We start from the raw sequence: 72,089 nt of genomic DNA, 5'->3' as shown, positions 1-72,089 counted from the left end.
ATGGGGACCTGAGGCTCCCCCAAGGTCCCATTGAACACTGGGTGTCCTAGAAGTACCCAGATGACATGGCTGGGTCCCACGGAATGGGGTCCCAGAGGCCAAAATCATCTCAGGGTTGGGGGCCACGCAGCTCCCCTCCCGATAGAGTAGGTGTCCAAGTTGAAGTCCGACTTCTGTAAAGTACTAATCATTCAAACTTTGTAGGTCATGGACAAGGCAATTCAAGTGTGTTTTCTCTGCATTTCCACTGTGAAAATGTATCTGTAATCCTTGATGGAGATGTTTGCATTCTTGCTTTTCTCGAGTGCAAAATCTCATATAGTGTCTGTGACAAGTGGGTTCTTTCTTGACCTCTGCTGCTGAGACCACAGATCATGTTCTAAACTTTTACAAACTAGAAGAATTTCAACTCCAAGTACAAGCCCTGCCCATGTGGCCCCACACCATATACATTAGCAGTATGCAATGTCTTCCCACGTTTTCCCAGGATGATGGACAGCTTACTAAAAGAACCTCCAGCGCGTTTCCCGCCCATTTTGGACACTTGTTCCTCATGTCTAGGAATATAATTGCATCTCCCCCAAATAAAGAAGAAGCACCTACTTCTGCAAGTAGATATTATCCAAGTGTGTTTTCTCTGCAGTTACACTTTCAAAAGTTATCTGGTGAAGATGCTCGAGGAAAAATCACATTGTCAAAATTACAGACACACAAGGTCACTGGAGATATTTTCTTGGCATGCTTTCTGCAGTTGTAGTGTAGGAGATGCACTATACGTTTATCCAAAGAGGTAGCACCTATGAATTAGCAAGTAGAAAATACTTGGATAATATTCTTGGATAAATATTCATGGCAGGATTCATTCTGGCATGATTCTCATTTCACAAAAATTAAACCTCAACGAGAAGCACTTACAGATATAAACAAAGTAGATGCCTGAGTTGAAGCTTCACTTCTGTAAAACACTAATTATCCTAACTTTGTGGGCATTGCCAAGGCAAAGCACATGTGTTTTGTCTGCATTTCCACTGTAAAAAGTTATCTGTAATTCTTCATAGAGGTGTTTGCATCCTTGTTTATTTTTAGCACTAAATCTCATATAGTGTCTGTGATGAGGGGGTTCTTAATTGTCATTTGCTGCTGAGACCATAGATAGTGTTCTAATCTTTCACAAGCTGTAAGTATGTAACCTTGCCTACAAGCCCGCCCCATATACATTAGCAGTATGTAACGTCTTCCCGCCCTTTTCACAGGATGATGGACAGCTTACTAAAAGAACCCCCCCAAGCGTTTCCCACCCATTTTGGAGATGCATTCCTCATGCCTAGGAATACAGTTGCATCTCCACCAAACAAAGAAGCACTTACTCCTGCAAAGTACAAATCATCCAAGTGTTTTTTTCTCCGCAGTTTCACAATTGTAAAGATATCTGGTGAAGACCCTTGAGGCACAATCATATTGGCGATTTTTCATGCACACAAGGTCATTGGGACCTTTTCTCTGTGACCTTTACGCAGTTGTAGTAGAGGAGATGCACTATACATTTACCCAACGATAATAAGCCAATAGAAAACACTTCAGTTGGGTAGAGGTGTTGCACAAAATGGTGGCCTCTTCTTGTATAAATACGCACAACAGGAATCATTCTGGCACAATGTTCATTTCACACAAATTAAACCTCGGCAGGTTACAGTTAGGAGATAACATTTTTAAAAAACATTGAAATTCACTGAAAAAAACAAAGGTTACAGGGACGTTATAGTTAGGAAATAGAATTTAAAAAACCTTAGAAATTCACTGAAAAAAACAAAAGTTACAGGGACATTATAGTTAGGCTGACATTTAACTTGTACAAAACCAAAGAAATTCAGCAGTTAGAGTTAGCTGAGCTAACTATAACTTATGCCCCAATGCACTGATTATGACCTCACATATTAATCACTCATGAAATGGTCACTGACATCACTGATAAGATCTCAAATGATATCACTGATGATATCATCTTCAGAACCACTCACACCCACTTACACCCCATATATCTCATACACACACTCCCACACAGCCACTGACATACCCATTCACAGACCCATACAAACACACACCTATTCACTGATCCATAAAGCCCCTCACATATCAACTCACCCATACAGCCACTAATGCAACCACTAACTCACATATACAGCCAGTCATGTATCTACTCGCTGACCAATACATCCACTGACACATGCAGTCATACAGAAATACAGACACTTACACACCCACTCATACACCCATACATCTACTAACACACTGAATTAGTCACCCATACAGCTACTCACACACCTACTCACTCACCCATACAGTAACTCACACAGCCACTCACTGACCCATGCAGGTACTCACACACCCACTGACTTACTCATACATATATTTAAACATGTACTCACTCACCTATACAGTTACTAAGACAAGCACATATTCTCCCATGCAACCTCTCACACTCACTTACTCACACATACAGCCACTCACACATCCACTCACTCACCCATCTACCCACTTACACACCAGTTCATGCACTCATATAGCCATTTCTGCACCCTGCCACTTACCCATACAGACACCTATGTACCTGTTCAGTCATCCATTCACCGCTCATGCACCCTTTTATTCACCATTTACAGCCACTGACAAACCACCACACTCACCCATACATCCACTCATTCACCATCTCATTCACCATTACAACCACTTACACACCCACTCACTCACCCATACAGATTCTCACACAGCCACTCACTTACTCATGCATCCACTGACACACCCACTCACTCACCCATACAAAAACTCACAGACCCACTCACTCCTGTATACAGTCTCTCAAATACCCACTCACTCTTCTATACACCACTTACATGCCCACTCACTACCCCAGACAGGCACTCCCACATACACTTACCTTAGTATATATGTGTAACACTCAGTAACTTTTAGAAAACACTCACAATCACTGGATGATGTTATCAGTGATGTCATTTGAGATTCCATTACTGATGTCATGTGAGATGTCATCACTAATGTCATCAGTGATGTCACTGACCATGTCATGAGTGATGTAATATATGGGGTTATAGACAGTGCACTGTGGGGTCATAAATTATAGTTATCTCAAGCTAACTATAACTGCTGAATTTCTCTGGTTTTGTACTAGTGAAATGTTGGTCTATCCATAACGTACCTGTAACCTTGGTTTTTTCAGAGAATATATATTTACACACACTGACACACACACACACACACACATATATATATATATATGTTTTTGCTGCTGGCAATTTACTGGGCGCTCCGTCCCTGTACTTTCCGAGGCCGCCCTGCAGGGTTGGAGGCTCCTTTGAAGTCGGAGGTCTCTTTGTGTGATTAATTCAGGAGCATGACCCGCTGACCCCTACGCTAGAGGAGGATTTTCGTGGCAGTTCTAGAGGTGGAGGTGAGCAAGGGATACAGGAGAGGTGACACCTCTTTCTGACTTTGTCTGGTTACTAGCGTATGGATACAATATCCTACAGTGGCAGCACTAATGGACTGGAAAACTTTTATTTTGGAAGCACCGAATATGAAGTTCAACTGCAGAACCCTGGCGAGACATAGAGACCTGCTCTGACGAACGGGGGACGTTGCTGGAGCCCTCCCTCACTGTCACCTTTGCTGCCGCTCCTCTGGCCCTCCACGCTGGGTGCAACCCCGCCGTCGCCGCTACACCATCCTGTGGCCTGGAAGCGGGGGACTACAGCTCCCAAGCGCCCTAGCGCCCCTTGACGCCACCTATGTGCCCGGAGGCGCACAAAAAGACCGCTGCTCCCTCGGGGGAGCGGGAAGTTCAACCGCAGAACCCTGGCGAGACATAGAGACCTGCTCTGACGAACGGGGGACGTTGCTGGAGCCCTCCTTCACTGTCACCTTTGCTGCCGCTCCTCTGGCCCTCCACGCTGGGTTCAACCCCGCCGTCGCCGCTACACCATCCTGCGGCCTGGAAGCGGGGGACTACAGCTCCCAAGCGCCCTAGCGCCCATTGACGCCACCTACGTGCCCGGAGGCGCACAAAAAGACCGCTGCTCCCCCGCGTCGCGGGACGCGCGCGGGCGGGCGCCGGGCTTAGCCCGGGCAAAGGGCGGGCCGTCTGTGGCTGGGCTGGGGCCCCTCTCTAAGCAGCGAGCACCGGTAAGTGGTCATATATCACACAATGAGTAAATGCGTGAGTTCCATACCTATCACCGCCCCCACTGCCCCCGTATTTGGAAGTTTCAGCACGCTCACCTCCTCATTTGAGAACATGTTGGAGGACGCTGTAAATAGGGTCAATAAAGAATTCGAGAACACCGAGAGGAGACTTTCCATGGGCTATATACCCTCACAGCAGCCACTGTCAGAGGGCCGACGTGAAAACGGGACTGTGACCCCATTTCCATTATTCCCTACTGTAATAATCAATAAGCCAGCACACCTTGAAACCACTCTTGAGGCTCTTACGACTACCGATGCTGTAATTACCATCCCTGACTCCCAGCAAAGCCCTAATGCTGTAAGTAACAAAAACTCTGTTATAACATCAGAAAAGACTGTGGGGGAGAAAAGGAAGAGGGGTCCTGGTAAATCTACTAGAAGTAAGAGGAAACAGCCCCCTTGTAACAAACTCCAACCGACGCCAATGAGTATGTGGTCACGAGGTGCTGACGACCCTGGTAGGGCACCTATCGACTGCATTGTGCATCCAGCAATCAGCACTCCTGATCCCACAATAGCGGAAACGGCTCGTATTTCCGCTCCCACACAAACTGAGCCTGCACCAAGGGATGGTTTACACGGAAGTCCGAATGGAAACCTAATCGATACTATAGTGGACTCTACCTTCAATCAACTGAAGGATCTAATGGTAAACCAGTTTAATGTCATCTTCAAAAGACTTGATAGACTGGAAAGCATTATAAAAAACGAGGAGACAAAGAGAAAAGGGACCATGACTATAGAAAATATTAGAGGCGAAAAGCTATTAAAAGACCTGGATGCCCTCCATAAAAGAATTACAGAGGGTATTAGTAATAGTGTTCCGTCTGGACTAACTAGCGCGTGTAAAGAATGCACTGGGGGGGTTAATTCTAATCCAGCACCAACCAACCCCATACACAGTTCTGTGCCTAGTACGTTGCCACCACAAAAGGCACACACTATGAATAATCTCTCTGGTAACTTGGTACCCCCCCCCATCGCACCAAAACATCTATGTTAGGTCCTGCAAAACAAGCCTCTGAGACAACCAATAGATCCATTGCCACTCCTCAGGTTAACAAATGCATGGAAGCCATTCTTCAGTTGCCCCCAGAAGCCTGTCCTTACATAATAACACTAGCTGGGGTACCCCCCCTTAGACATAATCAGACAGAGTCCTGGGATGAGCTAAAAAAATAAATGTATGGACTGGCTATGCAAACATAAGGGTGTTGGGTGGGAAATCGCAAATGATATTCTAATGGTCCGCAGGGTAGCCTGGGTGGGACCTTCTACCAAACACATTATGGGCGACTGCATAGTCGTATCCTTAAGGTTTCCCTCACTGGCAAAATGGCTGCTGAATGCCCCATTCGATCCGTTCACTAGTCCTACAAATATTATCCTCGTACCATTGGGCTTTTTTTATAGACCTCGAGCAAGGTCATACAATAATATCACCCTGGCACCCCAGCTATTCAATAGGTTTAGTACCTTCTTTGATCTGGAGAACCAGGATTGACCAATGTATAGTTCCATCGCTATCGAAACATCACAATCGAGCCCCCCGTACGACAATTCTGACATAATTTTTTTTTTTTTTTTGTAAAAACCTTTATTGACATTTCAACCAATTACAAGTATGGGCCTACAACCCCCGGGGCCGGCCGCTAAGCAGTCAGAGTGACAGAAAGCAAATTTTAGCACAGGCGGCACCTCGGGGAGCAGAGTCTCCATGCTAGTATACTCTCGGCCACCGAACAGCCCAAGTAAGAGACCAGGATACAAAAGGTTTTCATTTTATAATAAGGGATGGAAGGATCAGGTGCCGAACAATTTCCCAGCAGCGAAAAATGGCAGGCAGAGTAATAAACGTCAACAATAAACAGCAATCTATCAAGTCAATGGCGCTGAAACAGGAAGTTCAGGATGTGGAGGAATATCACGGCCATTTGCGCCTGCAGTCCCCTGCCCTAAGACCCAGAAAACACCACGGAAATTGAGGCACACATGAAAAAGCAGTGATTAACAGCGAAGGAGTCCTACCATGCTGATCCCAGAGAAGAAAGACAAAGAAGAATGAGAGAAGAAAAAGGAGGCCATGGAAAAAAAGGGTTAAAGACTAAAGAATCCCCTCCCCCAACCCCCCACCCTGCACCTCTGCAGATGAGTACGGCCCCCCCCCCCCAGCAGTGTGCCTGTCGCCCCAGAACCAGACCCGAAATATAGAAGAAACAGAGAAAAAGAAGTAAGAAAAGAAACCCCACCAGACGGGGGGGTAGAGAGAGTATTAATAAACTGGAGGAGGGCCTTCAAAACATGCCCCCGGCTTCTCCCTCCCGCACAATATGATTTCCCCCAAAGCAAACAGTAAACAACGCAAAATCGACCATGTCAAAGAAAAATGGGGAGCATTATGCACCTATTACACTAACAGTTATGCCGTGAGAGCACGCAACCCCTGAGCCCGCCCGCCTATTAGATGCCCACCTCTGAAGGATCAGCCTTATCCTTGGCCACTCTTTGCGAATCTACCCATGCATACCCATCGACCCAGTGCCATGTCCAATGTTACAAGGAAGAGGAGCGTCCAAAAAAGACCAGGAAGCGACACACACATGTAGGGTGGATGTCTCTGAATCCCGACACAGTCAGCATTATGGAGGGTCGTCTTTCCCAGTGCTGCCCCAGGATCTGCACTGCACACAAGGTCCAGGAAGGCGGAATCAGCCAGAGCAGGCGACTGTTGCTTGAGTATTGCCTGGGTCGCTGGATGCTGCGCGTGGGACAAAGCCGCCACCCCCCACTCAGATCCAAAACCTCCGGAACAGACCCGACCCACAGCCAGCCGATCACACGTTGGTACACTGTCCGGAGTTTCCAGCTTTTCCCTATTCACGGGGGCGGCCACGACACTGTCCTCCTGTGTGAAGGGTAGCAAGTCCCTGTGTACCTGGGGACAGGCAGGCCGCAACTGTTCCGACGCTGCTGCCACACCATCAAACTTTCTCTCCAATACCCAGGCGCCGTGAACCAAGGTGGAATGAAGGGCACCGAGAGCTTCGAGAAGGTCACCGTACCCCAGCACAGCTCCCAGCGCTCGCTCCGCTACGCTCCTCATAGTCGCACACTCCCAGTCTTGCTGAGACCCAGTGTACAGGATGGTAGACTTCGTCCTATCAAGATGTCCGCCGGGTAGGTCCACCCCAGATTGGGACCGGGACTCAGGCACAAGCACCTCAAGTTCCATGTCACTGGAAACAGGGCTCCGGGGGCAGGCAAAAATATATATCCGGTGTGCGGTCACGGGCAACAGTCATCCCCACCTCGGACCCGCGCCCGCGAAAATCCAGGAGCAGCCCGCGAGAATCGGGGCGAGTTACGGGCGGCGTCCGGGCAGCCCACCGGCGAAGGCCGAGGCAATTACCGGAGAATCGTGGAATTGCCACCTCGGGCATGCAATCGTCCCGCTACGCTTAGTGGTAGGAACGACCACGGCGAAATGTAGGCCAATATTCGCACCGCTCCGGTAGTCCGACTCCACCCAGTCACCAAAGGCCGCTGTTGTTGAACTGCCGCCCGGCCATGTTGTCCACCCAAGGTCCCGGTTCCAGGGTTGCACAGGCCGCAAACTTCAAATGGACATTTCTCCGGCGGTACCGCCGCCAGAAACTGCAGGATCACACGATCGGTTGCCGCTCTCAGTCACCAACCCAGGCATATAGCGCAGGCTAAGGATCTCATGCAGGATATCTGTGCGGGATGCGGAGGTTCACGGAGCCGGGAGCCTACGCCGCCGTCCCGGTCGCCATCTTGGCTCCTCCCCCAATTCTGACATAATTGAATGTAGCCCTATTGATAACCTCCAGGGATCACGGCAGGTAGAATTAGCATTAGTCACTCCGCCCGTGACTACTGCTTTAAAACCCCATGAACAAAACCTGAATATACTTAGTTGGAACATCGCAGGCCTAAAAGCTAAACTGACCTCAAATGAATGGGTTACTATGGTCAGTCGCTTTGATATTTTGATGTTCCAAGAAACCTGGTGCACTAGTGGTCTATTACTTGAGGGATTTGCATGCCACAATAAAATCGCACCCACCCCTGATTTTGGTAGACCAAGCGGGGGTCTATCCATTTGGATAAAAATTACTGAAGGCAATAGCATTAAACCCATAGAGACTAATAACGACAATGTCCAGGCTTTGATTTATACGCACGGAATCACGGTTTGTCTAATAAACTTCTATAATAACGATTGTATATCACTGCCCAACAAAAATTTTATTAGGCTATTCGAATTCATTGATAATTTAGTGCACGAAGAAAAATATGGAAAACTAGACGGTATTTGTCTGGGGGGAGACTTTAACGCCCATTTGTATAATAGCATAGATACATCTGCTATGAGTAATGTTGGGAAAATTCCCTGTAGAAGAGGTGATGAACTGCATAATTATTTATCCATCCACGACCTAGTCGATGTAATGGTAAAAGTCGGTCACGACCCAGACAACCCCCCCACTGCCTACTTACAGAGGCCGTGGCTGTTCATCCACTATTGATTATATTTTTATTTCAGCTTCCCTCGAAAAAATTTTAGTGAAGGCCGAAGTTCTAGGTACTAGTTACAGCGATCATAACCCAATTCTCACTCCTATTAGATTTTTAAATAAATTTAGGAAACGTAAAGAAATAGGGGCAAAAGATTTGACACCATCCACTGACAAGCTGAAAGTGATATGGAGAGGGATAGATAATAATGCTTTATTGGCCCGCATTATAAAATCTCACCGTCCACTTATAGAGACGTGTTTGTCTAGCACTTGCCCCGGAATCGATATTATCCAGGCTTTTACTATGTTGTGCGCCCGAATAAAACTAGAAATCTCGAAACCAGTCACGACCCAGGGCAAGAACCCTAGATGGTTTGCCGGCCATTGTTCTAGGGCAAATAGGGTCCTACGTGACGCATTAAAAGCTGAACCTAGGGATACGGCATTAGTTAAGCTTTTGAGAGAGCGCTATAAGAATGCAACTAAAATACGCGCGGAGGCGGTGTTAAAAGAACGGTGGGATTCCCTTGCCTGCGCTGCAGCTCTCAAAGAGGTAACGGGGTTTTGGAGAGAGGTGAAAGCTTTTAGATCCATAGGATCAAATATTACTCCCATAAGCTGTAATATATTGAGCAACGTATGGGAGGAGCATTTCTCAAAAATGTATTTAGCTGACACAGCAAGCATTGATAGTCTCCCCTCACCCTCCAATTTAACCATACTACTGTCTGAAGTCGAAGATGCCATACACGAAAGTGCAGGGAATAAAGCCCCAGGCCCAGATGGTTTGTCAATCGATCTCATTAAATCTGAACCCGATCTCTGGTCCCCTCTTTTATGTAATGTTTTTAATAATTTGACTAATACTTCCATCCCAGAAACTTGGTCCACAAGCATAATAGTACCCATTTTTAAAAAAGGGGATAGATCCAACCCGTGCTGTTATCGCCCAATATCCTTGATAGATAACACCCTGAAGATCTTGGGCCGGGTTGTTTTTAATAAAATCAGGAATTGGGCAGAAGAGGAACAAATTTTAAACTGCTGCCAATTGGGCTTCAGGAGCCACGTTGGTACTGTCGAACAGTGTTTAAATCTAAATCTTACAGTGGGGAAATATACAGTAGCAAAAAAAGTACCCTTATATTTGGGTTTTATGGATTTAACCTCAGCGTTCGATTTTGTCAACCGTTCACGTCTATGGGAGATTCTTTTAAATTATGGGTTGGATGATGCACTTGTACACTTTTTGGCATATTTGCACAGAGACCTGAAAGCACGAGTAAGGATTAACAATGAAGGGGAGGTCTCCAGGGATATTTTAATTGGCAGAGGGGTCAGACAAGGGTGTGTCTTGGCCCCCCTGCTTTTTATCCTTTATATCAATGAATTGAACAATTCCCTGATCGAATTAACCAGTGACGTACCAAAAATTAACGGTCAACTGTACCCTGCACTTTTATATGCAGACGACGCGGTCCTCATGGGTCGCACACCTAAAACATTACGTATTTTGATCTCTGGTTTTGTATCTTTTATGGAAGAGTTGGGATTACGCACCAATTTTAATAAATCTTTTATTATGTCATGTGGACCCAAAAAATATTGTATAAAGAACATAAGGATTGGAACTGATCTCTTAAAAAGCACGAGCACTTTTCCTTATCTAGGCCTAGTTTTCTCTGACACGGGCTCATGGAAATCGCATGTAGCTAGAGGCAGAAACAAACTAGGAATGGCAATTAATTCCATAATCAGCCTGCGACAACCTAAAAAGGGAGATGTAGTGACCCCATTACTGCAGATCTACAGAACTCAGTGTCTGCCTACTGCGACCTATGGCTCTGAAGTTTGGGGGTTCGTGGACTGCAGTGGGATACAAATGGAAGAAAACAGATTTTGCAGAAGGTTACTTAGGGCACAAATTTCATCACCCACCTTCCTATGCCACAAAGAATTGAATCTACATTATGTAGAAGGCTTTATTAAATCTCGTCCTGCCTTATTCTGGCTGAAGATATGGCGCAACCCTGCAGCCATCTTAACCCAACAAATTATAACAGACTGCCAGAGATGCGATAGGGGTAAATTCATACCCTGGCTCAATGCTGTACACAAAAGCTTAGCCAGTATACACCTAGAACATACTTTTTTTCTTCCCTCTGCTGCTGAAAATATAATCTTAAGATCAGCAAGGGATGCATTATATGATCTATATCGTATTGACAGACTAAAGGCTCAGCGCAGTAAGCCATCCATTATTAGATATATGTCCATCCTGAGGACAGTAGGTTCCAACCATTCACAACCACAGGAGTACCTAAGAAAAAACATTGGGAGATGGAACAGGTGTCTGCTCTTCCGTCTTAGGGACAATAGCGTAAAATATCTGCTCTGCTTCCCGATTGGTTTTAATAAAAATCTGGAGGAGACAGTTTGCCCATGCGGTGATGGCTGTAAACAAACCCTACCACATTTCTTGTTCTCCTGTAGATTTTATGTAAGGTACACTAAACAATATCTAATCCCCCATTTTAAGGCAAATGGGACGACCAGTCACAACTCTGCATATGAAGAAATTTTGCAACTGGGCAGCGAGAACATGATCTATCGTGTTAGCTCCTTTTTACTAGCAGCCGTTAAATCTCGAGTTTCTATGCTCACCCCCTGAAAAAACGCCATAATCTGCAAAACCCTTTTGATCATGGATAGCCAAGACATGTCTATTTTGTTTAAAGCTGGTTGCCACAAATTGCTTATCTGCATTACGATTATGTCTACATGTCTGCCAACTCTCTGTACAGCAATGTCGAGGTCACTCTCGCGGTTTATTTAAGACACATTACTGACCATTTACAATTCATTAATATTTGTACATGCAGGGCTTTTTTAGTACCGAACAGTTTGTAACTTACGACCAACTTGTTATTTACACAGTCTGATGTTTACAAATTGCTTATTTTGCACAGTGCTCTAAAGTTTACATTTTTGTGTTTTTCCACATGTAAGATTGTTGATCACTGTATGAACAATCGGTCAAACCCACTCTTATTTTAAATTGTACTTTTTAGCTATATATAGGCCTATGATATGGATTTTATAAATTTATTACATGTTTATTTTAATCATTTTTCTTGTTCGAGAGAATATTGTATGCTATAGGCATCAATAGTGATGTTGTACTTTTATGGATTATTACTTTATCCGAATAAAGATAAATTGAATTGAATTGAATGTACTGCAAACATGTATTTTAAGCCACTTTGGAGTATATTTGTTAAAGCAACATGGGGTGACGAACTTCCAATGTGCTTCAATAACATGCAAAGAAGTTTATTAAAACGAAGCACTGAAGTGCATGTCAGACTGTTGATGATTACATTGTGACTCACCATGATCCACGGCAACAACTGAGTGCAATGTGAAGAGGATGATGCAGCATGAGTGAGCAGTGTTTGAAAAACGCAATTATGCTTTATTTCAACGAAGCACTGTACTCCGTTTTTCATGTGTTAACATTTCATTGCATTCTGGGAAATGTAGGACTTTAAACGAAGCGAGTCACATGACAGCCTGATTGCATTTAAAAAGCAAGGTTTCATTGAAGCAAATGTTTTTCACCTGTGAGCAAGGCTCATGTTGGAGACGAAACATTAGGGAATCCATGTGCTGTCACCAGCACTTTGAATTAAATGCTACACTGTGCCAGACACTGGGCCTCGGAGTTTTCTTTGGTGTTTTTGCTTCTGACAATTTACTGGGAGCTCCGTCCCTGTACTTTCCGAGGCCGCCCTGCAGGGTTGGAGGCTCCTTTGAAGTCGGAGGTCTCTTTGTGTGATTAATTCAGGAGCATGACCCGCTGACCCCTACGCTAGAGGAGAATTTTCCTGGCAGTTCTAGAGGTGGAGGTGAGCAAGGGATACAGGAGAGGTGACACCTCATTCTGACTTTGTCTGGTTACTAGCGTATGGATACCATATCCTACAGTGGCAGCACTAATGGACTCGAAAACTTTTATTTTGGAAGCAAAAAAAAAAGGAATTCTGCGCATTAAGTCAGGCATTTGCATCATTACTTTTACATTTTGTAATCATCATTTCTCCTAAACATTTCATGTTTCATTTTTCTTTCTTGTACTGGTATAGTACCTGTATTGTAGCGATACTTGCTGTACTATTGACCCATATTTCTGAATTCTATTCTCAACTTATCTATGTACAGTGCTATTCATTTTAACATTTCTACATGGTGTTCGGTGTAGTACCGCACCCTGCAGATACATTAGCTAGATTTTGTATCTATTACATTGGTATAATACTCATATTAGAGATATCTTGACTTTAACCCTTTTCAGTTAGGTGTCTCTTCATATCTGTTGTCATTGATAATGTCAACAAGTATTCGGTATAGTACCCTCCTCTCAGAATTCATTCACTGGATCTATTAACATCTCTGTTGGTTACGATTTTTACGTTATTTTTTCAACAATGTCAATTCATTCCAAATGTGCAAGGAGTTCCTCATCGTTATTGATGCCTCTGGCGGTCTTTGTTCTTAGCCTAATGATGAATCGTGACTCAATTTGTCGTAATTTCTTCATTCTACCCCCCCCCCCACGTTCTCCCTGAGGTTTCATATACATTCCATAATAGTTCATTGCTTTCCAATCTCCTTTTTGGCATATGTCATGTCTCTGTTCTTTACTGCTCGAATGTGTTCAAGGATACGCTTCTTGATCATACAGATTATACTGCCTATGTACTTGGGATGGGAGAGGTGTGGCGCCGCGGCCAGGGTGACTGAATCTTGGGATCACGGTTCGATCCCCGGCAGCAGATTAGCCCAGCACCATGTGACTCTGGGCAATAGCTTGCTTAATCTTCCCGACGGCCCCCTAGAGACCCTTACGGGTGATTGTTCGTGCTTTACAAATGTGGATTATTATTACTTCAGCCCACAATTACATTCTGTTATATAGATAACAAATTTTGACGTGCATGAGATTTTTTGATCAATGTTGATTAGATTTCCATTTGGTTCCATGATCGATCCCATGTTTTTGCCAATTTTGCAAGCTTTGCAGAGATTGCATTTTTTGAATCCTTTCTGTTGGTTTGTTAGGCAATTTGCTTGTTCACTCTCTTGAAAATGGCTTTTAACCAGGACATCCTAGAGAGATTTCGTTTTCCTGTAGGTAAATACTGGCCTTGCTCCCAGTGTTTTTCCTATGTCAGGGTCTCCAGAGATTAGGTGCCAGTATTTTTTGATTTTGTTGACTATTTGGCCACTTTCTTTGCTGTATGTTGTTAAAAATCTTGGTGGTCCTTGATCTTTATGTTTCTTTGTTTTAGGTATCAGTGTTTCTGCTCTAGTTTTTTTGTCGATTCTCTTCTTGCATTTTTTCAGGGTTCTTTCATTATATCCTCTCATTCTCAGTCTATTAATTGATTATTGAATTTTTTCTTCTGCATCATCCACTTTAGAACAGTTACGCTTCATGCGCATGAACTCCCCATAGGGGATGCTTGCTATTAATGGTTTGGGGTGGAAACTAGTTCCATATAGGATGATATTGGTAGCGGTTTTCTTCCGGAAGAGCGTAGAGTGAATTTTATTATTTTCAATGTATATTTTAGTATCCAGGAAGTCTATTTCTTTCTTACTCGAAGTACATGTGAATGGTTGGCCAATGTTATTGTTGCTCAATGTAGCGGACCCATAATATGACCTTATCTGGATCATCCTGATTGTCCGAGCTCCAAGCTATCGTTCTCTCCCACCACCCCATGGTGATATTTGCATAATTTTGTGAAAATTAGATGCCCATGGCAGTTCCATGTTACTGTTTGAAGAGTTGCTTGTTAAAGAGAAAGATATTATTTGTAAGGCAGATCTCGATCATCTTGAGGAGCATTCGAGTATGTTGCAGTTAAGTGATGTTTCGCTGTTTTAATAAGTACCCACATGCTTCCAATCCCACTTCATGCCTGATGGATCTATATAAGGATACTACATCTATTGTCACTAGAAGGTACTGATGACACCATGTTATCCCTGTTAGGATTCAAAGGAAATCCCCTGTATCTCTAATGTACGAGCTCATGTTCTTTGCTATTGGTGTCAGAAACTTATCTACATATTGTGAGACATTCTCATATAATGTTGTAATGTCTTGTGAATCTTGGTAAGAAGTTGATCGTGGGTGTTACTGGGAAGTCCTTTGCAAGAAAATTTAATTTGTCCTCACTGATCAAATTGTTGTTATAACATTGTTGTAGATAAGGATTCAGATCCATTGTCATTTTGTTGATGGGATTATTTTATAATCTGCAGTAGTTGGTTGTATCGTCTAGTTGCCTTAGTGGCTCTTTTACATAATCTCCACTGTCCATCAACACAATGTTTCCCCCTTTATCCACTGGCTTTATTGTTAAATCCTTATCTTCAATCAATGTTCTCATTCCTTCCCTTTTCTTTGTAGTTAGATTCTCTTTTTGATTTGTGTTTCTATTTTTAGGCATTTTTTCCAGTTCTTCTATTATAGCATCTGAAAACAGGTCAAACCTATTCTTTGGGGACAGAGTTGGGCAGTATCTGGATTTCTTTTTTAATGCACTTTCAACCCTTTTGTCAGTGTTAATATTTAGATGTTCAAGTAATTGTGTTTCTGTGATCTGTTCATCTGTTTTTGCATTTGTCACCCCGAGTGGGAAGGGTATGCTCAGACGTGAGTCCCGTGCTCTCCATGCCACTGGAATCAAGCTATTCTGGCTGACGAGGGCTGAAAGCCCGAAACCGGTCCTAGGATGCTTGTTTCCAGTCCAGGGAGGACCTGACTTGGCAGTTCGGGCTGGACTGTTCTCATGGGGCACAGGGTCAAGACTGATTTGCATATGGCTGGGTCCAAACTGGAATGGCATGGTGAGCAAAAAAACGATGGATTTAGGCCCAGATCTCTGTACTGGGGTGAATGTATGACATTGTTCTGCATTCTGTCCATCAATTGTTGTTTTTGCATTCGTCACCCCGAGTGGGAAGGGTATGCTCAGACGTGAGTCCCGTGCTCTCCATGCCACTGGAATCAAGCTATTCTGGCTGACGAGGGCTGAAAGCCCGAAACCGGTCCTAGGATGCTTGTTTCCAGTCCAGGGAGGACCTGGCTTGGCAGTTCTGGCTGGACTGTTCCCATGGGGCACAGAGTCAAGACTGATTTGCATATGGCTGGGTCCAAACTGATATGGCATGGTGAGCAAAAAAACGATGGATTTAGGCCCAGATCTCTGTACTGGGGTGAATGTATGACATTGTTCTGCATTCTGTCCATCAATTGTTGTTTTTGCATTTGTCACCCCGAGTGGGAAGGGTATGCTCAGACGTGAGTCCCGTGCTCTCCATGCCACTGGAATCAAGCTATTCTGGCTGACGAGGGCTGAAAGCCCGAAACCGGTCCTAGGATGCTTGTTTCCAGTCCAGGGTGGACCTGGCTTGGCAGTTCGGGCTGGACTGTTCCCATGGGGCACAGGGTCACGACTGATTTGCATATGGCTGGGTCCAAACTGGAATGGCATGGTGAGCAAAAAAACGATGGATTTAGGCCCAGATCTCTGTACTGGGGTGAATGTATGACATTGTTCTGCATTCTGTCCATCAATTGTTGTTTTTGCATTTGTCACCCCGAGTGGGAAGGATATGCTCAGACGTGAGTCCCGTGCTCTCCATGCCACTGGAATCAAGCTATTCTGGCTGACGAGGGCTGAAAGCCCGAAACCGGTCCTAGGATGCTTGTTTCCAGTCCAGGGAGGACCTGGCTTGGCAGTTCGGGCTGGACTGTTCCCATGGGGCACAGGGTCAAGACTGATTTGCATATGGCTGGGTCCAAACTGGAAAGGCATGGTGAGCAAAAAAACGATGGATTTAGGCCCAGATCTCTGTACTGGGGTGAATGTATGGCATTGTTCTGCATTCTGTCCATCAATTGTTGTTTTTGCATCGTCTAAATTACACATGAGATCAAACATATTCTTGAGATCAGGTATTTGATCTATTGTCATTATTGGTTCGGCATCCTCTTCTTTCTCTAACGCTTCGACTTGTCTGGTGTCTTGTTTGTTTGCATTTTTTTTCGCTAGTTTCAATTTACAAACATATTTCTATAAGTCAATCCTGACCTGTGTATAATTGTAATGGTTTTCTGGACAGAATGACAGCCCTTTATTCAACAATGATGTTTCTTCCTTCGTTGGCACATCTTTTGACAGATTCACAATTCAATTTTCTCTTTGCGATTTCATAGTGGGTATTGCCTTCTTTCGTTTTGCTCTTCTTGTTGTTCTTGAGTTTGCATTTTGTTTCTTGCTCTTCTTCTTCGTCCTCGGTTTGATGCTCTTCCGCGACCCCCTCCTCTAGTTAGTGTTTTGTCCAGGTTCATGAGTCGCATTTCTTCTAAAAAGTGACCTTGACTGTTCCGCTTGCACTACTGGAAGTTTAACCTTCACTTATATCCAATTCACTTGTACTTTCTATTGTTGCTTTAGAATATTGAGTGGGATAATTCCTTTTCAACATGTCGAATCGTTTGGCAAATGTTAATATTCTAACTTGCAAATAATCTTGTTTGTCTCTTTTAAATTTCCTTTATTTCCGTTCCTCAATTTCTGTCTCATACTTCTCTAATCTGCCATCCATTTCTTTGCGTAACTTAGCCATTTCCTCTTTATTTGTCTGTTCCTTTATTTTTTCCTCCATTTCCTCTATTTTCTTTGTGATATCAATTACATCCATTTTGGTATGTTTTATAAGTATGCGCATCATGTTTAAAGAAAATTGTAGGTTATTTTCCACCCACTCTTCTAGTAATTCCACTTTGGTATCCGGATGCGTCTGCATCGTGAAGATTCGTAAGCCTCTGGGAATATGTTTCACCTCAATGTAGTTTTCTAGCCCTATTATTTCCCAGCTTTTATTTACCTCTTTCTTGTATAATCTGTCTATTTGTTTGAATTGTTGTTTTAGCGAGCTAGTTGTATTGCCGTAAGTACTGCATATATTATATATATATATATATATATATACACACACACTACAATTTTGCTCCAGTCCAGACCAAGGACCCGTGGATGGTGGTACGTATGCCGGTAGAGCTGCTGGCTTTACAACATCCACAAATACTCCGACGAACAGAATCATGTACTCTTAGGGCACAACGGGGTAGAAAGATCAAGATTTATTCTGCTTCTTCGCTTCGCGTTTCAGCTGAACAACAGCCTTGCTCACAAGAAGAAGCCGTGTACCCAGAGTGCATAAATACAAAGTCCAAAAAAAAGGTAGGACTACACAACATTGCAATAATACAGCGCTGATGGCGGCCATCTTCCAGTGTCCATATTGCGCGTAACCAATGCAAATGTACCACTTAACATGATCAGTCAGTACTCTCGGTTGGTGGGAGCAGCACCTTGCCTAGCAACCACAGAACGATAAATATGTGAACAAAATAATTATCTGGCTATGATTTATTGATGACCTTTTTATAATCTGGGAAGGGTCAGAAGAAGAATTTAGTGAATACTTTAAAATTCTCATTCCTACGGAAGCTAATTTTAAGTTCACGTATAACATCAGCCAAGAAAGAGTGACTTTTCTGGATACAGAAATATATATGAATGACAAAAAAAATCAAACAACGCTACATTGTAAGCAAACAGCAACTAATGCTGTGCTTCATGCTAACAGTTTCCACCACAATACTCTGATTCAGAATATCCCATATGGCGAATTTTTAAGAATCCGAAGAATTTTGCTTTGGGGAGGATGAAGGGATCAAACATAGCAATTGGAAATCTCAGAGATTTAAACGTAGGGGATACTCAGCTGGAATGATCAAAAGAGGTTGTGAGAGGACTCAAAAGAAAAAAAGAGATGAAATTATCAAAGAGAAAACACCAACTAACAAGCCGGATATAATCTGTCTGATCACAAGTTTTTCAAAGGAATCCAAGCAATCAAAGGAATTTTGAAAAAGAACTGAAAATATCACAACTTGATCCACTGTAGCAACAATAATGGGAAAACATCCAAATGTGACATACAGAAGAGCAGAAAATCTGAAGGATGAATTAGTTCAGAGCGGCTTTTGGAGAGGAAAGAATAAACCAACGCAATGGCTGAATATAACAGGATTTGTAAAATGTCATAATTGTAAAGTATGCCAAATTGCAAAAATTATAAAAGAAATAAGACTGCCTTATAACAAAATCTGGAATATGGAATATTAATATGGAGGAGACTAGAAATTATTGAAATTCTACGGCATTGAAACAGTGGATCAACATGTACAAGGGGGGAACAGGGAAAGAAAGTTGCGACAAAGAGAATCACGCCAAATATTGGCCCTGCGCACGGACACACCGCATGGATTAAATCAAGATGAGGAATTATATGTACACTTATAATGATCTTTTATACATCTGACTGCTTCCCAATTACAAATATTTGTATTCACTTTATCATTGGTACTTTTTGTGCACATTAATTTCTACACACAAAAATAAGAATAAAGACTTAATTTTGTAAGCTTTAATGGTAGGGACAGGAGAGCAACTAATGGCACAGCTATCAATAATCAGAGATATCACAAATGGCAACAACCCACTGGAGGGTTGTATTACACAAACCTTGAATAAATATTATGAGCAAAGGGTACCCTGCAGGGTTAAAAATTCATTCCGAACCTTGGAATAACAATTCACGCATAGGAGTGCAGTAAATACGGGATGGTAAAATACCCACTAGAGGGTTGGACTCTTTCTCTGTCAGTGGTTACAAAATATACCTGAGGGTGTGAGATTTTCATTAATTTATTGTAAATCTTTTATATACTCTGCCACAAATTTATAACGAGCATTAGTCCCTTGTTAGTAATTATGAGAAGAGGGGAAATTATGCATGTATATTTTCACATCACCCCCTTGTTTTATATTGTTTATATCTTTGTTTGCAGTATCATCAATTCTTTTTTCACAAAAAACATTTTTTATGTATGAAATTTTGTAAACAACATACTCCACAGTGCTTAGCAATGTAGGAACATGACGTTGTAAGATATACATTTGTATTTAATTGGTCCGCTAACCGCTAAGCTTAAACCGCGAACAAGGTCTCAGGCAGACTCAAATGCGTTGCTGGTGGTGTTTTCCCGAAAGAAATTGAAAAATGTGAGGATTAAAAGTCTTCAAACAGCTCTGTGAATGCGATCCATCTTTCTCTTTAAAGAAGTGTTTTTTTTATTTAATACGGCGTGGCTCAACCGTGGAGCACCCGCCGCCAAGAAGCATCGAGGAAGCCAGCAGAAGTGATCAGGAGTTTCAAAGGAGATATATATATGTATATATATATTTCACAAATCTTCCCAAAACTATATTTTAAAAAAGTTCTTCAACTCAGCTCCTTCCACCAATGTGACTTAATCTGACCCAAAAAATGAAAAACATTCTTCCGGCATTGTCTACAACTCTGCCCCATATATCAACCATTGATTTCTGCCCTTGATGTGGAGCGTACCCTATCGGCCTTAACTATCTTACAGCAAACCTATTCTAAGAAGGCAAGAACTCGACTAGGCAGATCCAGCTAACCACAGATATTTGCCCAAAAGACCATTTCAAGGTAAGCTTATTGACTAAAATGTAATTCCAACCTGGGAAAAGTACCCACCCCTCATTGATTGCTATCTGGAAAAACCTCAATAACACTGTTGATTTTAATGGACCCAATGCCATCCTCTCACAGGACCTTTCACCAGCCTTCAATACAGTGAATCACCAACTACAACTCCAAGGTGTAAGCAGTATAGGAATTCAGGATGTTATCTTAAACTGGATCAAGCCCAGCCTCCCTCATAAAAAACAAATTCCCAGGCTCCCTGAATCTGCTCACCAATCTTTCAACTCTCCAGTAGGCATCCATCAAAGCTCCAGCATCACCCCTCTACAGTCTCTTCGGAGCTCATCAGCTCTATCAATATTACCAGTTATAGCTATACTGACGATATTAAAATCTTCATAATGATTACAATAATCTGTAAATTTGGGCATCTTAGTCCTTGGTCAATTCCTTCCAGCAAGAAACCATTGGATGCTAAAGGAGTATCTGAAATTTCAGTAAAACAGTGATTCTCATCTGTGGTTAGTGGCATGATTATGACCATACTACCACATGGCCTAAGGAAATCATACTGACTCAAACCACACCCCAACACCATGTATTTCAGCCTTTGAGATATCTCCACAGGGTGCAGACCAGAATAATCCTAGTGCTGTCATGTTTCACATATGGCAGTGGGCGATATGTATGAAGCCTCACCATCTCATCTGCAGATTGCAAGAAATACAAAACACTGGCACCAGAGAAGATTTGAACCTGCACAGATGTGATCATATCACCCCTGCCTGACTTGTTCTACAATGGCTACAAGGTACTCTGCTTCACCCACTAGGCCTTTCTGGCTCAATATCCTTCAGTCCATACTTTGTAGATACAGCAAATAGAGGTACCTAAAATTCAGAATGCCCCTTGCTGTAAGTGACTTTGATGGACTATCCTCAGCTGATGTAAGGATGTGTTTTCTCTGCCACATGGGTACATGGGTGGTCCAATCATATACGTTGAAATCAGTCCCTAATTATTAGTCTCTATCTCCATTTCTTTAGCTTGGAATAATCAAACAATACAGGCATATTGCTAAATTTTGAAACACAAACATTTGTTACTTTGCAAATTTGAAAAAACAATACACAATTTACTATATCAAATATGAGCGCAGTCAGAGGAAGACGCGCTAGCTCCAGCAGTACACGCTTGTTCGCTGAAACGCTGTAAGCAAGCCTTGCTCTTAAAGTTTTAATTGATTTTAGAACTTTTAAATCGTTTTTAAACCTTGATTGTGATATTGTGTAAACTACACACCTGCTACCTCACCTGGCCGCTCCGAGCTCCTCCCACGCACGCGCTCACGAAGGTCTAGTGACTGTGAGGGCGTCAGCTGCTGCACAGCAGGGCTGATTGGCGGGGAGGAGCCTGGGGTCACGGGGGTATATATTCTTTACACTGGAGCGGACGCGCTGTCAGAGGAAGACGCGCTAGCTCCAGCAGTACACGCTTGTTCGCTGAAACGCTGTAAGCAAGCCTTGCTCTTAAAGTTTTAATTGATTTTAGAACTTTTAAATCGTTTTTAAACCTTGATTGTGATATTGTGTAAACTACACACCTGCTACCTCACCTGGCCGCTCCGAGCTCCTCCCACGCACGCGCTCACGAAGGTCTAGTGACTGTGAGGGCGTCAGCTGCTGCACAGCAGGGCTGATTGGCGGGGAGGAGCCTGGGGTCACGGGGGTATATATTCTTTACACTGGAGCGGACGCGCTGTCAGAGGAAGACGCGCTAGCTCCAGCAGTACACGCTTGTTCGCTGAAACGCTGTAAGCAAGCCTTGCTCTTAAAGTTTTAATTGATTTTAGAACTTTTAAATCGTTTTTAAACCTTGATTGTGATATTGTGTAAACTACACACCTGCTACCTCACCTGGCCGCTCCGAGCTCCTCCCACGCACGCGCTCACGAAGGTCTAGTGACTGTGAGGGCGTCAGCTGCTGCACAGCAGGGCTGATTGGCAGGGAGGAGCCTGGGGTCACGGGGGTATATATTCTTTACACTGGAGCGGACGCGCTGTCAGAGGAAGACGCGCTAGCTCCAGCAGTACACGCTTGTTCGCTGAAACGCTGTAAGCAAGCCTTGCTCTTAAAGTTTTAATTGATTTTAGAACTTTTAAATCGTTTTTAAACCTTGATTGTGATATTGTGTAAACTACACACCTGCTACCTCACCTGGCCGCTCCGAGCTCCTCCCACGCACGCGCTCACGAAGGTCTAGTGACTGTGAGGGCGTCAGCTGCTGCACAGCAGGGCTGATTGGCGGGGAGGAGCCTGGGGTCACGGGGGTATATATTCTTTACACTGGAGCGGACGCGCTGTCAGAGGAAGACGCGCTAGCTCCAGCAGTACACGCTTGTTCGCTGAAACGCTGTAAGCAAGCCTTGCTCTTAAAGTTTTAATTGATTTTAGAACTTTTAAATCGTTTTTAAACCTTGATTGTGATATTGTGTAAACTACACACCTGCTACCTCACCTGGCCGCTCCGAGCTCCTCCCACGCACGCGCTCACGAAGGTCTAGTGACTGTGAGGGCGTCAGCTGCTGCACAGCAGGGCTGATTGGCGGGGAGGAGCCTGGGGTCACGGGGGTATATATTCTTTACACTGGAGCGGGCGCGCCGCTGGCGCGCCGAAGGCGCGCCAAAGGCAAGCCCGTCTGCGCCCGTCCGCGCCCTGCCGGGCCCAGGGGCCAAAATCTCTGCCCGAACTCGACTCTACACTAGCGTAGAATTAAGAACCCTTAACCGGGACCACTACCCCTTGAATAGGGAGACTACTGACGTTCTTCGGAGAGAAGGCCTCCTCATACCAGCAGAGGATAGGCCCACACGCCCCAGTCCCACCCAGGCCCAGACCGCCCCCACTTCGGCGCCTCAAGCACTGAAAGTAATGGTCCTGAATACACGCTCCCTCCAAAAACACGCCATAGAAATTTTCACGTTTCTACAAAACGAGGCCCCAGACATCCTGGCCTTGTCGGAAACTTGGTTGGATGAAGATTCGGGACCCACTACACTGGCGGCGCTCCCAGACGGTTATGACATATTCTGGCACAATCGCCCCACCGGTAAAAGAGGTGGAGGGGTAGCGTTCCTTTTTAAAAAACACTTAAGGATAGAGAAAGTGTCTGGTGAAACTCTGGCAGGGGCTGACATGCTGACCATTAAGGTCTGTCTTCACTCCTCGAGCATCACGATCTCTATGCTCTACCGCCCCCCGAAATGCCCCCCCAACTTTACCAACCTTTTAATCGAATCTATCACCAACCTCCGTTCACGTTTCCAACACCTCCTGGTAATGGGAGATTTTAATTTCCATTGGGATCAACAACCCAGGGAGGCTCAGGCCCGTCAATTAGAAGAGACTCTAATCGAGCTCGGTCTCTCCCAATTAATTACCATTCCTACTCATGTGCAGGGACACATCCTGGACCTGGTCTGGTCCACCATCCCCTCCTTATTACTTAAAGAAGTCGTCCCATGCCCTTGGTCTGACCACTCCTGTATTCATTTGATACTCCCCCTTACAGAATACACAAGGCCTCCCACTGCGACTTGGAAGCTTGTGCGCACCTGGTCCAAAATAGAAGGCCAGACGCTGCTAAACGTCCTCCGCAATCTCCCTCCCATTAAATGGGCGTCAGCGGATTCAGAATCTGAGGTTGATCTAGAAGGGGGGGTTGCTGCCTTCTCCGATCGACTTTCTGCTTCAATTAACACAGTGGCCCCGGAAAAGAAAGTTAAATTCTGCATTAAAGGCAAAGGGGCCCCGTGGTTCTCGGAAGAACTTAGGACTTCCAAACGAGTCCTACGCCAGCATGAACGACTATGGCGGAAACACTATAACCCTCAGGCACTGGCAGACTACAGAAGAGAACTAGCCTCATATAAAAAAGCACTGCTACGTAGCAAGGCAATTTTCTATGAAAACAGAATCCTGTCTGCCCCAAATAAACAAAAAGAAACGTTTAGAATCCTGAAGGAACTAAGTCAAAAACAATCACAGACCACCCCACCCAGCAAGGAACAATGTAATAACTTCCTCACATACTTTTCAAAGAAAATTCAGGACATCCTGATGGAGATCGGCACTTCTCCCTGCACACCTTTACCCAAGGTAGTGGATGACTCACAGGTCAGGATGGCCGAGCCCCTTTCCTCCTTCCCACTCTTGGGAATAGAGGCCCTCCAAGACCTGGCCAAAAAGACCAAATCTGGGTCTCCAGCCGACCCCTGCCCGCCTAGGATTTTTAATCTTGCATTCCCAGAAATCGAGCATGACATCCTGGCCCTTCTCAATGCCTCCCTACGCTTAGGGACGGTTCCTAACAGCTTCAAGGAAGCTAGAATTACCCCCCTCCTAAAAAAACCCGGCGCTGATATATCCAATATGAAGAACTACCGCCCCATTTCCCAACTCCCCTTCCTCGCCAAAATACTCGAACAGCACGTGCTGCAGAATCTTTCTAGATTCTTTGAAGATCACCATCTCTTGGGGGATAGGCAAGCAGGCTTTCGGGCACACCATAGCACCGAACTGGTAATGCTATCGGTTCTCGACGACATTAGATTAAATGCTGACAAGAAGAAGCCTTGCGTATTGATCCTTCTTGACCTGTCGGCAGCTTTCGACACGGTCAACCATGTCACTCTGCTGGAAAGATTACGCTCACTGGGAGTGGTGGGACCTGCCCTACAATGGGTCGCCTCCTTTCTGACAGATCGCACCCAAAGAATCCAGATGGGCGAGTGGGTCTCAGAGAAAGGCCCTATTACCTGTGGAGTCCCGCAAGGGTCCGCACTCTCACCTCTTCTGTTCAACGTATACCTCAGTCCTTTAATCAAGACCTTATCGGATATGGACTGCCAGATTTTTAATTATGCAGATGACACACAGCTCATTCTCCACATCGAGAACTCCCCCCATGCACAAGCCAGAGCAAAAGAGATTCTAAGCTTTACGGTTAACTGGATGATGGCAAATTCATTGAAAATCAACCCTGATAAAACCGAAGTCCTGGCACTATCAGATGACCACAATCCGTGGAACTCCCGGTACTGGCCCCAGGAGCTGGGTGAGGCCCCTGTCCCGATCCCGGTAGTCAAAAGCCTGGGCATCAAAATAGATGACAAGCTCACCCTGGCCAACCAAGTTTCCACGGTCTTTGGCACCTGTGTGGGACTTCTCCGACTGCTAAGGAGACTGTCCCCCATTCTCTCATTTTCTACCATGAGAACCATTGTTTCAGCCATTATCATGGCCCGGCTCGATTACGCCAACTCCCTGTACATTGGCCTTCCTGACTTCTTGGTTAGAAGACTGCAGATAGCAATGAATGATGCCGCCAGGCTCATTTTCAAATTACCGAGACACACTCCAGCCTCGACTCTCCTCCAACGCCTTCACTGGCTTCCGGTGAAACAAAGGGCTAAATTCAAGGGCCTGTGCATCGCCCATAAAGCCATCTATGGCCAAGCTCCCTCCTACATCAAACAGCGCCTCACAAAATACGTACCTGGACGTGTACTCAGGTCCTCCACAGGGAGTCTGCTATACTGTCCCAGCTTCAACTATGTCTCCACAGGAGGGAGAGCATTCTCCTCCGTAATTCCCACTCTCTGGAACAAGCTTCCCAGTCAACTTCGAGCTGAAGATCGCCTCCTCCCTTTTAGGAAACAACTGAAAACCATTCTGTTTGTGGAAGCCTGGGGCTTAATTTAGCGATCAAGTGAACTGCTGGGTTTCTATGCTACTCTTCCTCTACAGCGCTTAGAGACCTTTTCGGTATTAAGCGCTCAACAAATCCAATTTAACATAACAAGTGTGGTGTGCTATTTTTCCATAGTGAATGGTTCGCACATTACAATAGAATATCAGCCCTTTAGTATTTCATAATTTATGATTGTGTTTCAACTTCTCTATCAAAAAGTACAAAATGTTCTATGGATTACAATTATAACATTTTATGCAAATACAAATTAAAACATTTGTGTTTTCTAATATGTTAATGAAATGAATGTTGAAATAAAATAACTTATTACCACAGAACATAAAAAACACATACATGTGTACCTAATTAATAAAACTGATACATTAATACCTAAAATATAAAAATTCAATACAGGTTATGAATATGCAAAAAGAAAGACATTTCTATTTCATTCTTTAAGAGAAGATCAAAAACATAAAATGACAAGAAATTAAACAATGTTTTATAAAACTAGGCATCAGAAATAAAATAAAGAGTATATTAAAAAAATATTGTAATTATTCAAAATAAATCACTGATTTCAAAATTCAAAAGCTGCAATATTCATCAAATATACATGTCCCTGGAAGAGTTAAAAAAAAAAGTTAAGACTAAACAATATATGTTGCTTTTAAGCACCAGTTGTACAGATATACAATGTATTCTGCCTAACCTTGGATTGTAGCATACAACATTCACAATTTAGAAAATAGTACAGAAACTTCACAAATTGCAGTAATTTTATTTCAGACAATACACTAAATCAATTTAACTTGTGAACAGTAGACATGTTCACTGTAAACTGTGGGCCAGATTTACTAACTTTTCATGCTACCCAGTGTAGCAAGGCAACTTGCTGTGCACCGTTGCGTGAAAGGGAGAGATCAGGAATGTGTCATATCTACTAGGATGTGGTGCACTTCTGCTCGATCATAGTACTGGCACACTTCAGGCAGCCGAGCACCAATGCAGGCAACATTGCACCACAGTGCAAGGGTAGCTGCATTAAAAGGAGAGTTGTTTTTGTGCCGGAATGGGTATTTTCTTGCACAAAAACAATCTCTCAAGGTATGTTCACCTTTCTATGGGTGCTGCAGATTGTAGCACACATAGAAGTAAGAATTTCTAAGGAGAAAAAAAGATTTTTCTCCTTGTTATACCATGCTCTAGGATGCATAACAATATCATGCTCTCCCAGGTTTTACAAACCTTTGTAAATCTGGGATTGTAGGAAATCCATGGGTGGATTGCATGGTAAAGCCCATGTTCCAACCATGGAACGCCTTCCAGAGTGAAATGTAATGAAATGCGGTGCAAGCTGTTGTTTTATGTCACATGTTTTTTCACAAAGCCACGCACAACGGCACAAATTGCCCTTTCTGTGGCTTTGTAAATATCTACTAGCATTTTTGTGGTGCAGCCATGACGCAAAATGGTCGTATATCTGGCCCTGTATCTTTGACCATTATCCGTAGACTGTATCTTAGACCATTTTCTTTCTCATGTTATTACTACCGATACACAACAAATTCTTTCTCCCATTTAAATTCTATTATCTATATTTCACTGATCCTGTCTGGACTTTTGTATAATTTATATATACAAGATAATCTCCTAAAGCAAAATTATGTGAAAAATTAAGTGTGCTTTCGATATACCTTTCTCTAGTAAAAATGCTATTTAAAATCTCTCTTGACGAATTAGTATGTTTATTATATTTGTTAAAAAATACAGAAAGAGAATAAAGTTGCTGTAATTTTTGAAATAAAAGTATCCTTCTAACTTGAATCAGATGATAAATTAAACTTATTCTGTTAGGCTTTCATTCATCTAATAAAAAACTAATTGTCATCTTTAGTATTCTTGTTATGACAGACAGGACTTCAAAAAGTTTTCTCTTTACTACAAAAGGTTTCACTTAAAAATAAGAATGGCTAATCACAGAAGACAGCATTGATCTTGATCTATGTGACTTATGTAAAATTTGTTTGATGGAAACATGATATGAAGAAGAATTCTCTAAATCATGCTAGATATTACAGCAATTTCTACATTATCAGGCAAAGACTATCAAATCATCCCTTAATCAAAAGTGATAAAGTCCAAAAAATGTTCTCTATTTCTTTTTATCTCCTTAATTTTCCAAAGAAATTCCTTCACTTTTTGCATTTCAAATAAACTGCAAACAAATCAATCAATCAATCAATCTGTATTCAGTTTTGCTAAGACAACATGAAAGAACACATCTAAAAAACAGTTAACATCAGCCAAGGATAAAAATACCGAATAAAATAATTGCAGAGACTGCCACAAGAATTCAAACATTACATCGTAGAGTAGATAAAGTCTTCCTCAAACTGACAGCACCAGATAAAAAAATGAGCTAAGTTAAAGCAGGTCGGCACATCCGGTAATGACATTAGATAGAGTAGTGCAGGTCAAATTTGCACAAAATGTTTGTCATCAAGAAATGGAACAATAAGAATCTTTCAAAGTCTTTCATAAAAAGTGCAAAACATAATGAAGTGCAACGTGTCTTGACCCAGTTCTTATTACAACTGCATGGGGTGAACATAGTGCCATATGTACTTTCCTGCAGGACTACTAATAAATGGAGTATTACATTCAGTCTAAATCATGTTAAAAGGAATCAATGATAATCAGACATGTTGTACACAAGGAATGGTTCAATTAACATTGTTGTCTGGACTAATAAATAGGCTTAAACAAACATATTTTCCTAAATCAATAATATTCTCTCACTTGTCCTCCAGTTCACAAAATCTCTTGATCCAAATGTCTCCGTTGCTAGAGACTCTGTGTAATCAAAATACTCAGGTCGACCCAGCTTAATAAAACAGCCCTTAATATTACTAGTCCATTGGATACGAGCGGCTCAATCTAAGGCTAGACAGTCTTTCAATATTAAATGATTAAAGTGCTTGGCTGGATGTACCCATGCCAAAATCCAAAGGAGTAAGTGCCGCAAAAGCAAAATGTCCTCTAGGTAATTGATCCCTAATTCCTCATGAATAATAAAGAAGGATCCACAATGAGGGAGGAAAGCGAGTTTTCCTAAAAACGTATTTTTGAGAACAAGCAAGGAAGTCACATTGGCGTACCCCCATATATCGATCCAGTAGGCAGCTACAGAAATGCATTTTGCCACATAAATATCAACCATAGCTTTAATAGACTTTCAGCCCAGCCTTGAATCAACGTTGGAGAGAGAAGCCATATTCCTAGAAAACATGTGCTGTCTAGCCATTATCAAGGTTGACCAAGAAAAGGAGGAATCAAATAGGTAACCCAAACCAGAAAACACTGGGAAACGTCTAAGAGGATTGCCTTTGATACAGTAGGATCTATCCTTAGTAGACCATACGCCTACTACCATAACATGGGACTCAGACAAATTTGTACTTAAGTCGACGCCGTGCATAAAATTCACCAATTGGTTAACCAAAATGTCTAGACCCAAACGTCTAGAACCTGCAGTGTGCAAGATAAGAACAACATGGTCTGCATAAAGCAGAAAAGGGGTCGGATGAGAACCAATTTTAGAGAAGTTCCTGCCAACTTCATCCAATGACTTTTCCCGTTTGTTAATATATATATAATAAACAAAAACAGGGCCAGAATACAACATTGATGAACACCCGGCTAAGCCTAAAGTGCTCAGTGCATCGACCCCCTCACTAAATCTCACTGAAGCTGTGAGCTTAAATTGGAGATCCTGCAAAAAGAAAAAACTGAGGATCAGCCCCCAACTAAAACATAACACTTCAAAGGTTCTCCCTATACACCCTATTAAAAGCTGTACTGAGGTTCATAAATGCGAGGTGCAGCGGCCCTTGTTTCACAATAATGTACTTTGCAGCATTCAAAACAGATTAAGGCTCTGGTCTATTATGCCTAGGCCTGGACGTAAACCATACTGAGAATCAATTAAAACATTCTGCTCCGATGCCCATTCAACAAGCCTATCCAAGAGTATACAGCGTACTATCTTGACTGTAGAGCTAATCGATGAGATGGGCCTATAGCACTTGAGTCTGAGTGGATGCGTTTCTTAAAAACAGGCACAACCAAAGAAGTGGACCAGGCTTCGGGTATGTTAACATTTACTACTGTATTTAAATATATTGTTAAAGGAGGAGCCCAAAAGTCTGTCTTGGCCATGAGTAGGTCTAGCGCGACCCCATCTGGACCAGGAGCCTTATTAACAGGGAGCACGCTTATAGCATTCTGGACCTCATCTATCGAAAAATTTATAGGAGTTAGCGCTTTAGCAGGTAGCCCAACAGAGGACATAGGCAAGTCATATATAGATTTACAGTATTCGACCAATACATTAGGCAAGATGGTAAGCTGCAGTGTAGGTTCCAAACACATCCTGAAAAGAGAGCGGTTGACATTTTCCCAAGGTGTTGCACTGTCCCTAAGATGACTAGCAGCCAAAAGCTGTTCCCAAACTTCATCTTTCAAGAACCTTTTACGCTACTCTAATGTGCTCTTATAAGTGACTTGACATATGCAGACCCAATTGCAATCTCTGGGGACAGCCTTGACCGCCTTCAAGTGGACACAGTGCGTTTTAAAGCAATTGAGTCAGACCACTTACAAGCCTTTGGATTGTTATTGGTATTTTTGCTTGTTAACAAAGTATGTGTGTACGGGAAATACCATTAAATGAGTTCATAATAACATTATCGGCAGAAATATCACTGTTAGAGCTTTCATCCTTTCCCCAGAGCTTTTTCTTTTTTCCTCCTGTTTTTGCGTATTCTTCTTTCTGTTGGCCGTAAGGCTCTAAGCATTTTACTTCAGCTTACCAGAGCTAAAGTACATGTGCTTCTCCTCTAAACATGGTGACATTGGTGTACACCTGATTGGCATATTTGATTTACTAGTGAGTACCCTTTAAAATGGTATAACATATGCCCAGGGCCTGGAAGTCAAATAATACTAGTGGGCCTGCAGCACTGATTGTGACATCCACATAACTAGCCTTTCAAGTCAGTCTCAGGCATGCCATTGCGGTGCCTGTGTGTGTAGTTTACTGCCACTTTGACTTGGCATTCAAAACTACTTGCCATATGTCACCCTAAGGGGAGGATACCATTTAAGTAAAAGGTAGGACATGTGTATTTAATCTTTTCATTTCCTGGAAGGGACAAACACCCAAATTCGTTTTCACTACTGTGAGGCCTACCTCTCTCATAGGCTATCATTGGGAATTCTTTAATACACTTTTTAGCTGAAATTCCTCATCAGAGAGGAGTAGCTTTTTCATGTTTCATATCTTTTGAATGGTAATGATAAATCATCCTCACTGGTGAAGTTGGATTTAACATTGCTATTGTAGAAATGCCACTTTTGGAAAGTGGACATTTCTCTGCACTTACTGCTCTGTGTACCTGACAGCCTGTCTCTAATTCACGTCTGGGGTGGTCGACAGCTACACTTTGGGCATTCCTTCTAGAAATCCACAACACAGGAAGGATAGCTGTGTCTGAGTACCCATCTACATACATCTGCATTCTGATGGCCTTGTCTGGGCAGAATGGAAGGGAGCGACTAACACTTCACTTGAATAGGCAGTGACCTTTCCACACACAAAGGACTGGTTACCCCCCCAAAGATAGCCTGGCAGACAGAACTGGGTTGAAAGGGATACCCGCCAAGTGATCTCCAAGGGCTTCTTGGCTTGCTTCCTGTTGCTTGAGACTCAGGTATATCAAAGGTTCTACCCAGCTACTGTGCCTGGCTCACCGGAAGTGGCCCAGATACTTGCATCATGGATTTTGATGCATCTCCTGTCTTTATGTAGAAGAACTGGCACATTGACCGGATTGTGGAAGTAAAAGCGCTGCATTGCATCTGAACCAGTGCTTTGCCTCTAGAAATCGATGCATAACCACAGCTGAAGCTTGGTGAGATCAATTCATCCCCTCAGCAGCATAGCAGAATCTGGTGCATCGCGCAATGCTTCTCTTCTTCGGCACCAATCTTCAGAACTGATGCATTGCCTTCACTTCATGGAGAAGATTGACTCATCTTGCTGTTTGCGCCCAGGATTGGTACCTTGTTCACCGGAGACTGCATGGGTTCTGTAGCTGGCCGACGCTGCACACCTCATGTATCCCAATGTATCACATTGATGAGTTAAAAGACACAAAAACGTAACTTAGGGAGATCAAATTAACATGTAAACCACTGGGGGTTAAACGTGCACGCAATGTCTTTGTTAAGCGCACTTAAGGTTAATTGTGCAAGCAATGTCTTTGTTAAGCACACTCACAATTCTTGCACACAATGTCTTTCAAAGTCTCTGGTTTTGTCATAATGTGAATTGCAGTATGCACTCCAAATACACTAAAGTCATTAGCATTCACACAGATTCTGAACTGCTCTGTTTGCTTTCATAGATACCAAAACTGAATGTATGCTGAGGCTCAGGAAAGGACCCACGCTATTATCAGGTAGGTTTAGTGATATGTGTGTATATTGTCCAATTGATGTCATGTGTGATAACACTCACACTCAATGCATGTGAGGGCTCTCAGGGGCAGAGGAACACATTTCCCTACATATCCCAATGTGCTTTTCAACACTATTTATCAGCTGACACAAGACCCCGAAACCTATTAGTTGCATCTCATGAATACTGACATCCACGTTGTTGGACTGACCTTCTACATCCTTGAGTGGCATAGGTGTGATGCAAATTCAGAAGGAGTAAGGTCATAGTATCTGCATATTATCAGTGCATGCATAATTTAAATTGGGGGTAGCTGTGCGCTTTATACATTTCTAAATAATGAAATACGTACTTTAGGATCTTTTCCATGTAAGCATTGAGGCTATCTTATTAGCTTGATCACATTGTCATGTTGACTGAGCGAGATATATGTGTGTGTGAGAAACAGTGTTAATGGCTCCCATGCCTCACAGGCCCCATTTTGAGCAGGTAGGCATCTTTGTTATTAGTAAGGCCTTCTCACAGCATGCCAAACAAGTTACTCAAGCTTAGGGCATATACAACAAGAGCAGGTGAAAGTGACTTTGGTGCAATCTCCTTGTGATAGCAAGAAGGGGTCTTTGTATATAAACATACATCATGGTCTAGTTAATCCTTTCTGCAACAGACGTATAACACGTTGGTTCATTGGTGTGCATTTATTTTACAAGTGTGTGTGTCAGCATGAACACATTAGCAGTTTTTGGGGCAACAACACCAACAGTGTTATAGACCAAAGGATGTCCAGACAGATAAATATATTTATGTCATATGTAGAGGTGAGTAGAAGTCCAGTGAGGAGGAGGTCGAAATTGTCATTAGAAAAGGTAGGCCTTAACAACAGTCCACAAATGGATTGGATACACAGGTAAGCATACAAAATGGGAGAGTACCAAGTAACCAAGGAGGTGGGATGATGATAAACACAGGAACACTAAGAAACTGGCCAGGAGGCACAGACAAATGTTACTTGGTAGTTTGCTGCCAGAAAGTGGTGAAGTCCACATCTTCCTCTTCTGATGGGTGTTATGCCTCCTCTGAAGGTGGTGATGTTTGTGTGGGAGGCATTTGAGGCAGAGACATCAGGGGCATAAGATGTGGCTCCCCTATTCCTAGCAGCATTTATCTGTGCCAGCAAGGAAGGCAGAACAGAGCTGACAAGGGCCCGATGGCTAGTCAACAGGGTAACAATGTCGCTGTGAAAGGCACCTATAGTTGCTATATAGGAGTCCTATTTGCACTCCAGAGATTGCAAGATGATACACATGCCCCGCAACTGGGTGGCAACCTCACTGGTGTGGTAGGGGGTCCTCTGGAGACCCAGCGGTACTGCCATGTCTTGCCGTGACCAGAAAAGAAGTTCCAATGGAATCCAGGAGTTGCTTGAACTGAAAGGTGTCATCATCCAGGATGTCATTGCCAACAGGATGGTCATTCAGGACAGGCTGCTGGTCAGGCGGTGTTGTTTGTCCCTCTACAACGAAATTCAATTATGATAATTATGATCTATGATAGATGTTGAAATGAGTAATTTTGCTGATGTACAGACTTTGTTTTCATTCACTTTATGTTAAACATTGATGTGTAGTACATATGTAACTGGAAGGAAATGAGGGCAAGTTTCACTATAGTTGCCTTTCATATGGCAATATCTTTACATTGTTCACATGACCACTGTGTGACAAGGGTGCCTTTTCATGTCATACCACATATTGCAACACAGATACACAGCTTGCTGGCCTGCCCTGTCTGTGAGGTAAGTGCAGGTAAGGGCCACATCTACCATGTTGGTTATCTTTCTTTTTCTTGATGGCTGTACTGATTAGAGGTTCGCTTATTGACACGACTACTTTGCACATTGCAAGAAGTCACCAAAGTGCCTGCATTCCCTCTAGCCACTACTTAGCCCACAGCTCCCGGGAAGGTGATGTTGGTTTGATCATGTATTTGATTTAGTCCTCACTCTGCCTTTCATACAGTACACCACATCACTGTGCTTGTGGTGTGCTGTCATGCATGCATGATTGTGTCCAAGGGCTCATATTTGAGAAGCATCCACACAACACAACACAGCAAGCAACCTTCCTACACTGTAGGAATGTGTAAGGGCATGGACTTACCATGGTAACTTATTTGTGTGTAATCATGTAATTTCATTATACACACAGTCATCTAAAGAGCTCAGAACACTAGACACTGTCTACCATCTCTGAGGTGGTTAGGCCCAGCCACACTTGGAAAATTGCAACCGCTAATGCTCTGCCCATTTTATTATTGCCAGAGTTGGTTATATGCAGAGTACCACCAATCTCTTAGCTCAGGCCCACTCACTTGGACCTGTACATGGCTTCTCTGCAAATCCTCATTTATATCCAGTGACTCAACTTATTGTCACATACTGATGCCACCCAGATCATACATTCACTCTCATGTGACATCAACACCACTGATATATGTAACCATATGCAATTGACCAACATGCCTACCTGTATGTGAGAGCTACGGCTCAGGCCGTACACCACATGCTAGTAGTAACAATATTCTGTGACATGTACCTACCCTGGTTGGCCACACAACTAGGCAAATATACTTCACACTCCAACCATCGCCATCACCTGCCCATCATCCTGGACACCTAGCTCATCCTGTCACTTCACTATTCCCTGTTTCAAATCCTCCTGCCTTGACATATGTGGCACAGTCAAACATTTGTTTTTACGCCACCTTCCTGATACCTGCTACCCCTTCACTCAGGCCCGCATTACACGTAGATAAAAAAATACGCCAATGCCCTCTTCTACATCATCCCTTCACAGCTGCAACACAAGTGTGACACTATCAGACACAACAGGGCATAATTATTGCGCAGACTACCTTGCAGTACACACATCACAACTCACCTCCGTGCTATCCAATGGCTCCCCATTCAGACACAGAGCCAATTCAATGTGCTCAGCCACAGCTGCATGCAATGTAGTTTCATGCTAGTGACTGTACAAGTGGCTCTTCACATTGTCCTACTTGGTGATATTTCACATTCTCCACATACAAACCCTCTGTCAGGTGAGGAGTTAATCCTTTGGCAACCCCATTCTATTCCATTACTATACACTCAAATTTTGTCACCATAGTCCTGCGATAGACACACTAGCTGCACGGTGCAAGGTGGCCTTCATTGTCACAGTCAGGTTGGGCATTGTTCAAATGTCCATGCATGATGTGCTGCTCCAGTCCCAGTTTTTAGCTTTGTATTGTGGGACTTGTAGTCCTGGCCACTCATCTTCTGCATTTCACTCCAATTCCCAGTATACAAAGGTGAACCTTGACTGGGGCAGCACATCACACATGGACCGGGCAAACTTGACAGAGCTGGCCTGGGCTATACATAATGGGCAGTATGACTTAAATTTATTTGACATATGAATTAATATGTGAGAGATGTGTGCCCTTTCCCTTGCAGCGCAGGAACATAGGTTGCTGCACTGCACTGCATGACATTTTTAAACATGTTGTCGTTTGTTGCCACTTACCATGTAGATCTTCCTACTCCTCGAACCCAGCACTGTCCTGTCTGGCAATTGCTGGCACCAGCTTTGCTGGTATGACTGATGCCACCTGCTCCTCCAAGAGGTCCTACACCTCCTGACCCTCAGGTTCTCCTCATCCGGTCCGCATGGCTTCCCTCAGGTTCTTAGCCAGTTTCTCCTCAGTACTGCGCTTATGATCATGTCAGCGCTTCTTGCACTCGGACACTGTCCTTTTAGTTTTCACTACACTGTTTCTCTTCTCCATTATGGATTTCCAGATGGCTTCTTTCTTCCTTAATGGGTATTTTGACGCGACAAAGAGATTATGTTCTTTCTTTGTCACCTCTGTTATTAAAGTTTGGTTCTCCTCCTCACTAAAATTACGCTTCCTCTTCCCCTGGGGCTCTGTCTGGACATCCTGGCTGGTATTGGGGTTGTTGCCCTGAATGTTGCTGCCTGCTTCATTTTTTCCTGTAGATGTGTTGGAAAGTATTTTTTTTTCACAATGTGTTGCTTTTTGGGGGAGTTTTGATGCATGACACACTCCACTGTGACGCAAATCTGATTTTGCAGCACATAAAGAGAGCTTTATGACACGTAAAGCAGCTTAGTGTCACTTGTGCTGCAAATGTGTAAATTGTTCTCTGTGGCATCTGTCTCACGGATGTGTCAATGTTTTTGGTGCACCTTGGGACCTTACAGCATGATGCGCCGTACCATAAATACGGTGCATCAATGTCGTTTCAAACTGGCGTATCGCAGTGCAAGGGTTTATAATGCATCTCTGCCTTGTCACAGAGAAGCATCATTTCTCATAAATGAGCCCCCAAGAGTCCCACTAGAAAGAGGAAACTAGACAAATAAAAGATCAGCCATTTTATTTGAATATTGAAGAGTAAATGAAAATAATGTGAATGGTTTTAATTTGACTCCAACTTCAAATGCACAACACCAAGTCAACTGTGAGACAACCACAACCATGAAGCCTGTTTCATTGTCAGCCTCTAACAAAGATCTTTATCAGTTAAGATGCTTAATGATAAAATATAAGCCACCTCTCATAGTACGATTTGATCTAAAGATTTGAGATAAGATGGATACATCAGATAAAGAGGGCAAAGCATGTTCAAATACACAATTAACCTCTTGGATTAAGTTCCCTGAAACACATAATCATGCGAATGAATGAAATAATGATGCAAAGAAAGATATGGGGTTCATAAAATTGTTGTAATGGTGTAATTTCTGTAATTTTGAGTAGCAGCCATGATGCAAAATTAATGAAAATATGTAAGATCATGCCATCATAATATACATTGTCTACAGGCCTATTAAAGATCCAAGAGACAGTATAAATGTCTCCATAATTGACAGAGATTACTTGGAGCTTTCCATAACTGCAGCAGATCATGAAGACCTATTTGCAGAGCTGTTGGATTCACCTGAGATTTTAAGGAATACCACTTTATCTAAGCACACATCATTAATCACCCAGGTTGATGCTGAAGATGCTTTAAGTATTGTTTCTTGATCCAGTGAAGAAATTGATCTACTGACTAATATTATAGAAGCATTACATTATATATTACCCTCATTATTGGAGGTATAGACTCAGAGAGAACACATGAACTCATCTCAGTACTATCGGGGAAGAATAATACACACATAAATACCTTTATGGCCCATTTAGAACTCTATAACTAGCAATCATGTTTGCAAAAAACATCAGGGAAAACAACCATGTCTTAGCTACTTGATGGGCAATGTGTTCATTTAAGTGTCTAAAAATGAATTAAAGGTAAACCCTAAACCTAAAGTAGCAGCACAAGAAGTAAAACACCTAGAGACACATTGGGCATTTCTCTGATCAATTTAGTCAACAAAATGAAAGAACAGGAAATGTTAAAATGTTAGGAGGTGAAACAATGTCTGATAATAATTTTCATAAATCTTGAAAACAAACAATAGTACATGGTGTATAAAAAGGGGTTATTGGTTGTGGGTGGTGGGAGCCCTACTCAAGCAGCAACATCAATCCTCGCCAAGGTGAACCACATAGGTCACTAAGTTGACCTGGGCTTAACCCTCTGGTAGCTTCACATTTGAGACCAAAATGACAATGATCCAATTAGGAGAATCAGAGATACATAATTTTAAACATTTAGGTAAGTATATCACCTAAAAGAACAAAGCACCACTCACTGTCATCTGGTCGTGTTAGCCTTGGGCATAGTCACAGGATCAGCCTGACCGCGATGGGGCATGTGCCAGACACAGGGTGCAGGTTAGTCCCTCTGAAAAAGTTACCTTTTCCAAGTCCTGTGCAAAAGGTCCAGAACTTCAGGATGTCTCCTTTCATTGTAGATGAATGTACTCTGATGCCAGCCAAAGGTCCCGGACCTGGGGCAGTATCTCTTGGGGATCAGGGCCTCACTCTAGCAGAGGCCAGCAGGGCTCAAGAAGGTCTAGTTGCAGATCCAGTTAGGTTGCAGGGAGGCCTCTGGAGCGTGTTGTGTCCCTGTGTGGCAGGATGAGGGAGACAAGTGAAGAAGAAGTTCACTAGGATGGAGGTGGCCAGAGCTCTTACAGGTGGACAAACTGAATCTCCCCTCCATCTCACCCCAATCGAAAAAGAAATACTCTCAACTATGCACTCCCACCTCCTACATGGGCCAACTGCTACAGACGACCTTAGTGTGGTGCCAGGTAATACATTAAGCGTCAATATAAATTCCATATGTATATAAGAGTTTTCTTTGTAGTATTTGTGACTATGGAAGCCAAATTCCATGAGTCATTAATTGTTGATACAAATGACAGGTATAAGATTCACATATTTCACACAAGATGATCAAGGAACTTTGTATTTGCTTTACAGAGAATTCTGGGCCTTGTAGTGTGATATTGAAAAGGAAACACATCAGATCACAATTCACTATAAGGTTTGAGCCTGGCAAAATGTTTTTTTTGTCAGGTTGAAATGGCAGTTTAAACCTGCACACAAGCTTCAATGGCAGGCTTGAGACATGTTCGAAGGGCTGCTTGAGTGGGTGGCACAGTAACTGAAGCAGGACAACATGTAGCATTCATTTTACAGGCCCTGGGTACATTGGACTTGCAAATAAATTAAATATGGCAATCAGTTTAAGCCAATTCTAGCATGTTTAAATGTGAGAGCACAGGTACGTTAGCAATGGTTATCAGTGGTAAAGTGCGTAGAATCCTAAAAGCCGACAGAAAACAGGAGGGTGGAGGCAAAACTTTTGGGAAGACCCTGCAGAAAATGGCCAAGTCCAACTTGTTGTGCTGAGTTGCATGAAAGGAAGGAAAACAGAAACCTCAAATCTCTACACAATAGGTATCAATTTTGCAATCTTTGCTTGCTGCTGCTCTCGGCGCACTGTAGCAACAATGCTGCACCATGCAGAAAATGTTTCTGTGTTATGGTTAGCAATGTGTTTGATCACAAAGGGAGTCCTTGATTCTTAATGCCTCTCACATGCAAATAATAAGTAATAGGGATAAAGATATAAATGTCTCTTCATTATGCCTCGGTTTGGGAGGATTACCAATTTGTTGACAAGCCAGATTGACATATATTTAATGATCTGAGATGTGTCAAAATGCATTGGTGGCTGCATAGTTACACCCCTAGTACGCCTATGGAAGGGCTGCATGATTCAAGGCGAAACAGTGCCATGCACTGAATCTGTTTTTTTTTTTTTTTTACATAGGCAGGCAAGGTGGGGCAAATCACCCCTTGTGTGGCATTGTGACTAGTAGTTAAGGCTTTGCATTGCCTTGATTTCCCAATGCAAAGACATCACAAAAAACTACTAAATGTGGGTATTACTTGGGTTCCAGTATAATCTAATTATACACATAACACAAAGGACCTGATGTACAGTGTCGGTAATGGAATACTCCATTACAAATGTGAAGGATATTACCTCCATTCTGTTACAAGTGCATTATATCCAATGGCACTTGTAACATGGGACATGAGAGGTTTGTGACAGAGTATACATCTTCGAACTTCAAGCCCATATTTTTAAATAATTATTTTAACTATTTTAATTTACTTAGTGTAACAAATCATCCTACCTGAGGTCAATGTACATGTAATTACATTTTTATTTACGATTTGTAAGAAAACATAATAACATTTGTCCAAAATTTCCCTCCCACATGCGGAGCACAACCATGAGCATGGAGTTTCAACTCCTTGTATGGAGACTCTCCTACATGCATGAAGTCCCTGCAGTCAGGGCAGAGACTCTGTAGTTGGGGCAGAGTCTCCATATACTGAGAATATACAAGAAATTACAGATACGAAATGACATACAGGAAAGGACCTACAGGAAGAGGAAATTGGCCACGTTGGAATCATTCTGTGCTAAACTCTCCTCAGAGAAGCATTCACCTCCATCCTGCTGCTCTGTGCATTAATCTTGACCCCAACATGGCTGAGGGACCTGATGAGAAGGCACGCGCCTTCTCTGAGAGTAAATTGAACCTCATCACTGAGGGGGTGCTTGCAAAGTACCTTCAGCTTCATGTCGGTCCAGAAAGCCAGCTGAACAATGCAGCATGTGTCCAAATCTGGCTGAAGTTTGCCATGCATTGGGAGCGTACAAACAGTGCGGCAAAATGTGCCAAAAATACTGGGAGGACCTTCAACACTGAATCATGATCAAGGCCCAAGACATCATGGGTGTGTTCTCCCAGCTCCGTGCACAATGTACCAGAGGTAGCCTCCAAAACATCTCAGACCTGCATTACAGGCTGTGTGCACAGGTTTAAACTGCTATTTCGATCTTCAAAATAAACCTTTTGCCAGGCCAAAACATTCCTTTTTTTATACATATAACTCACTCCTAAGGTAGGCCATGGACAGTCCAAATGACAGGCAGCAATAAATTTAAAAAGAAGGACATAAACTTTTAGGTTTTACATGTCATAGTAGGTAAAAATGATTACATTTGTTTTTCACTACAGCAAGGCCTATATTTCCCATAGGAAAACATTGGAGTTACCTTATCATATGTAAGTAGCTCTAATTTCCAAATGGGAATAGGTGAGCAGTTCATGTTTGGTGTCTTTGGAATTGCAATGAAAAATCCAAACGTATAGTGAAGTCTGGTTTTAAATTACACTTCTGAAAATGGCACTTTTAGAAAGTTGGCATTTACCTACCTTAGCCGATTTGTGCCTGCATCCTGTCAATGAGTAGTTGGCAGTTGGTCTTTTTTATATTCCTCCTAGACAGCCACTCTCAAGAGAAAGCTTATGTGTGCCTGGATGTGCCATTGCTGGAAGGATGGAAGGACGAATTTAGGCACAACACCACATTTCACCTGAATAGGCTGTGTCCTGCCGTCACTCTGGAGCCAGGATAGGTGAGGCAGGAAACCTGTGCACTTCAAAGGAAATCCGGTAGGAGCTTCTCCCATTTCAAAGAAGGCACCAAATATAAATATTTTACCTGAGACACCAACTTTTGAGTACAATTCTGGACTTGAGGATACTACGACTGCTGGGCTGCTTTGCTGCTAGAAGGACTGCCACTCTGCTGTCTGCTACCCTACTTGCATGAGAAGGCAGATTGGACCTGCATCCCAGTCAGCATTGACTCCATGTATCAGTCAGCTGGCCTCCTGTTCTGTGCTACAGGGACATAACAAGCTCTGAAGGCTTCCTGCAACTGCCTAGCTCATCTGCTGGCTGAAACTGAAACTGGACCTACCTGAGCCATTCTGGCCTATGCTGTAGTAGGTTCACTGACACAACATTGATGTAAAAAAAATCGATGTAAAAAATATCGAGTAAAAAATATCAATGTAAAAAATATTGAGTAAAAAATATAGACAACAAAACATTGAATCCTAAACTTAAACAGGTAAGTAAAAAAATATTGACAAAAAATATCGATTTAAAAAACTATAGATGTATAAAATATCGACTTTTTATATAAATATAAAAAATAGATATATATATTAAACATTTAAATATTAAATATAATTTTAACAAAAATAAAATACATTTAATATACATTTTAATAAAATATAACAGATGCATTCGATAAAAAAATAAACACACAAACATAATAATTTATACATCTATATTTACTTTAAAACAACTAATAACTATTATTTTAAATTTATGTTAAAAGTTTAAAATTGTATGAAAAATAACAATATTAATCATTTAAAATATAAAAAAACTAAAATCTAATAAATTAAAACATCAAACTATTAAAGAATATTTAAACTTAAATTTCACAATAAAATTAGTGCAACAGTAGGGTAAGTGTTGGATAGCAAAGGGGTCAAAATAACTATTCCCACTCCAGTGAGTGTAAAATTAGGGTTAGTGTTGGATAGCGGAAGGGAAAAAATTACTATTCCAACTCCAAAGAGTGCAACAGTAGGGAAAGTGTTGGATAGCGAAGGGGTAAAAATTACTATACCCACTCCAGCGAGTGCAACAGTAGGATAAGTGTTGGATGGCGGAGGGTAAAATTTACCATTCCCACTCCAGTGAGTGCAACAGTAGGGAAAGTGCTAGATATTGGAGGGGTAAAAATCACTATTCCCACTCCAGTGAGTGCAACAGTAGGGAAAGTGTTGGATAGCGGAGGGGTAAAAATTACTATTCCCATTCCAAAAAGTGCAAACGTGAAGTAAGTTTTGGATAGCGGAGAAATTACATTTACTATTCCAACTCCAGTGAGTACAACAGTAGGGAAAGGGTTGGATAGCGGAGGGTTGAAAATGACGATTTCTACTCCAGTGAGAGCATCAATAGGGCAAGTGTTGGATAGCGGAGGGGAACAAATTACTATACCCACTCCAAAAGAGTGTAACAGTAGGGAAAGTGTTGGATAGCGTAGGGGTATCAATTACTATTCCCACTCCAAAGAGTGCAACAGCGTAGAAAGTGTTGTATGGCGGAGAAGAAAAAATTACTATACCCACTCCAGGGAGTGCAACAGTAGTGTAAGTGTAGGATAGCGGAGTGGTAAAAATTACTATTCCCACTCCAGTGAGTGCAACAGTAGGGAAAGTAGGGAGGAGTAAAAATGTCTATTCCAACTCCAGTGAGTGCAACAGTAGGGGAAGGTTTGGATAGCGGAGGGGTAAAATTTACTATTCAAACTCCAGTGATTGCAACAATAGGGAAACTGTGATAGCAAAGGGGTAGTATTTACTATTCCCACTCCAGTGAGAGCAACTGTACAGAAAGTGTTGGATAGCAGACGGGTAAAAATTACTATTCCCACTCCAGTGAGAGCAACAGTAGGGAAGTGTTGGATAGTGGAGGGGAACAAATTACTTTTCCCACTCTGAAGAGTGCAATAGTAGGGAAAGTGTTGGATAGCAGAAGGGTAAAAATTACTATTCCCACTCCAAAGAGTGGAACAGTAGAGAATGTGTTGGATAGCAGAGGGGTACAAATTACTATTCCCACTACAGTGAGTGCAACAGTAGGGAAAGTGCTGGATAGCGGAGGGGTAAAAATTACTATTCAAACTCCATTGAGTGCAACAATAGGGAAAGGGTTGCATAGCAAAGGGGTAAAATGTACTATTCCCACTCCAGTGAGAACAACAGTAGAGAAAGTGTTGGATAGCGGAGGGACAAAAATGACTATTCTCACTCCAAAGATTGCAACAGTAGCGAAAATGTTGGATAGCAGAGGTGTAAAAATTACTATTCCCACTCCAGTGAGAGCAACAGTAGGGAAAGTGTTGGATAGTGGAGGGGAAAAAATTACTATTCCCACTCTAAAGAGTGCAACAGTAGGGAAAGTGGTGGATAGCAGAGGGGTAAACATTACTATTCCCACTCCAAAGAGGGTAACAGTAGAGAAAGTGTTGGATAGCAGATGGGTACAAATGACAATTTCCACTCCACTGAATGCAACAGTCGGATAAGTGTTGGATAGCGGAGCGGTAAACATGTTATTCCCACCCCGGTGAATGCAACAGTAGGGAAAGTGTTGGAAAGCAGAGGGGTAAAAATTGCATTTCCCACTCCAGTGAGTGCAACATTAGAGAAAGTGTTGGATAGTGGATGGGTACAAAATTACTATTCCAACTCCAGTGAGTGCAACACTAGGGACTCTGCTGGATAGCAAAGAGGTAAAAATTAGTATTCCCACTCCATTGAGTGCAACATTAGAGAAAGTGTTGGAAAGCAGAGAGACAAAAGTTACTATTCACACTCAAACAGTTAAAACAAAAATAAAAAATATTACAATTTTAAAAAAATCATAAAAAGAAACAAATATTTAAAAAAATGGAGAATCAATGATATTAAATATATAAAAAGAAAACATATTATAATATTAATTACATATAACAAGAACCCACAAATAATATATAAAATGAAATAATAAAGAAATGGATAAAAAATAAATATTTTAAACTTAAAAATATTTACAAACAAAAAATGTATTAATACATAAATGTATTTATTGTATTTCCTACCATATAATACCACACTAATAACAAAACACTTCATTATGTTTAAGTAAATTTACTTCCAGAATTAACATAATCAATAATCAATTAAAAATATTATTGATAAAAACTAATAAACATTATTTGACTACACACACTTTAAAACTATAATATCCACAACACACACCTAAATTAAACTATAAAATAATAAAACACAATTAGAACTTATTTTTAAATCAAAAAGTATTACTATTAACAACTAATAATAAAGTAATTAAAATGTATTTAATACTCACCCTTTACCCATTTAAAAATAAAAACAAGGTCTAAGATGGCGGCCGCATAGGACGTGTTTCGCGGTCCCTTCGGCCCGCCGCTTCCTAAAGCCTTGTAATCGCATCCCATCCGCCGGTCCAATGAGCAGAGGACATGATTGAAGCCCTGCTATTGCTTGGAAGGCCCCGAGATGGGGATTGCAACCCCTGTGGGCACATCCGGGGGCAGCGTGGCTGCCCGGAGCTGAGGCCTGAGGTGCGGCTTGACTTGCCCGCGATCTTCTGGAGGGCCGCGCTCCACGGAGGCCTGGAGGCTGTGACTGAACCCCCCTCAACTGCGCTAGTGGGACGCAGCAGCATCATGCCAGAAGTCGCCCGGTGATCCAGTGTACATCGCCCCCCAGCGGCTCCCTCACCTTCAGCCGCAGATCTCGCTCTGACATGGGTCAGGCCTTGTGTGCGGCCTGGTGAGCGGGGCTGATGAAGCAAGCAGCGGAAGCGGGGGTGTACCTGAGACGGTGACTTGAGGCGGCCTGGAGGCGGCGACCGGATCTCCCATGGCTGCGCTGGTGAGACACAGCAGCATCGCGGTGGAGGCTATCCAGCGCACATCGCCCCCCCAGCAGCTCCCTCACCTTTGGCCACGGATCTCGCTCTGACGCGGGTGCGGCCCTGTGTGCGGCCTGGTGAGTTGGGCAAGCAGCAGGAGCGGTGGCACAGGGGCGCACCTGAGATGGTGATTTGGAGGCCCCGGTGAGCACTTGCAGCGGGGCCCAGTGGACGACGGTCCTCCCGGCACTGTGGGCATGGTGGCCAGATAGGCCCGCAACAGCAACCAGTGAGTGAGCGGCACGGGATCTGGGCAGTCGCGTTGCCCCCGCATTGCCACATACAGCCTCTGTGGCTTGGCCTTGAGGAACATCCCGGGGCCCGCACTTTGAGATAGAGCGACAGAGACCAGCGCCCCTGGAGCAGAGTGAGAGTGCTTGTTGGGGCCTGCAGAACATTGGGCGGGGGTTGCCACGGTGAGGGCCCACACTCGCTTACACTACACACGGAACGATTAGCTGCATCCTCTCCCCGTGGGGCCCCCTGAGAACATGGTGAGTGACACTGGTGAGAGGCCTGTAAAGCTCTTGTGCCCCCCTGGCCAGCGGAATCGCGATTACCGGCCCAACAGCGTGTTCCCAAATTCCAAATTTACCCACGGATGGTGGGATGACTGGCCTTGAAGTGAGGGACTATCTGACCTGCCTGGGGGCCAGAAAGTTGGCAGCAAACATCATCCGGGCCCACATGGCAAGTGCACGGCCCTGGAAGGACCGCTCTGTGAAGGACATGCTGCAGTCTAAGGCCGCGGCTCAGGGTGCAGAGGTGCCGGCCAGGATGCCAGACAGAGCGTCTGCACCGGCCACATAGGCCATCCTGACGTCGCTCTTCTTAGTGCTCAAGGAGGATCTTCAGGAACTCAAGGACCAGCTGACGGGGGACCTTCGGGAGGTGCGGCGCGATGTCTCGGGGATCAGGGACCGAGTGGCGGCGTTGGAGGAACATGAGAATGGGTGCAATGAAGAAATGCAGATGATGCAACGAGAACTGTTGCTCCTCAAAGAACACCATGTTGAGCTCCAGGGGCTGGCGGAGGACTTAGAAAATTGCTCCTGCGCAATAATATACGCATCCGAGGAGTGAAACCAGGGGCCGAGGAAGGCAACATTGGGGAATTTGTCCAGGTCCTCTTCCAACACGTCCTAGCCCCTGAGCATTACACCGAGATACAGGTCAACAGAGTTCATCGTGTGGGTCTACCCCGCCGGGGTGCTGCCCCACCACTGGACATCCTAGCATGTGTGCACAACTTTCAGCTGAAAGAACTTATCCTCCGCAAGGCCAGAGACACACACCCTCTACAGTTCCGAGGTCATTCCCATCTGCTTTTTCAGGATCTGTCCGCTGTCACCCTGCTTAAGCGGAGGGAATTCTGACCGATCACCCAACATTTGAGGAAGAAGAGGATCCCCTATGCCTGGGGACATCCCTTCTGCATTATCTTTAAATATCAGGGCAAGTTGCACCAACTACGATCGCTGTGGGAGACCGCCGACCTCCTGGGTCTTCTTCCTCCGGACCCCTCCCACCAACAGGCTGCAGCCGTTGCCAGTGGCGCCAGACCTGGTTCCTGGCTGGTAGTGGGCCGGTCCTCCTCTTCGTCTCACAGATGCAGCGGCAATGACGAAAGAACGGGAAGATGATTTGGCCTCATTGACTGGCAGCCCCACTCCTTTGTCTTCCGCTTGATGCTATTGTCTAGAGCACCTCTGGGTATCATACTGCGGCGGGGCTTGAGGGCCGCTGCTCCCTGAATCTCATGGACTTACTTAGACACATTATCCCTGACCTGTGTCACCCTGATGGACTTTTGTCATTTCTGCACTGTTGCTCTTCATTTGGTTCCTGTGCCGCCCTGTCTGGGGTTGGTCTTTATTTGTTCGTAATGATTGATGTTACACTGTTCTTGGGACTGGTTTCTTTTTGGGATAGGGTGGGTTTCCTCCCCAATGATCCCTTTTTCTCTTGCCTGCACCCCTGCCTGGGGTTGTTGGTCCCCCTCCTCTCTGGAACCCCTCCTCGTACTCTGCCTCCATTGTGTCATCTGAGGCCCCACTGTAGCCTAATCTGCCTCCTCCCTTATGCATAGCCCTCAAGATAGTTAGCTTCAACACTCGGATCTTAACAACCCCACTAAACGGAAAGCGGTCCTTTCTCTGCTTGAGAACTCTGGGGGTGATATTTGTCTTCTTCAAGAAACCCATTTGCTTCACAGCAATACACACCGCATGTGCCATGGTCACTTCTCCTTTCAGTTTTGGTCCTCGGGGAACAGGTAGCGGGGAGGCGTGGCTATTCTGCTTTACAAACACTTCAAGGGCTCTGTGGTGGGGTCTGACGCTAAGATTAAGGGACGCCTGCTGGTGCTACGGTTCCGCTTGGGTTCCTCCTTCTGCACTGTAGCCTCCATTTATTCTCCTAATGACCATCCGGAGAGGTTCTTGCTGGATGCCTGCGCTGACGTGCTACGCACTCCCGACCCTATGGTGGTGGTGGGGGGGCGACCTCAATTTAGTGATGGATGCTGGGTTGGATCGCTCCGGCTAACAGACGGGGTGCGGGTGCTTTATCGGTGGGCGGAGGCGACTGGCTGCACGATGCTGGATTTAAGGATGCATGGCGCTGTCTGCACCCTGATAAGCGGGACTTTTCTTATTACTCTGTGGCACATAAGACTTACGCCCGCCTGGGTCATTTCCTTGTCACTCCAGTCGGTTGGGCCTGCATCTCAGACTCCACTATCGAGGCCCACTCCCTGTCTGATCACGCACACATTACTCTGACTCTGCACCTCCCTCCTGCACATTCTTCCCTCACCTCACAGTGGCGGCTGCGAGACTCACTACTTTGGTCCCCGGATGTGATAGACGACGTCAGACGTTGCTTGACCGACTACTTAGCAACTAACGATAAGGGCTCTATGCTACTCTCCTTGGTTTGGGAGGCACTTAGGACGGTTGCGAGGGGGGCTTTTATTTCCACGGCGGTCTTCCAGAATAGGATCAGGCAGTCCAAGCGCGCAGAGCTCGAAGCGACAGTTAGAGAACTGGAAACTATTCACAAGCATACTGGCGCTCCCGGAATTTGGCAGCAGCTGGAAAAGGAATGCCTCCAGCTTTGACGCTTGGATCTTGATCGGGCCGAACATGCAGTGGTCCGCTTGAAACACAAATACTTTGTTGGCTCTAATAAGGGCGGCCACATGTTGTCTCACTGCCTGCGCAGCCAGCAAGAGGCGCAATCTATCAAAACGCTCTGGGGGGAGGGCAGTCAGGCGATTGCGGACGATGCTGGTATATTGTATGCCTTTCGATCATTTTACCAAACTCTCTACGCTGCAGACTCCTCTATGTTTCCTGACCCCAACGAGTATCTGCGGGATGCGGTGGTAACTCCTCTCCCGGAGGGTGAAGCCGAGGCCTTGGAAGCCCTGATTTGCATCAACAAAGTGATCTCAGCTATTGCCAGACGGCTTCAGCGCTCTCTTGTACCAAACCTATTGCGTAGAACTCACCCTGATACTTACCTGTTTGTTTAATTCCTTTATTGACACAGGGTCCCTTACAGCCTCTATGCTACAGGCCTCTATCTCGTCATCCCCAAACCGGGGAAGGATCCTGAACTTTGCAGCTCTTATCGACCGATTTCCCTGTTGAATATAGACGTAAAGCTGTTCTCTAGCATTTTGGCGCATAGGCTGAATTCCCGGATGCCGGGTCTGATTGACCCGGATCAATAGGGCTTCATACCCGGAAGACAATGTGGGGACAACACCAAACGTATTTGCTGATTAATTGATAAGGTGCAGCGGTCTAAAGAGGAAGCCCTCCTGCTCGGGGTAAGGCAGAAAAGGCTTTCGACCGTGTGCACTAGCCGCATCTATTCACTACTCTCGAGCGCTTTGGATTGGGGCCCCGGTTCCGGAGCTGGGTAGCAAGTATTTATAGTGCTCCACTGGCTGTGGTCCGGGTCAATGGCTTACTCTCGGATAACTTTGCAGTGGGGCGAGGGACGAGGCAGTGTAGCCCCTCTCCCCTTTGCTTTTTGCTCTTTATATGGAGCCCCTGGCTCAATGGCTTCGAGACAACCCTTTGGCACAAGGTATCCCATTCGGGCGAGATCACCATCTTATCAGCCTCTATACAGATGATGTCATCTTCTCGGTAGCGCATCCTTTGACCTCTCTCCCGGCTATTGTGGATGAACTACGGACTTTCAATCAGGTCTCTGACTTTCAAATTAACATGCAGAAGTCACAGGTCCTTAACCTTACCGCAGTCCAGCCAACGGTTGACGCTCTTCGGGCTCGCTTTGCCTTTGACTGGGTGGCGGATGGGATTACATACCTTGGATTGGTCCTCCACAAGAGCCTTGCTAAAACTGCGGAGGTGAACTACACTACCCTTTTATCTCGCATCCTCGCAGACTTGTCCTGCTGGAAGTGCCTCCCCTTGACTTGGTTTGGCAGATTGTCCGCCGTTAAAATGAATGTACTACCGTGGGCCCTGTACCTGTTCCAAATGCTACCCCTGGAGCACCTGCCTCACGTGCTGCGCCACATTCAGACAGCAGTCGAGCACTTTGTTTGGTGCCCGATTTCTCCTAGGCTTCAGAAGACCCTGCTTCAACACCCCAAGAAGGAGGGGGGGTCTCGCCTTCCCTAACATTACCCGCTACTTCCAGGCTTTCCTATTACGATATCTTGTGGAGTGGAATCGTCCCATGACAGAGAAGTACTGGATCTTTATGGACCAGACGGTGGCGGGCCACCAAATCTGGCAGGACGCATGGCTGCCGAGATCTGCGTGTGCCTGGGGACTCTACTCCTCACCGGTCACTCGTCCCACAATGCTTGTGAGGGACAGGGTTGCTCAGCGGGCCATTTCCCTCACCCGTGATACCGATTTTCTCAAATTCTGCCTTCCCGCCAGGGATGGACAATAAGTTTACTGCGCGCTGGTTGGAGGGGGGTTGAAGGCGTCTAGGGCACCTGTTTGATTTCCAAGGTTTCATCCTCTTTAAGAAGCTGCAGACAGACTATAATCTCCCTAGCGCTGACCTCTTTCTACACTCCCAAATGATGCACTGGATCTCCAGGGCCACAACGCACCCCCTAGCACATCACCGGATGAGGCCGTTGAAAAATGGCTAATCGGTAAGAAGGATGATCAGAGACTGATTTCTGAAATATATTCCTTTCTCACTAGGGCAATTACAACAGCCAGTACGGCGGGACAAAAATGATGGGAGGCGGAACTGGGGCGCACATTGTCTGACAAGGAATGGCAGGATGATTCTATAGGTCTCACCACACAACTCATTCCAAGGGTCATACCGAAACGGCTTAGAAGATTGAGTCATATTGGTACTACACCCCTGACCGACTAGCAAAGTGGCAATCCTGCTGTGAGGGGCTTTGTAGGTGGGGATGCGGTAGCCCTGGAACACTACTCCATCTGCCATGGCATTGCCCAAAGCTTACACGTTGCTGGGAGAGAATCTTGGATGACATCGATAAGGCTTTCAACATATTTATTCCCAGGCTCCTGGCTTACACTCTCTTAGGCTTACCCAATGCACTGACCTTTCCCCTGCGTTCTACTATAGGGAGACAGATGGCACTTTCATTGAATGCTGCACACCAGGTGATATTGGCAGGGTGGAGGTCTGACAGGGTCCCAGAACACACGCAATGGCTGCATCAAATCTGGAGTCTTCTGAGAATGGAGAGACTCTCGATGGTGGATTTGGGGAAGGGCAAAGACTACGCTAAGACCTGTGCCCCCTTCATCATTATCCTTTCCACTGAATTTCGGGAACTGACATGCCCTAACTATCTCCGTATCTTGAAGCTAATTGCGGAGGACATGGCTGTCGCCCAGTGAGGTTGCATGTCACCGGACTCCCATATCCCTATAACATTTTGGAGTATCATGACACATAGAGCGTATAGGTTGACCTATATCCTTTTTTCGTTCTTGCTCACTGGGGAGGGAGGGTGGGGGGGATGGGATTTTGTCTTTCCTTGTGTTTTCTGTTCTTTGTTTACAAGCAGAATACCCTGAATCCATGGATTGCTGACTTGCACACCTATCCACTTGCAATACGAGCGGTCTGCTGTCCTCCTTCCTTTATACGTGGCCGGCCCTTCTGGGTTGTAGGCAACATGCTGTGTTAATTATTTGTGGGATGGTAACTTCTTTTTTGTTGTGCCAATTTGAAAGGATCAATACTAGCCGGCCCACTGGGCTGTAGGCGACATTGTCCTGTTTGCTTCGCCTTGTATTCTGCCAATAAAAACAGATTTAATACTAAAAATAAAAACAACACACACAAAAAAACAATTATCCAAAATAAATATCAAGTAATTAACATTAATTAATAAATATATATTAATTAATTAAATACAAATTACTTCCTACCCTTTACTCCTATAAGCACCACAACACACACCTAAAATTAATTACACAATTACCATAATTAATTACCAATGAATTAATTAAATTAATTACCATCAATTAATAATTCATCAATTAAAAATAAATTACTTCCCACCCTTTACACCTATAAACACCACAACACACACCTAAAGTTAATTACACAATTGCCATAATTAATTACCAATTCATTAACAACCAATTATTAATTAATTATTAATAAATTACTTTACACATTTAACACTATAGCATCTCAATTAAACAAATATTGATGAATTAAAAATAAATCAATACATTTAAAAAAATTAAATTAAATGACTTCCTACCCTATTCCCCTATAAACTCTCAACCGGCTATGGAACTAAAAACGCAAAATTCAAATATAAAAAAACATTAATACCTACAAAAAATATAGCACATATATAAAAATTCCAAACAATTCTTATACAAAAAAAATACAACACATACATATATAATATATACTAAAATACATAACATTCATTAAAAAACTATATTTTTTAAAACAATATTAAACAATTAGATATTTTTAAAAGTGATATTAATTACCTTAAGTCAATATTCTTGATCACAATATTCTTGCTGTCGATGCTTCTCAACCACGATGTTAATGACTCAATATTTGTGCAACTCGATATGTTTTACTCAATTTTCTGTCTCTGCACCTCGTAGTGAGTTCCTGACCCCCAAGTGGTGCCCTTCATGTCCTGGACTGTTGGTGTGGCCTCAATTTAGCTCCCTTGCAGTTTTTGAGCTCTTTGCGAAGGTGCCCATGTCCACCAAGATGATTTCTGCACTACCTCCCGCAGCCGTAATGCTCAGACAAACCTGACTCTTCATGCTACAATGACCACCAACGATGCCCAGCAGCATGAAATCTACTCTTCACATTACAGCATTACCAGCTTGCAGGGGCTGCAAATGTGAAGCTCCAGCAAGGCCATGAAACTGACAGGAACTTTGCACTACAGCAACAACTGTCCGCAAGCCCCGGACTTCTCTTCGCGTTACATTGACAACCCTCCGCGATGCTATCTCTGCTCCTCGCAGCACTTTCTACTACAAAAGGAACTCATTGAACTGGACCTTGAAGGTAACTCTTTCAGTGGAACCAAACTGCTCCCTGTATCCAGCCCACGCTCCAACTAGTCAGCCTGAACTTGTACCTTTCACCCGGTCCTACATGACCAGATGGTTGTATGATTAAACAATTATCTCTGTAATCATGAATGCCTAAACTACGAAGGCTAAACAACAACCAAATCCTAACCACTAAGTATTGAACCACGACTTACTGCACCACGAAAAAAATTTCACCCTTTGTGCAATGCACACATACATACATTCTCACTGTTTGTAGGAGATAGGAGGGGCTGGTCACCGGCCTGTCTCATGAACATGCGTTTTCTAAATTTAAGATCTACAAGCTTCAGCATTGAGCACTATTTATACAATTCAGATAATCTCGCAGCTCCTTCGCCTCCAGGGAGCCATCTTAAGTAATTTATGGAAGGCCAGGGGTCCAAAGCTCTGTCCCCTGGGCCTGCTTCGATGGAGAATTATGAGGCATCTTCCCAGTAATACAGTTAAATACTTAATGTCCTCCCTCGTCAGTTACATCATGACCAGGTAACAGCAAGTTACTTCCCCACGCTACTCACGAGCGCCATATCTGCTTCTAGATGCTCTCGTTGCATCTAGGAACTGTACTGTGTGACACAAACACCAGGCCACTACAATAGCTTCCTGCATATTCGGCCTGCCAAAATCATGCTAAGCAGTGTTCTGTCTGTCCGTCCTCCCATCCATCAGTCCGTGTCCCACAGTACCATTGTACATTCAAGCTGACGGCAAAACACAGGACTTCTTTACCAATCCAATGGAGAACCTGTGCTCTAAGGCGGAGCGCTTGACCTCTGCTTTGCCACATTTATGTGGCGACGTTTGAACTCACTGGCTACGCTGGCTTAGTTGTGGCGGCTTTGGATGGATTTACACACAGCACACGTAGCCCTGCATTACCTGCCCTGGGAGTGGAAACTTTGCTGGTGCCCCCTCCAGACATGGTCCTTCTCACCGAGTCACTCCAATATGCTGGCACCACGGTTATGAGAGGCTGTAAGATTGATATAACAGCTGTCTGAGTTTTGTGCATTTATTATAATTTTTAAAAACAGTTTCTAATAGTGCTGTATCTGTCTATTTGCTGCTTATATGTGCTGCAGAAACGAGCATTGATGCCACCCACATTACTGGTGGACTTGTGTTTGTGATGCGATCCAGAAGTTTCTATCCTCCCTGGTAAGATTGCCCTCGGCTCCTGACCATTAGTGGATCCTGTGAGCCGGCAGGGCTGGGGCAGCAGGCGGGTCACACTGGCTCTTAAAAAAAACACGTCAGCATATAAACATCAGTTGAAAACAATCCTACAGTAACATCTACTGGCCTAATAGTTTTCATTCGAAGTGATCTTTAAATTAATTACATTTTTCTTTGTGTTTAGAGATCGAAGTCGTTGTTAAGGCCACTCGTTGTTAAATGAAGTTGTTGTTGAGGAGGTCGTGGTTCCGTTCCAGGTCGTTGTTTATGAGTCGTTGTTAAGGACACTCGTTGTTAAAAAAAAAAGTTGTTCAGACCGTTTCCCTGTCCAGATAGCTGCAAATGGCCCTTTATGCTTTTTGGATCTTTGTTTCACTTACATCTTTAAAATTCCAAATCTTCGGTTCTACTAATTAGATGTTTGTCATTTTGGTGTCCACTTATTTCTTAAATTTTAATCTATTGTTTTTATTGGCGTGGGGAATTTGTTTTGCTAAGTTGTTTTTTTTATTACTGTTTGAAGTGCTGCATAAATACTTTACACATTGCCTCTAAGTTAAGCCTGACTGCTCAGTGCCAAGCTACCAGAGGGTTCCGCACAGGTTAATTTGGTGTTTGCTTGTGACTTCACTCTAACCAGGACTGTGGTTGCTGAATGACCAGGACTCACACCCCAGTCAAGCAACAGCACAATCTCCCCTCTCAACCAGTAACCCAATTCCTTACAACTTGCTGTGATCAGTTTTGTCAGAGTATATTATATATGCTCCTTAGAGTTTGACAGAGAGGATACTTTGGCACAACTGTGTCATTCTACCCATCACACTACGCTGTCAGCAAAACTGAAGGTCTTGGCCATCCTTTTTTACTCATCCAGAGTCTCACTGTATCAGTGCCAGAGGCTACTTCATCTCCACCACTAACATAATGATCAAATGGATTATACCCCACCTGAGTTCTTGCCATTTGTTAGCCCCACAATGTAGATTGCTTGGACAAATGTTAAGTGTTTGCTACCTGTCACCCCCATGTAACATATGCTTGTAAGCTAGAGTGAAACATGGAACATGTGCCACACAGCCTGGCACTTAAATCCCATGGGAGATTCATAATATATGTTTGATATTTTGTAACCTACTAATTCCAAAATAACATCTTTTAATAGAATAACAAAATTACTGTTTTGTTATAAACTTGCAAGCCTCAATCATGTACACAAAGTCATCCCTCACTCTCTCAATGCATAGACATGAACCATTGTGATGATAGCTATTGCTGACAATGCTAAAGATGTCCACTGAGCATGTGGGCATTTCAAAATAGGAGGAACGATTACTCCACAAAGGCAATGAGTCTTCTATAGTCCATAAAAATAAGGAGATGGGCCCCCCTCCTCAAAGGGACAGTGCACCAAATAGACTGAAAAGTCAAATATATATATATCCCTTTGGAGCACTACATACAATTAATCCAACAGATACTCACATCTACATGCACAACACCCAAGGGAACACACATATTCTGGATGTAAGAACAACACTTATATTCTATTTAATTAAAAAATCAAAGCTTTCAATGAAAACATACAGTAGAATACATCACGGTACATTCAGAGGAATACGATAAAATACAGCATAATACATTCAAAATGTAATAAAATCTATACATACACAATAAAAAAAATGAAAAGATTATTGCAAGACAATAACATTTGTCATCTGGTTGTTAATTTAGAACAATACATAGACAACACACAGCAAGAGAATAAATTCTCTGTACAAGTGTGGTTCTATATTCCACAAATTTAACCTAAAACTCAGCATGGACACATTTCGGTGGATGAGCTTGATACGACCACCTTCTTCAGGACAAAAGGAGCAAGAGCAAGACTACTGACTCACTGTCAGTGAAACCGCTCTCCCACCCTCGCAGCTCCACCATTGAGTGAGGCCCACTGTGAGCCGTTGCACTCCCGTAGTGCTGGTGTTCGAGGCCCTCCTCCACCCGCAGGTTATACCTGCACCTCATCCCTGGTGGTCCAGTGGACCTCTGACTTCTTCTCTCGCTCTGCTCCGCTTTCTGCCCCCTTCATCCTCTCCTTCTGCTCTGTGTCACCCTCTAGCTTCTTCACCCTTCAGTCTTTTCTTCACTTTTTGTCTGCTTTCTGCTCCGTTTCACCCTTATTTTTTTTAGCACTTTTTCTCTTTATTTCATTTTTCCTCGCTCTTTTGGCCTCCTTTCCCATGTTTTTCCGGCCGCTTCTGCTCCTGCGGCTCCTCCCCCAGCACGACCAGCCCGTTCCCGTTCCCCTCGCGCCACCCAGCTGTCCAGCCCTCCCCAATCCCTACTTAATGGTGGCCGCTGCAGGGACAGGCGAGCAAGACTACTGACTCACTGTCAGTGAAACTGCACACACACCCTCACAGCTCCACCATTAAGTGAGGTCCTCTGTGAGCCCTTGCACTCCCGTAGTGCTGGTGTTCGAGGCCCTCTTCCACCCGCAGGTCATACCTGCACCTCATCCCTGGTAGTCCAGTGGACCTCAGACTCCTTCTCTCGCTCCACTCAGCTTTCTGCCCTCTGCATCCTCTTCTTCTGCTCTGTGGCCCCTCCCCCCAGCGCGACCAGCCCGTTCCAGTTCCCCTCCCAGCTGTCCAGCCCTACCCGACCCCTACTTAATGGCGGTTCCTGCGCGGCTGCATTCAGTGGGTGCGCCGCTGTTGCGCCACAGGCAAGTCCGTCTGCGACCCGACCGCCACCAGTGCCAGGAACCCTGGATCTCAGAACCGCCAATGCTACAACCCAGCGGCACTCCACGCACTCAACCCAGGCCAGCTGACACCAATGGACCCTTCAGCTGTCACCGCTGCCGCCACTCCTGCAGCACCGCAAAGACCACAAATCCAGCACAACCCGCCCACAAGAACACAACAGAACCGAAGACCCTGCAATGCATCCTCCTCAAACTCCAATCCCTCCACAAACACGCCACCGAAATCTGAGACCTCCTTGTCAGCACCACCCCGGATGTCGTTTTCTTAACTGAAACCTGGACCAACACCACCTCTGGACCGGACATTGCCATTGCCCTTCCCCAAGAATACAAGATCTCCCTGAAGGACCGCCTCACCCGCCCTGGAGGAGGAATCGCCATGATCGCCATCATCCACAAATCCACCCTCCAGCTGACCACACTCCCCGACGAGCCCACAGACCTGATGGAATACCTATACTTCAAGAGACAGGCCAGCCCTACCACCACCCTCTGGGGAACTCTTATCTACCGAACCCCCAGACCCCATGGACCTTTCATCAACTCCATCATGGACATCATTTCCCCGCAAGCCATCGCGTCCACCAACTACACCCTGGTGGGAGACCTCAACTTTCACCTCGACCACCAACAAGACCCCAACACCACATCACTCTTGGACAAACTCCAAAACATAGTACTCCGCCAGATCATAACCAAACCCACACACTCAGCAGGACACACCCTCGACCCCCTCTTCACAACATGAAACTTCGTCACTTTCAGTCACAACACCGAACTCCCGTGGACAGACCATCGATACATCCACTTCACCTTCAGAACACCCACCATCCACAGACACCAGCACCTGCTCCCACAAAGAAACTGAACCAAAATCACCAACGACCAGCTCACCTCCTCACTCTGCAACTCCACCCCAACCACCGTGGAAGACGATCACCCCAACACCACAGCCTGAACTCTGCACAGATGGATTTCCGACAGCGCCAACACCATAGCCCCCCTCAAGAAGAACAACAACACGCACACCAAGAAAGCCAGATGAGTACTATGAGAGTCCAGTCGCACATGCCACCACCTCGAAAAGGCCTGGAGGAACTCCAAATCCACAGAAGCCCACAACAACTTCAGAGCCGCCACCAACGCCCACCACCAACTCATCAGAATTATGAGAAAAACAGCTATCAAAGACAGAATCTTCAAACATGCGCACAACAGCAAAGAGATTTTCAGCATCATCAAAGAGTTTGACCAACCCACCAGCGAATCTACTGACATCCCTCCCTCACAAGACCTCTGCAACAAACTTAGCATCTTCTTCCACCACAAAATCAAGAACATTTACGACAACTTCGATGAAATAAGCCAACACACTTAACCCTCACCAACCACCCCGCACCCTGAAGCCAACCATTGACAGCTGGACAGCCCTCACCACCGATGACACACTGAAGACGATGAAGTTAATCCACTCCGGGGCCCCCACGGACCCCTGCCCCAACACATCTTCAGCAGAGCCAGCGACACCATCACACCCATGCTTCGACAACATCAACCGCTCCCTGGTGAATGCCTCCTTCCCCGATGACTGGAAACACACCAAGATCAACCTCCTCCTAAAGAATCCCTTGCAGACCCTATCGACCTCGTAAACTACAGACCAATCTCCCTACTCCCGATCCCAGCAAAAGTAATCAAAAAAGCCATCAACAGCCAACTCGCCACCCTCATCAAAGAGCACAACATCCTTGACTCCTCCCAATCCGGCTTCAGAAAAAACCACAGTACAGAAACCACCCTCCTTGCCGCAACGGACGACATCAACTCCCTCCTGGACAGAGGAGAGACAGTAGCCCTCCTCCTCCTCGACCTTTCAGCCACCTTCAACACAGTCTCTCACCGCACCCTAACACGCAGACTTCACAAAGCAGGGATCCGGGACAAGGCCCTCGACTGGATCCGCACATTCCTCTCCGGCTTAACTCAGCGGGTCAGACTCCCTCCTTTCCTCTCGGACCCCACACCAACCACCTTCGGAGTCCCCCAGGGATCCTCCCTCAGCCCCACGCTATTCAACATCTACATGGCTCCGCTCACCCCTATTGTCAGAACCCACAGACTCAACATTGTTTCCTACTCAGATGACACCCAACTCATCCTCTCCCTATCCAATGAACCCAACGCAGCCAAACACAACTTTCAAGAAGGCATGGAAGCAGTCGCCAAATGGATGAAACTCAACAGCTGCCTACAACTCAACATGGACAAAACAGAGGTACTCATCATAGGCCCACACCCCGATGCCTGGGACGACACCTGGTGGCCCCCTGCCTTCGGAAACCCACCCACCCCCATTGGACCACCCATGCAACCTCGGAGTCATCCTGGACTCCGAGCTCAAAATGGACCACCAGATCTACTCCGTTGCATCCTACTGCTTCCACACCCTCCGCCTCCTATGTAAGACCTTTAAATGGATCCCCCTGGAGCACAGAAAGACCGCCACTCACGCCCTCATCAGCAGCAGACTTGACCACGGGAATGCACTCTACACCAGAATAAACAAAAAACTCACCCGCAAGCTACAAAACATCCAGAACGCCGCCGCAAGACTGGTCCTCAACCTGCAAAGACACTGCCATATCTCCCTGCACTTGCGCACACTCCACTGGCTCCCCATCGAGGCTAGAATCACCTTAAAGATCCTCACCCACGCACACAAAGCCCTCTACAACACCGGACCAGCCTACCTGAACAGCCGACTCGCTTTCCAGGCACCCCAAAGCACCCTACGATCATCCATGCTCGCCTTCGCTGTGGTCCCCCATGCCAGAAAGACCAGTTTGGGAGGCCGCTCCTTCTCCTTCCTCACAGCCAGAGCCTGGAACGTCCTACCGCTCCACCTCAGACAGACTACATAACTCCCCATCTTCATGATAGACCTCCTCCTTGATGGACTAGAACCTGCACCCCAACCTGCTCCCCAGCGCCTTGAGACCCATACGGGTGGGTAGTCGTGCTTAACAAGTACCTGATTTATTGATTGACAAAAACATGAATAAATCTTCTCCTTAAGTTGATGTTACACAGCGTTCCTGTTTACTATTAAAAAAAAAGAAATTTGTAAACGCATAGGTCATAGCAACAATCATCCTACATCTCTATGAGTCTTTTAAATGTATCCTCTGTTGTCCTCATAATAAGTCTCCAACATCCTTCAGTGCATTTCCCACAAGCAGGACTACATCAAACTTCCTTCACCCATGCAATTCACCTTATATGTGCCTAATTCATGCTCATAAAATTGTCCTCTCAGATGACTCACTGGTGCAAGGGACTCAGTGATGGGCCGTATTCCAATTAGGCCACTGATTTGATGTTAGCTCCACGTTTCTAAACATCAGAGAATACAAGTATATTTGTTGTCAATTTAGGGGGAAAAGAACCCCCCCAACCACTTATCGCGGTATGTTAAATCCATTAATAACCACTGCTATTGTTGGTCAACATACCTTATCAGAATTGCAAAGGTATGTGTAGCATCTATAGTAGTAGTGGTAGTAACTTTATTCGGTTAAAATAACCACCAAAGTATACATAAAACGAATAAACACCGGGCACCAACAATCAATATACAAGGAGAATAGTACATAAAACTTGTTTTAGAAAGGACCTATGTGCACAAAAATACAGCATCATTATACCCTTTAAAATTAAATTTACAGTATTCATGCAAAACCTTTCTTATTGTTTGGAAGTATTCCTTCAGGCAATAAAATGTAATACAACTCAGAGGGAGAATGAGCAAAAAACAGCAAATACTAAGGTGCTAGCTAATTTAAAATATGTATAACTTTAAAAAATGTGCAAAATGAGAGGCAATACATTTACAAATGTTGTCCTCAAATGTGCATTGGGGACTGTACAACAAATGCATAAAGTGTTCGTGCATATTACAAATAGGCAGGTAAGCAGCAATACATCGAAGGAAGCATCAATCTAGGGAACACAGCAAAGTATAGCATTTAAAACTTTTAGTCTTTTAGACCGCACTGCTTGCAAAAATGTACTCACAGCAAACACTATTTTTGGTGATGTGTCGACTTTTAAAATCCTGAATGCTTCCAGGTGGCTATGGGTAGACAATTTGCTGCAGATTGGAACTAGCCATTTGCGACATGTGAGACGATACTCCCTGCAGAAGAACAATACATGTTTCTCATCTTCAATACCCGGGCTACATGTAGGGCAAAATTCTGAGATATTGGTTAGTGCGCCATTTACTAGTAAAGAACCTCAAAGGTAGTATTCCATATCGGAACCGTATATACAAATTCCTAGTTGAGGTTTGGAATATTAAATCTAAACATTCTTCAAACATGAGTTTATGCTTGTAGGCTAGAAATGTGCTGATTACAGACCCATTTTGACTATTCATAGCATAACGTTCATTAATGTAAGCCCAGTATCGAGTTTTTAGCAATTTCTTATCAGATTTTGAAATAGTTTTAGGGTTGTCCCAAAAGTTCTGGATTCCAAGTTTAGAAAACCAAATTGATATGGACTTTACCCATGGAATATCCCTGGCACCTTGAAAATTCAATAGCTCTACCAGTCAATCTATAAAAACTTCAAGTTCAGGTGTAGACCAAAGTCTGAGCCTATATAATAAGGTTTTTAAAATAGCCAAGCTGGCAACTCTTTTTATCCCAACATCCAAATACATGGGGGTTAGTGGTGAGCTCGATAGTAATCCTAGAAGCCTTCTAATAAAGTTATTCTTGGCAATCATCATTCCCGCAGCCTCAAATCTCCACTCCATAAAGAGCAGCTCCCTCTGCTGTTGCTCGATATGTTTCCACAGCAGGGGAAATTATGCGTGACGTAGTTTGATTGTAAAACCTTAAAATAGCATTAGATCTATGTTCAATCATTTGTGTAGATTTATCTAGTTGACGCATCCACATTAGGTTATCCATGAGTCTGACGCCTAAGTAGTCAAAGTTATGTACTCTCTCAAGAGCCTCACCACCTACATGGATACTGCGACTTCCCTTCTTTATATTTCCAAACACCATAAACTTTGGTTTATTTATATTTAATTCTAAACGTCTTAAATTACAAACATTTTAAAACGTATCAATTAAAATTTGAAGACCCATTGGTGATTTAGATATAAGAAGTGAGTCATCAGCAAAAAGTAAAATAGGTATCTTATTATTATTCAAAACCAGGGAGTCATTCCTGCAATGTTCTAAAGCATTCACAACATTATTAATATACAGGGAAAATAAAGTAGGCACTAAAACACAGCCCTGGCGGACTCCTCTCTACGGGAATGCGATCCGTTAGTTCGCTGTTCGGATTCCAGGGAACTTGTGGATAGTTATTCACATGCAATTTATTTATTATGTGTACTAGGTTAACTTGGACCCCCTTACTTGTCAGGGCTTGCCAGGGAGCAGAACGTGGTATGAGATCAAATGCTGTGCTGAGGTCAATAAAAGCTACGTATAGTTTTTGTTTCTGAAGTAAAACATATTGTCAATATAAAACCATAAACCTAAAAATCTGATCTGTTGTGCTGATTCGTAATCTAAATCCTGCCTGGAGGGGGTATAAAATGTCATTAGTATTAACCCAATCAAGAAGTGTCACTAAGATTTGCTTTGAGAACATCTTTTGGGCATTATCAATGAGGCTGATAGGTCTATAATTAGATGGCTCCCCTGCATCACCTTTTTTGTATATTGTTAAAATTTCTGCTCCAAGCCAGAAATCTGGTTCCTTTCCCCCAGCTACTATGGCGTTTGACAACATGTTTAAACATATGGATCATATCGAGGGTTCGGATTTATACAAATCACAGGGAATTTTTTCTGGGCCGAGGGCCTTTGCAGGTTTCAGCGAATCAATTGCTCTAGCTGTTTCTTTCAGACTAAAGACAATGGGAGTGATAGGGTCCAATGCGGATGGTGCATAAAAAGTGCTGGTGCCCTTAAAACCCTGGGGGTCGCCTGGAGCATAGAGGGCAGTAAAATGTGCCAACCATTTATCTGGGGGAATGCTATAATGATGTAAATTAGTTTTTTTTACTTAGTTTGGGCAACAAAGCACCAAAATAATCTAGTGCCATTATTTTTACTGGCGTCCAAAATATCTTGCAATCATTTATTTTCCCAGTCCTTCTTAGCGTTGGTCAGGGTCGACTTATATGTAGTTCTTGCTTTCTTGATACTGGTACAATTCCCATCTATTATAGCCCTCCTCAAAGCTGTCTTTGCTAATTTACAAACCAGGTTGAACCAGTTCTCCACCTTGGGGGCATTAAAATCTTAATAATAGTAATTTGATAAAAGATTTCCCATAGTGCTTTAAATAGGCCAGTGTTTATACCCAAAACAGGAATAGCTTCCTCTCTCGACTATTCGTATATTTCAAGGTGCTTTACATAAATGTTATAGATCTGTGTGGACAATTTGTGTTTAGACATATCATTCGGCCAAGAAACATAACGACGATTATTTGTTACCAAAGGGGCGGGCACGACAGTTGTCTGTTGGTTTTTATCTTGATTCAAGGAGTCACCAACTAGAGTTATGTCAAGAGAATTGTGGTCTCTATCCAGACACGTCACCACTTCCATGTCATCCAGGAGTGGCTACAATCATATATCAACTAAGACAGTCATAGTTAACTAATGTATGCCCCACGCCAGTTATATTCCAAGATAGTAGTTTTCAAAAAGTAGGGGGGTTGCTCTGGCCACTCAGCTAATTTCCAGTTGGGACAAGTAAAATCTCATTTCGCGCAAGGTTCTCTATGAGGTGAGAATTATTAATGGTATAGTGCTTACACCGGTTATCTGCAAAGTTGTTGTACAATTTACACAAGATTAATGAGGTTGGATGTAAATCAGTGTAACTATGGTACCCTGTTGGAAAATATAGATCTACCTGCCCCACCTGATGGTTAGCCATGCAATTTATCGCCTCATCCCCCGCACAGTAATCACGAAATTCACCCAATTCAGCAAGACATAGAGCAAATACGTCAATGCAACCTATAACATGAGAGGCTGCGTGGACCTGACTCCCTACTGAGATACATAAACCTACCAAGCCCGTCTGATTAATGACCAAGACCTTTGTTACTTCACCCCCAGTGCAATGTACAAAACAATTACTTCTATCAGCAGAAGATGGAGCAATGGCTTCAGTGCACCCTATAGCATTAGAGGTTACTTGCAATCTACAAGTTTTATCTGATTCGCTTGACTTCATTTGTAACTTAGAGTCCCTTTTAGGAGACAGCCTTAGTCAGTCTATTTCATCCAAGTTTGTTGTGGCAGCAACAGAGTTCCATGAGATTCCAAGGGAAGGCAGCAATGACTTTAACCTTATTCTCAGGGTTTGGCTCTTGTGCAAATAAATGTGCTTAACTCAAAGTTGACCACGTTTTTGACGAGATGGGGTGATATAAAAGAAACTTGTATATAGTCGTAGATCGATGATCTCGATGTATACCTTTAAGCGAGCACAATGTTGGATCTGATCACTGAGAGACATTTCCTCTCAACTCTCAGACAATGGTTTGCTTTGTTAATCAGGGCTTCGGGGTCTTCATAGGAGCCAGGTTTCAGCTTAGGGACCTCCGTCATAAAAATAGAATTAAGTTGGGGAGTGTGTAGATAGTCTTGTGAATCCAAACGGTGATCTTTATCACAGGGTCTCCTCAATGGATTGGAAGTTAGCAGTCAAGCGTTAACATTAGGCCGCCTACTTCATACACTAGGATAATGATCTTCCATCATTCTCAGCTGAGTAATGCGGGAGGTGCTGTTAGTAGCACAGCTCCAGGAATTCTGCGATCTTAATGGCCTTAAGGGCTCTGAGATTGATTTGAGAATGATATGTTGAGAGCTACTCAGCGTCTTATGTGGGACACCCGCTTTTCCCGGTTGAGATCTATTATGGCTATTAGGGAACTCCTGTTGAGGTGCAGAACTTAGTGTCATAGGAGAGAGGATTTTACAAGTCGTACTAGACTGAGCTGAAGGTGTTGGTTCGGTAACCCTCCTCTGGCAGACTGAAGCATGTTCACACAAACAGGGGCTAGATGATAACTTGATGACTTGGTCCGATAGTAATAGAATAACATTTTTAAGTTGGTCCAGTTTGCTATCCAGCCTTCCAAGATGACTGTTCAAATCCTGGGATGGCGGTCACGTTGTAGCCCGGAAGAATTATCTCCTGATAGAGGTTATCCTTATATCCAGATATCATTATTACTTGTTTTGGAGACCGGTACCAAGCCCGAATCTCCGGCCGTAGCCTCTGGATCGTATCTCCTGGTGCGGCAGTCCCGACTATCTCCTCTCTTTCGTGGACTTTTATTGTACTAAATTATTGGTCAGGACCAAATCGGACCTTGCTTGGTATACATTGAAGTTTACTCATCCATCCCGGAGCCTATGAAGTATTTGGAAAAATTTGGTTTTTCCAACGTGTTTTACTATCAGGTGTGTCTGTCCCACACCACTTGTCCATCCTCGCCCTGATGAAGGTGTAGCCCCGACGGGGGCTAGACACCGAAACACTCGTTGGCGTTTTCACTGTTGTTGGGTAGCTGGATTGTCCCTACCTTTATTCCTTGGATGATAACTGTGAACCTGTCATCCAACCATTATGTGGCAGCTTTACCATCTTGATGTACTTTGTTGATGTGATAAAAATGTGTTGTGTTGTATAAATGATGATGTTATTCGGAATGTGTGATAGTATGACTGTGTTTTTTTAATGAGGTGTGTGGGACATGGCTATTGTATTAATCTGACTTTGAATATCGCTTTGCAATGTATGTATTTTGCAAAAAGTTGATAAAATGGTTTTGATAACATGAAAATAAAAATGATAAATTATTTTGATTAAATAATCATATTTTTGGATCATTCTGATATTTGCCTCTGTCTGCACCGGTGTGTGTTTGTAAGTGTTAGGACCCTTCCCAAGGGCCTCCTTGAATATTTTTGGCAGGTAATCTCCTGTTGTTGTTTGTTCAAATCCTTGGAGGTGACACATCCATTGTTGGTAGATAAAACTTGGTTTATATCTTTGGGCTCAGTTTGAGGCCCAATGATTTCATCAGTAGGCTGTAACCCTGTGACTTCATCAGCCAACTGCAGCAGCTCAAATCGATTGGGACAGGGAACATTAGCAACAACATTAATTTTGGGATACAAGGGTCATTTGGAACTCTCAATCGCCCTAATCCATTCGAGTTGATCCTATCAGGGGTTATTTCATTTAGGATACCACAAGCTCTGGTGAGTCACAAACACCGCTAGTAATCGAATCTGGATGTTCGCAGACTATCATTTTTTTCTTGAACATCGCTGAACTATTGGCCAATGACTCTTCTCTATCACTTTATTCACTTTATTCTGCTAGTTTTTAGGAGTTATTCAACTTCCTCAATAAAGTGATCGATTTCAGCCAAGGATTGCAAGTTTGATTGAACCGTACCTGATCTAGCCTTCCCAGATTTCCTAGTTGTTTTACCCTGGGTTTCATTTTTAACAGCTTCCCCTGCCTTGCGTTTGCCCATTGTCCCAGGAATATAACAATATTAAGATAAGAGTAAATATAAAAGCAAAAGGTCCAGCAAAAGCAGAAGCAGCCCAATAAGAAGTAAAAAGTGTCTAAAAAAAGAAATAAATTGGTACCTTAATGGGTAAAGCAATAAAACATGTGCAAACAGACACTGAACATGTTGACCTTCTCGAGTCATTTGATCCCCAAAAGCAGACGTTAAGGGGGGCCAGCCAAGCCTCCTTCGGGCTCCGACGGGCATGGCGAACAGGCCCGCCCTTGGCCAGGGAGTGGCCCAGGCTTACCCAAGGGCGTCCCGCACTGCAGGTGCCTGGATCTGCTTTTAGCACCTCCTACCATGGGAAAACGCGTTGGCGCATCCTGGTGCATTGAATTATAGGGGATGGAATCCCCAAAGAGACAGGCAACAGTCCCAGCGGTAACGGGCTCACCAGCGCTGTGGGTTTCCGGATCTGCTTTTAGCACCTCCTGGTGCGGCAAAGCGTGTTGGCGCCTCCTGGTTCTTTGAATTATGGGGGATGGACTCCCCAATGAGACAGGCAACAGTCCCAGTGGTAACAGGCACTGCTATACCCACAAATATCCTACCGCTCATATTCAAAGGTTATGCCCCAGTATTTGTTAGGATATTTGTGGGTATAGCAGTGCCCAGTAGGAAGGTTAGTAGGTACTCCTTTTTAACACAAAGCTCCATAAGGAAGACTGAAGAAGTGATCTTTCTTTTTAGACATTCACCTTTACAAGATGGCGCAGGGGTGTGGTCTGAGAGTTATCTCGCGAGACGTATGCATTAACCATGACGTGAGTAGGGCCCTATAAACAGTTTACCAACAGGGTCCTCCATGAATGACTCTAGCTCCATGGCATAGGAGTGTTGAGTATTTTTTGTATTTTTGGATTCTCTCAGTGATAAAGTACCCAAAAGGACAGTCAACTCCATTAACATAGGATTACAGAGGGAATGTTGTAATTAAGGGTTGTTATTACTTTCTTCACCCTTCGAAGATGGCGTGACCAGTTAGACCATTAGGGTCACATGTTTATGTCTGACGCACTAATGGCGCGCACGTACGACAGCTGGATGCGGATAAGGAGAGAGTGGGACCTTTAGTGATCACAAAGTTGCCGGATCAGAGGACCTGCGGGCTAGACGATCGAGTCCTGTTATAAGTGAGCTGCGATAAATAACAGGTAAGGGAGAATAGAACATTGGGGTACATAAAGCGTTACTGTAAAGCTGTAATACATAATTAGGAAGCAGAGCCGTATCCTTAGCCCAACAATAGCGGGGTCTATTAGCAGTGGTTATTAATGGATTTGACATACCGCGATAAGCGGTTGGGGGGGTCTTTTCCCCCTAAATTGATAAAAAATATACTTGTTTAGAAATGTGGAGGTACCATCAAACCGGTGGCATAATTGGAATGCGGCCCATCACTGAGTGCCTTGCAGCGGTGAGTCGTCCGAGGGGACTTTTTTATAAGTATGATTCAGACACATATAATGTGAATTACACGGGTGAAGGAAGTTTGATGTAGTCGTCCTTGTGGGAAATGCACTGAAGGATGTTGGAGCACTTATTATGGGGACTACAGAGGATACATTTTAAAGACTCTTAGAGATGTTGAATGATTGTTGCTATGACCTATGGTTTTACAAATTCCCTTTTTTTATAGAAAACAGGAACGCTGTGTAACATAAACTTGAGGAGAAGATGTATTCATGTTTTTGTACTGAAGAAGGTGGTCGTATCAAGCTCATCCACCGAAACGCGTCTATGCTGAGTTTTAGGTTGAATTTGTGGAATATAAAACCACACTTGGACAGAGAATGTATTCTCTTACTGTGTGTTGTCTATGTATTGTTCTAAATTAATGACCAGATGACAAATGTGATTGTCATGCAATAATCTTTTCTGGGATTTTTTTATTGTGTATGTATAGATTGTATAACATTTTGAATGTATTATGCTGTATTTTATCGTATTTTTCTGAATGTACTATGATGTATTCTACTGTATGTTTTTATTGAAAGTTTAGATTTTTTATTAAATAGAACATGAGTGTTCTTACATCCAGAGTAAGTGTGTTCCCTTGGGTGTTGTGTATGTAGATGTGAGTATCAGTCAGATCTATTGTATGTAGTGGTCCAAAGGGATATGTATATTTTTGACTTTTCAGTCTTCTATAGTCCAGACAGACTACAAACATGCCCCATAAATTATTGTTCATGGGATATCTATTCATTCTTGAATAAAGCTTTTAATTGCATACATTATGAAAGGATTACAGAGTTGTCTCTGGATGGAAATTATGGACAGAGTGTTAAATGTCCACCAGTCATCATTGACAACAGGGTGTGAAACCACTTAAAGGCCATAACCAAACTAGTAGCTCAAGAAGAAAAATGTTAACCAGCTGATCACGTCACGTGGCTACATACCCTGCCCTCTGTTTGGGTCAACACAAGGGTTCCCTGGATTTGATGTTGCTGAGGGTCCAGAGGCATGTGTAAGTCCTGTCAGATGGCAATGTTGTTCAACGCCCAAGAGGCACATATTATCTTGCAAACAACTTTGGTGGAGTACACCAGCATCAACTATGTACAGTCAAGATATCTGAATCGCGACTTAAGGAGACCAAAAGGGGTCTCTAGGATGGCTTGTGCACAAATGTGTTCCCTATTGAACCTATGCTAAGATACAGTGGCAAGATGTCTTGAGAGAGAGAGAGAGAGCAAGAGAGAGAGAGAGCGCATAGGCAGCATCACCTGAAGGGGAAAACATTAAAACATTGTTAATGGCTCTCTTTCATAATTAGATTACATTATGTATGCCAAGCTACATGCAGTGTCTGGTAGGATCACATATATTGCTTAAGTATTGGTCATTTAGTATGGTTGTGGAAAAATCACCAACAACTAAAAATATTAGGTCTATATGGTACGTGCTTACCAATAATCCCCATTACCAAATTCTCCATCCAGCAAGTAGTGTGCAATAGATGATCTACAGAAAAGGAAGCTGTTGTGTGTACTGCCTAGAATATAACATAAATGTTGTTGAAGCAGTGACAGGCATCACAAACAGCCTGCACGCTGACTAAGTGCCAGAGTGTCTGTTGTGGTAAATATGAGTGTAATCAATAGCACCAAGCACATGTGAGAAGTAGCAAATAACATCAAATTCCCTATCAACCCTTTGCCTTCCTGCCAGTGTATGAGTCAGGTCTATGTAGAGATGCACTCTTCTTTTGATGCAAGTATCTGGACTGACTTGGCTGTGTGATGCCAACAATGTCACTGGACAACTCCTGAAAAAGATCCAGTGGCAAGAAAATGTGGAGCTGCTAAGATCTTCACTTTGGCTGGGATAACCTGGGAGCGTCAAGTAGCAGAAGCAAGATCCTGCTCTCATACAGAAACCATGTGCAAGATGTCATCAAGTGGGAAGCGGAATCTGCACATCCCAAAGATGTTTAACCTTTGTCTAAAAATCTTCTCAGCACTCCTCCTTCTTTTCAGATCATTCATTTGCATGCTAATGAACAGTAAATGCATTCACCGACATGGTGAAAGCTCTGAAAGAGTTTGTTTCTGCTTGCTAATTTTAATCTATTCAGTCTGACTGTGAATGGATGTTTGGCTAAAATTTACTGGTGGAAATTAGTGAGGGATGGCAAACATAATCTCATTTATTTACCAGGTGTGTGGGAAATGTCTGAAACATTATTAGACATGTGATTTTTTAATTGAGCTTTCAACATATGACTAACACTCACATTTGAACAGATTGTAAGTAAAAAACAAGAAAGGTAAGTCATTATTATTTTTTAATTGAAATGACACATAATACCAATTAATATTATTGTTGACACATGGAGAACAACATGGTTACATTACTTGAATTGTATTTTACTCAATCTTTCATCACTGTTTTGGGGTGAGCAAGGACCATCTAAAAAACCAGTTCAAAACCCTCCCAATATAATGCTTTAAGGCTCTCCATTCCCCTCACACCTAATCCACAATTGTTGGCTTTTGTCACCTGAGTTCAGTCTGTCCTTCATTTATTGAGAACTCCCATGTATAGTTACACATGGCCACACTCTGCAGGTTCCTAAATGAACTGCCAGTATATACATATAGGATAGGCGTAGGCTTGAGACTGCAAATTATTTGTGAATAGCATTTTGTAATACTGTTTGTAGCACTACAAAATGTACTACATAATATAGTGTCTGAATCAGGGCCTATGAGCAGAGTCTTATACCCCAGTCTGTCCTATCTTTTTTCGTACGGAGTGCTCCGTCCCTGGTGCCGCGACACTACCCTGAGTGTAGAGACTCCGTCCTGAGTGCAGCATCTCAGCAGTTGTAAAGATACTACTCAAGAATGCCTTTAAGTGAATTCCAAAAAGTACTACACTTGCACAAAATTGTGAGTTTACCTTTGCGAATGAAGCCACAAAGTTTAAAAGGCTTTACAGAAGTTTTACCTAATCAGACTGTCATTATCCTAGCAGGTTTTGCCTTAGTAATAAGGTTCATTCTTAACATTGCACGTAAACTCAAATGAAACCCAACTCAAGGAAAAAACACAAATGAACATGTGCGCTGTGCACGAAGATTATGGTTACACTCCAAATCACAATTTAAGCATGGAATCAAACGGCTCATTTTATTCATACTCAATTTCTAGGTTTTACTCTAAAATGCAATTCTCATCCAAGCTGAACATTACAGTTTCCATAATATGGCATTAGAGACGTGTGGCAGACAGCTTTTTCAAGTTGTCACTGCATGATGATGATGGAAGAAAATTGTTTGAGATCCTTGAAAAACTTTTTGAAGGTCATACACAAGAAAATGAGCAAGTAACATTTGTAAATTGGAGAGTCATTGGTTACATGAATACAGGGTCCTACATGTGATGAGTATCTTGAGAACTATAATTCACAAACAGAAAAATTATAATTGTCTGTACGAAGAAGAGACGACTGAATGAGTGACTTTAAGGATGTGGCTGAACAGCTAGAGCAGCTGACTTCGAAGCTGGGGAACCTGGTTCAAGTCTGGCGGGAAGCTCCAACATCCTTTGACTCTGTGCAAATCACTTCATCTCCCCGTGCCTAAAAATGAACGTGTCCATCTGTAATGCAACTGGTGCTCATGTAAAGCACTCTGATACCTTCGGGTCGAGTTCCCACTATATAAAGTTTAGTAGTGAACGTTTTTTATAGCCTTTAGCAGTCTATAAATCAAATAAAATTATTCCTTTAT

The 72,089-nt window shown here is 43.6% G+C and overlaps 1 long non-coding RNA gene across 1 annotated transcript; it reads left to right on the top strand.

Annotated features, from left to right (window-relative positions):
- Positions 1-12,521: 12,521 nt before the first annotated feature.
- On the top strand, positions 12,522-68,875 carry LOC146776079 (uncharacterized). Its single transcript, XR_014971980.1, has 3 exons — positions 12,522-12,709; positions 32,686-32,739; positions 68,487-68,875. It is a non-coding gene; the product is annotated as an uncharacterized LOC146776079 (long non-coding RNA).
- Positions 68,876-72,089: the final 3,214 nt, after the last annotated feature.

The sequence above is a fragment of the Triturus cristatus genome, chromosome 12 (assembly GCF_964204655.1).
Source record: "Triturus cristatus chromosome 12, aTriCri1.1, whole genome shotgun sequence".
Taxonomy (NCBI): Eukaryota; Metazoa; Chordata; class Amphibia; order Caudata; family Salamandridae; genus Triturus; species Triturus cristatus.
Note: the sequence above shows the minus strand (reverse complement) of the source record. Positions and strands in the feature narration are given on the sequence as shown.